Source organism: Sphaerodactylus townsendi, linkage group LG15, assembly GCF_021028975.2.
Source record: "Sphaerodactylus townsendi isolate TG3544 linkage group LG15, MPM_Stown_v2.3, whole genome shotgun sequence".
Classification (NCBI taxonomy): domain Eukaryota; kingdom Metazoa; phylum Chordata; class Lepidosauria; order Squamata; family Sphaerodactylidae; genus Sphaerodactylus; species Sphaerodactylus townsendi.
Genome location: NC_059439.1, coordinates 39,712,336 through 39,778,310, shown reverse-complemented (window position 1 = coordinate 39,778,310; position 65,975 = coordinate 39,712,336). Strand labels below are relative to the sequence as shown.

Below are 65,975 nucleotides of genomic sequence, written 5' to 3'. Positions count from 1 at the left end.
GCCCGCGAGGGACAAACTGCCGCTGTCTTCGCCATGGTGAGTGTGGGGGGGAAGGGAGGGGGCGGCAGCCGGTCCGAAGCCCGGAAGGAACAGCGGGAGGCCCCTCCTCCCGACCCCCCTCCCCGGGCCCGACTCCCCGGCAGCGCGCAGGCATCCTGGGGGCGGGGGGGGGGAGGCGGGCGATCTGGGCTGCCAACCCCCCCCCCCCCCCCCCCCCCCCGGGGCCCGCCCCCCCCCGGGGGGGGGGGGGGGGGGGGGGGGGGGCGCGGGGGGCCCCCCCCCCCCCCCCCCCCGCCGCCCGTGAGTCCCCACGCTCGACGTGAGCCCGGAAGGAAAGGCTCCCCACGCGCCGAGGCTGCCTCCCGTGGGGCTGGCCTGCGACTCCCCCCTCCCACCCCGGCCAGCCCCTCGACCCTTCCCAAGCACACTGCGAGGAGGTGGGGGGGGCCGCTGTCAGGGACAGGCGGGCGGGGGGGCGGCATCCTTCTTCCCAGAGGCGCTTGTCAGAGGCGGGGCTGTCCCCTGGGGACCGGCAGAGGGTTTTCGGGAGGGTCTTCGTGTCCCCTTGCAGAGGGAAGGCACCCGGGACAGCCGCAGCCAAGGCTGCCCCCATCCCCCCACCCCAGCACCTGGCTCTGCTGCTGATGCACCTGGTGGGCGGTGGGCCTGGAAGGGCCGTGGCTCAGGGGGGAGTCTGCCCCATTCTATCCAGTGGGCCTTCAGGTGAGGGGCAAGCCCTTTCTCTGCCTGAGAGCCAGGGAGCGCTGCCAGCCCAGCCGGGCCGTACAGGCCTTGAGGGGCCGAGGGTCTGCTTCCTGCCACCAGCGCCTGCCCCCCCCCCCCCCGCTCCACCTGTCCTTCCAGATGCGCTTCATGCTGCTCTTCAGCCGGCAGGGGAAGCTGCGCCTGCAGAAGTGGTACCTGGCCACCTCGGACAAGGACAAGAAGAAGATGGTGCGGGAACTCATGCAGGTGGTCCTGGCACGCAAACCCAAGATGTGCAGCTTCCTGGAGTGGCGGGACCTGAAGGTGGTCTACAAAAGGTGCTGCCCTTCCCCCCTCCAGTCGAGTTTGATCCCCCCCCCCACTCCTCCACATGAGCATCTGTTGTAGGGAGGGGAAAGGAGGGAGTTTGCATTGGGGGCTGCCTTGAGACTCCTTATGGTTGAGAGAAGCGGGCTGTGAGTCCAGACTCTTCTTGGTCTTGGTGTGGCTGTTCTTGCTGGGGGGCAGCGTTGGCCACTGGGCACTTCAGGACTGGCACAGCCGGTTGTGAGGTGGGATGAAGCGCCCACTGACTTCCCCTAAGGAAGGTGGCCAGGGAACTTGGGGTCAGCCCTTTCTTTCCTCTGCGTTCAGCGCCTACTCTGCCTTGCCCCTGCTGGGCGGGGGGGGGGGGGGGGCAGAAGCTCTCAGAGGGACTCTGGCTGGGCTGTTGGGGCACAGATGGCCTCTGGGGGGCAGCTCTCCGGGCGCCACGTGACTTCTCTTCTGGGTGCAGCTGGCCAGGTAGGCTTCTGCTATCCCGACTCTGGCAGGCGTGTGCGTGGCTGTGGAGCCTGCCAGCCCCCCTTCCTTTCTGGGGTCCGCTTGGCCTGGCTGTTGTTCTCTCTTCCCCAGAGCGGCTGGCCAGGCAGCTTTTGATGGGGCTTCTGGCAGGCTGTTCTGAATTCACCCCCAGCTAATTCTTGCTCCGGGGAAGAATTCAGCTGGAAGGGTGCTGGTCCCAGGGTGGCTACTCCTTCTTGAGAGCAGGGGTGGCTTGGGCAAGGGGAGGGCGTTTCTCTGGCCAGGGTGGCCCAGGAGGTGCCTGAGGTGGCCCCCAGCGCAGGGGGCTCTGAGGGGCAGCCAGAGCTTGGCTTGGACTTGGGTGGGTAGGCAGCCCTCTTCACTCTGAGCGGTCTCAAATGCCTTTGGGTGGGTTGGGGAGAGCCACACGCTGAGGTTTGCCACCAGGGCCTGGCAGAGTTGGCGAGGGGCCTGACCCGCCACCCACTTCTGTTTCTTGTTGTGTGCCCAGGTATGCCAGTCTGTACTTCTGCTGTGCCATTGAGGAACACGACAACGAGCTGATCACGCTGGAACTCATCCACCGATACGTCGAGCTGCTGGACAAATATTTTGGCAGTGTGAGTGGCGTGGCCAGGCAACAAGATTTTGGAGGGACTCTCGAGGGGGGGGAGTTGGATTCATGTCTGCCTCTCCACACACCCCCTCCTGCTTTTGCACACTCCCTTAATTGGCCAGAACCTCATGGGTTCCAATAGCCAGCTGCATCCCAATCTGCAGGTACTTAAATCCACACTGGCAAGGGGGGAAACGGTGCGAAGGTGTGAATTCCGCCCAGCGGCAGGTGGGTGGAGCCACTGTTGCCCACGGCATTGGGAGCTCTTAGGGCCGTCTGGCTGGGAGAGAGAGGAGCAGATATCGCTGGTGCCATCCTCCGACCCACAAGTAGCTTCTGGGACCCACCCACCCTTGTGAATTTCTTTGTACCACTTATGCTGTTACTGTGTTTGGTGCACAATGTTGAGTTGCCCCCTCTGGACTGGGGGAGGGAGAGACACGAAATGGCCCCTTCTGTGGCTGCAGCCCTTCAATTTATGTGCCCGTGCTGTAATTGCCGCACCACTGTGGGTCTGGTTTGCCCCTTTTGCAGCTGGGCAGGGGGTATGTGTGGACTCCAACCCAATTCCCCTTCCATTAATTTCACTTTCTTAATCCCCCCCCCCCCACACCCATTTACTTTCCTCTTGCTGAGCACTTGCTTACGGCGCTCAGTCTGCACTTGGTCCCCCTCTTTCCGTAGAATCCAGTAGGGGGGGGGGGCGATGGGGATGGTGGCGGTGAGGTGGCCAGCTGAGGGGGGGGGGCACAGCGGACTGGGTGCTCGTGGGTGTCTGAGGCAGAGGCCGGGCTGGGAGTCACCCTTTCCTGCTCTCTGGCCCCAGGTCTGTGAGCTGGACATCATCTTCAATTTCGAGAAGGCCTACTTCATCTTGGACGAGTTCCTGATGGGGGGCGAAGTTCAGGACACCTCCAAGAAGAGCGTGCTGAAGGCCATTGAGCAGGCCGACCTCTTGCAGGAGGTAGAGGTGGGGCCCTGCATGGGGTCGTGCATGCCCTGGGGGGGCCACCCCCACCCCCACCCTTGCCTGCCTCCCTCCCTCCCTCCCTCCTGCCCAGCCTGTGCTCTGTGTGTGTGTGGGGGGGAGCGGCGGCTGGAGCCCCTTTTCTCCCCAGGACTTGCCTGTTGTTCATCAGATGAGTCAGGGGCAAAGATGGCTCAGCTTGGCTCTGCCTGCCGTTGGCGTGGGTGACGCAGCTCAGGCATCAGCGTTCTGACTGTTGTGGCCGTGGGGGCGGGGAAAGGGGCAGCCCCCGCGGTCTGTTTCCTGCTCTCCCATCACACACAGTGTGTGCGTAGCAAGTGCAGCCACCTGTGAGGCCAAGGCACCTGCAGCCCCTTATGAGGCCCTCACCTGCCTGCTTCCTCAGAGATTCCCCCCCCCCCCCGTCCTCCTTATCCATTGACCATGCTGATTAGGCACCCATCTGCATTGGGGCTGGTTTGGTACTTGGAGGGTGGGTGGCGGGGGGGTTGGGAGGTGCCGTGGACTAGTGTCTCGTGGGGGACCAGGCTGCACCCCCTGCATCTCTCTCTCTCTCTTTTCCCACTGTAGGAAGATGAGTCACCCCGCAGCGTGCTGGAGGAAATGGGATTGGCATAGCTGCTCACCACACAATCTCAGACGACCCCCCCACTGCCACTTTGCCCCCTCCTTGCTGTCCAGTGGGGAAAGGGGGGGCTGACCCACACACTCCTCAGTCCGCCGTGCTTGAGAAATCAACTCACTGAAGGGAGCTGCGAACTGTGCCGTGTAAATATTGATGCCCCCTTCACTCCGTGTGTGTGTGTGGGGGGGCGCACTGCATCCGCTGGGAAGGCAGCCCTGGCTCGCTGTTCAGAAGGGCCCGCTGGCCCTTCCTCCTTTTTCATCAGTCCCTCTCATTCTCCCTCCCCCCCCCCATCTGTTTGCACCAGCAGTCGGCTCTCCACCCCCCCCCCCCCATCCATGATTCATCCAGGCAGCAAGTGCATGTGACAGACAGGCAGCGGAGGAGGAGGAGGAAGAGGAGGGAGGGAGGGGCCGTCTCTCTGCCACTGCAGGGGCTTCACAGGAGTCAACCAGCGGGGAGTTCTGGCAAAAGCACCCTGCTCGGGGTCACCAGCGGAACAGAGGCTGCCCCAGTGGAAGTGTGGGGGAGGGGGTGGCACGTGGGTGTCGTGTATCGCCCCTGGCCGTGGGCCAGATTTTTCTGAATTAAGGAACGGGTGTGTCTTCCTTTTTGCTTTGGTTTATTTTATTTTTTTTGGAATAAAGTGTGTGTGGAAGACTGCTTCTTGGTTCTTGTTCTTGCACTTCTGGGTGGGGGCGCAGAGCCCCCCTGCTGCTGGAAGGACGGACGGACGGACGGACAAGGGAAGGCTCCACCCTCCAAGCGGGCAAAGTCAGCAGCTGCTCTGTGGTAGCCCTGCCTTGTGGAAGGACCCTGGACGAGGAGGCTGGGAAGGCTCTCGCTGTCCTGACCTGCCCTAAACTATGTGAACGTGAGCCATTCCGGGGGGGCTTTGGCTGCGGTCTGTCCTGTGGTGCCTCGTTGGCTCCTGGGATGGGATTTGGTGTCCTTCCGTGTGCCGTGTGGGCACCAGCGCGATGCTTCAATGATGTTGCTAGACGGCTGGTCGATTCCAGAGCACAAATCCTATTTCACTGTTTACTGAACGGCCCAGACCTGACCGTCGCCTGGAGACTCTGCCTCCCTGGACTCCGCCGTGAGTCCCACTGAGAAAGGCGGTGGGTAAATAAGGTAGATAAAGAAAATCAAGCAAGCCCCCCCCCCCCCCCCCCGTCCTGGTGCCCTGACCCTATTGGCGCCTCCTGTCTCCCTGGGGTCTCCGTACTGAAGAGGCCTGCCCCTTAAAGGGAGAATCTGGGGTCCCCAGTTTGAACAACTGAAAGTGATGCTGTTTTGTGGTTGATTCTCCCCCACCCTGAAACAGCATCACTTTCAGTGTTTAAACTGGGGACCTCAGATTCTCCCTTTAAATCCATGCCAAGGGGGGGCAGATTTAAAAGGAAAATCGGGGAAATTTGGGGGATGCCTGCTGTCAGGGGTGCAACTGTTAAACTAGCAGCACCAAACTTTCAGGGCCCCCCCCCCCCCCTTTGCACCGCGCAGCAGATCCTGCTGCTAGCTGGTGGCTCCCGGACCTGGAGAGGAGGGGCTTGTGGCCATGCGCAGCTGGCTGGGGGGGGGGCGCCTCGGGCAGAGGCTCCCACCGGGGAGGGCTCCGTTGTCGCGCCCGGAAGGCAGCACTTCTGGCCAAAGGGAACTCTGCTGGGTGCAGCCGCCCCTCTCTGCCGCCTGGGATATGCCGGCCTTGGGTTGGAGTTGGCGCCGGGAAGCCGAGGCCGTCGGACCTCTTCGCACCTTCGCTGATAAGCAGGCCCAGATCAGCCGGGAGCCCGAGCGCCTCCGCCCGCCCGCCCCGCTCCATCCCTCCGGCGGGGCCAGCAGACACGCCCCGCCCGGCGCAGCTCCAGAAGGCGGGGCGCTGCCGCTCGGGCAGTAAATAATGAGAGGAACTCGTAATAAAATAGTTGCTTTTATTTCTTAGCAAAACTAGTGGTCCCACGTGCTATTTACAACCGGCCGGACGGATTTTATTTCAAGTACAACAAATGGATCAGGACATCGAAACAACTCTGGTTTGGTTTGGTTTTACAGGACGGGACGTCACAAAGCGAAGAAACTCGCACACTCGAGGACCGATGGCGTGGGAAAGGAACGGACACGTGCAGGCGGCTGCCTCCCCCCCCCTCTCTCCCCCCCCCACTTTTGTTAGGCGCGGACGTGCACAAGTAGGTGTGACGCAGAGCATGCTGCAGCCCCACCTTTCCTCCCTGCCCCCTTGTGGGGGGGGGGTGTCTGCACAGAGCTCAGGCTGCCTATTGCGGGGGTGGGGGGGTAGCACATTCCATGGAAAGAACCAACTGGGCGCCATCGCTGGTGTGGCCCGGTTCCCATCACTCGCTTTGGGAATGGGGAACTGGGAGAGCCACTCTGGAGAGCGGGGTGGCCTCTTCCCCTCCCAGCCTCTGGGTCAGGCTGAAGATCAGAGGGGCACCAGTGTGGGAGCGCAGGGTTGCCTTGGCTAGCTCTTCCGCCGCCGTGGGTAGGCATCTCTCCCTGCTTCCTAGCCTTCTGTTGCCTGGAGGGGCCCTTCTCTCAGGGACCCTGGGGGCTGTCCCTTTTGGAATACCCATCTTGGACAAGGAGAGTCAGGGGTCGTTGCTACCCACTTGGAATAATTAAGGCCAAAGAACCCTGTGATATCCAAGGGCAGAGGTCTCAGTGGCGTCCGAGCTAACCGGGGCTCTGTTGCCTCAGCAGCATCTGGGGCTACCAACTGTCTGGCCTGATCCGCAAGGGGGCTCTTTCGGTTGGGCCTTTGAGCTGCAGAAACAGTGGTGGTGGGGGGAGGAAGTGCCGTTAACCGTACCACAACAGGGAGGGCTGTAGCAGTTGTTTAATATTTTCGATTCAGGGACTCCATAATCAGGCAAGGGGATTAAATAAGGACAGCTAATGTACCGTAATTGTTTGAGATTGGGCTCAGTACCTAACTGGACCTCTTAAACCAGGTGCAGAGGGTCTAAAACTTTCTGTGAGACTGCTGAAGGCAATTATAGTTCTGAACTTTGGGCACAATGAAAACAGATGTTATGAATATCCTCTCAATTCGCCCAAGGCTCAAAAGCTTCCCTCTAATTTCTAGCTGGACATTCCTTGGTGGTAAACAAGATGCCCTCCAGTCCCACGCAGGTTGCCAAAGGCAAGAGACAGAGGTGGTTTACCTGGGCCGCCCCTGCACGGCCTCCCTGGACTTCCTTGGTAGGTTAACCCTAACCAGCCCCCCCCCCCCCCTGCTGAGCAGCACAGGCCTGCTGAGACCTGGCCGTCCAGGTTGGGACTCCTGAAGCTCAGAGAGACAAAGGAGCCAGCTAGAGGCCCAGAGAGGGGGGGGCAGGCAGGGGGCAGGGCAAGGCTGCCCTCAGGCTGGATCCAGGCTACCCTGGCCAGTGGCGGGACACATGCCTCCCCAATGCAGCTGCAGCTCACAGGGCTCCATGAAACACCTCTCCTGGGGAAGGGAACCAGTGGGATGTGGATCCACCCAAAAGAGGTCAGCCGCAGCAGCCCCTGACTCACCGCGGAAGGGAACCATGTGAGGTAATTATCTCCCCAGCCAGCCCCACCCCCTTCTCTTCTGTCTGAATGGGTGGTGTTTTCTTGGAGCCTCAAAGACTGTGGGACGGGTGGGGCCCCCAGCCCCATGGGCTGCTGCCAGATGCCTCTCAGGATTTGCGGGGGGGGGGGCTCAAGGTTCCCTCCTCTTCTGCCAGGGGGGGGCAGAAGTTGTTGGCAATGGAGGTTGCCTGCCACCCCCCTGTTGACTTTTACAGCTGCTGTTGGGAGGGGGAGGGGGCTCTGCCCACTGCTGGGGAGGGCACCACGTGGCCCAGGGCTGAGGTGGACTCGGTCTCAGTTGCTGGGGGCGGGGTCATTTTCTTCATAGGGAGAAGGTGATGGTGTAATCAGTTGAGCGGAGGAGGCGGCACCCTGATCTCCAGGTGGGGACCTTTAGCTAAGTGGGGGAGACTTTCTTCTCCTGACTCATGCAGAAACCTGAATTAATGTCAGAAACACTGTGAATGGCCGAGTTTCTCGGGGCGGGGCGGGGAGCTGCTACTGCTGGGTTCTGCTAGAAGCCCCTGGGGCGCTTCATTAGCACTTTCTCAATGTAGTTCTCCAGCTCATCCTCGTCGTGGCCTCGGCCATCATCATCATCGTTGCCATATTCCTCCCGCGGTACCATGGAGCTGGGGAGATGGACATAGCGGTGGTACGCAGATGGCTGGAAAGTCCTGGGGCTGATGTAGTTGGAGATTACGTTGTTCGGCTTGGCATGGAACCACTTGGGGCCTGGATACTCGTCTCCTCTCAGGACTTCATTCCAGGCGTCCTCGTCCTCCTTGGGGAGGCGGCGGGGGGGCTGCCAGGCTGGAGAGTGGTAGGACTTCTGAATGGGCTTTGGGCCTTGAGGGTAGAGGGGGTAGGCGGGGTTCTTCTTGGGCTTTTCTTGGGGGGCAAATGTGGCTGGCGTCTTGGCCTTGCTGAGAGGCTCTGGCACCTCCTCCTTCTTCTTCTCTACGTCATTAATGATGTCTATGACGTCATTGGCAGGCAGGTGGAGCTTGCTGGATAGCTCGATGAGGCGATCGATGGTGTTGGGGTCGATGTCGGCCTCTTCGTCATCCTCCTCCGGGGCCTCGTTGGAGCGCTTGTCTTCAGCCACGTTGCCCTCCTCGTCCTCGAACAGTAGGGCGCTGCTCCCTTTCCAGCCGCCACCGCCGCCACCATTTTGGGGGCCCTGCTGACCCTCCTCTTCGCTCTGCTCCCCGTCCTTCAGCAGGTACTGGAGGAGCAGGTCGGAGGCCATGTCTGCCAGGCGCTCCTCCTCGGCGGCTGCTCGGCGTGCCTCCTCTGCCTGCCTGCGGCTCTCAGCCAGCTCCTCGTAGCGCCTCTGTAGGAGTTGGTGCTCTAGGTGCTGCTGCTGCCTCAGCTTCCGGGCCCCGTCCCAGGGCTCGCTTGGGGGGGCCATGCGCTTGGGGAGGACCCTCAGCTGCTCGTACTCCTCCAGCTCCCTGAGCACATCATTCCGTGCGCTGCCTGGGGGGGTGGAGGCAGCTGCTCCACGACGCTCCTGCAGGTGCTCCTCCTGTGGGGCTGTGGGGCTGTAGCGCTGCAGCTCCTGCAACATGGACTTCAAGGCCTCTGCCTCTTGCTGGTCGGGAGCCTCCTCCTCCTCCTCCAGGGACTGGGTGTCCCCCTCCCACTCTTTCCAGGCCCGCTCCCTCTCTGGCTGCAGGGTGGAGCTCTTGGTCTCGCTGCGGACCCTCTCCTCATTGGCACTGGGTCCAAGGTCTGGGCCCCCCTTGTTGGTGCTCTCAGGTTGGAGGTGAAGGGCTTGCAGGAGGACCGCAGCCAGAGCCTTGGGGTCAACGTCCTGGAAGAGGTCGTCTTGGTGGTCCTTGTCTGGGTCAGCCTCAGGCAGGGCGCGAACCTGTGTCTGGTCAGCCAGTTCTTGCGTCTTGGGAGAGGCTTTGCCCGGGTAGGCCTGTTCCCCCAGGGACGCGGGGGCGGCGGAGGCAGGGAGGTGGACTTGCAGCTGGAGAGACAGGGAAAGCAGCAGGGCAGCTCTGCAGAGAGCCTGGGGGCACGGCATCCTGCCACAGGGGTGGGGCTGCTGTGGAGCAGACACAACAGAGGGGGTGGTCAGAGACTGATGCTGTCCCAGAAGCTGTACAGTTGCCCTCCCCACACACACCCCCACACACACTCAATGGAGCCCCTTCACAACCAAAGAGGCTTGACCCATAACCTGGGAGAGCACCTAAGGAGTCACCTGCAAGGCACCTGCCCTTTGTTATGACATCACCACTCAGGCTTTGAAAACAAGTCCTGTGTCTGCTCAGTCCCCAAAACAGAGCCCTGTGGAGACCCGGAAGCAACATCTTGATGTTTGTATGCTAATCATGAACTCAGGGGCAAAGGGCAGGTGTGCTGGTTGCAGGGGGTGGGGGTGGGGGTTGTATGTATGTCTCTTTCTGAGTGGAGATGTGCTTTGCTGGACCCCTCCCCGCGACCCTGAAGCCTGAGTCCTCCAGACCCTCCATCCAGGCTCGCAGACCTCCTCTCCCCCAAGCTCCACAAAGTGGGGGCCACCTCCCCCTTCGCTCCCTGGGGATTGGTGGGCAGGCATGTCCCGCCCCCTCAGAACAGTTGAGGGATTGACAGGTGCCGTCTTCTCCCAAAGCTGCCAGGACAGAGGAGGTGGGTCGTGCTGCGGCACCCCCTCGCCCGCTCTCATGGCACGAGGCTTGTTTACTGGGAGAACGGGAAAGGATTTCTTAGCCATTGTTTGGGGCTTCCACCCCTCCTGCGTTTGTGCATTCTGCACCCCCCCCCTCCTCTCTCTCTGTAATTTTCTCTTTTATTAGACCAAATTCTTCTCCAGTACAAAGAAAAATTTGTAACCAGAGATCCAAGACAAAGGGCGGGACTACGGTTTAGGGCTTTGTAATCCACACGGGTGGGAGCTACTACTCAGTTTGTGAGGTTTCTTACACCTGTGCATAGGTATCTCACCCCCCCCCCGCTCCCCCCAGAAGTGCACCCAGAAGCATCATCTGCGTTGTGGACATGGGCTTCTCCTGCACCCTGTAACCAGCCAACAACCAATTTCATCTGCCCCCCCCCCGCGCCCCCCGCCAGTTATATTTGGAACAAAGCAGCCTCTTCCTGCCCGCCACCTTCGAACCCCTTCCCGGTTACTCACTGGCAGGAGCTGTTCTCTGGCAGTGACGCTTCCCCTTCAGAACCAGAGCGAAGGACCTCCCCCTCCACTCTGCAGTCCCCACACCCACCGCCCACCCATGCAGGCAGGCAGAGGAGTGCCAGGATCAGCCGACACCTCCCAAAGCCCCTCCCGCAGCTGGCTACTCCCCCCTACTTCAAATCACTTCTTTGGGAGCAGGTATCGGCCCCTCCATAAACGAGATCTCCGCCTGCCGACAACGGGGGCTCCTTGTTTGCCCCTTCCACAAAAAAACGGAGCCCCACCCCACACTGAAGCCATCCTACCCCCCACAAGAACCGACTTCCCTTAAGAAAAACCCTGCTTAATCCTGAAACCCTCCCCGCCACTGATAACCGCTCGAACTATTCTGACCGCGACTGTGAGACCAAATCAGCCCCGGAAGGCTCCCCCGACCACCGATTTTCTCCGCAGGCGACCTCCCCCCACCCAAATAATGAATCCGTGATTCTTGCATCCCTCCCCCTCCCCCCGCCCGGAGCCTCTGGCGATGGGAAAGACGTGCGTTCTGCTCTGGGAACCTCTCCAAGGGACCGCCCTGAGTCTCCCGTCCGGGGGCAGCCCTGCCTGGCCCGCAGCCAAGAAATCCCCTGGCCAGTCGGCTCCTCCTTATCGCCCGTCCGAAGAGCGGCAGCCTCCCCTATCCCGCGAGTGCTCCGCCATCCCTAAGGAGAGCTCCCCCCCCGCCATGGACGACAGTGCGTGGGGGCGGCTGTGGGGGCCGGGGGTCGTTACCCGCTTTGTCGCAGCCGCGGTGGTCGGGGGCGTTGGGGGTCTGGTCCGGTCCTGCCCGCCCCTTTGTCTCGCCGCGGTCTCTGGCCAGTCCTGCTCCGCTCGGGCGCCGCTTCGCTGGCCGTTCAGCACCTTGGACAGGGCTGGGCTGGGCAGCGGCTTTTGTACTTCAAGCGGGGCCCACGTGGGGGCTCCATTGACGTCAACGTTCATTCATAAAATGCGAGCTGGATTGGAGGGGAGCCCCGCACCTGCGCAGAGCCGAGAAAGCCTTTGTACGGGCTGGGATGAATGAAAGAAGGATAGGATAGGAGAATTCAGAAGAAGAGAGGCTGGTGACTGAAAGGGAGGCTGGGCATTGAGAAACGGGAAGCCGACTACACACCAGGGGTGATGGTGGGAATTCTCAGCCATCTCTGCCCAGTGGGCGGAAGGCTCCGTTCTTTCTTGGTCACCGGGGGAGACTTCGTCGTGTGAAGCCCTCCCCCTGGTCTGTTTGCATTTCAGCCCCCTTCCTGGCCGGTGCGTGGGGTGTGACCGCGGTATCCCAAGGCTGCGCCTGGCGCAACTGCAGGTGCCAAAGAGGAGGGATACGGCGCGTCCTCCCAGCTGTGCGAGACGTCGTCTTGCCCGAGAGCTTCCAGCAGAGGCTGCGCTGCCTTCTGGGGGTCTGAGCCAGGGTCTCTGGGCGCATCTTCCCCCGCCCGCCCGGTCTCCTGGGGGGGGGGGCATGAATTTGCTATAGGGCGCCTTGGCTATGTGCGTCCTTGGTTTTTCACTTCCGACCCCCCCCCCCTCGCGCTGCCCAGACGGCCTCCCTGCCCGCCGGCAAGACCTTCCTCTTCTTGGCTCCCCCTCCCCTCCTCGGTCTTCCTAGTCGCCGTTTATCGGCCCTTCTCTCCGCGTTGGCCACCCGCTTCTGCCCCGCTTCTATCCCTCGAAGGGGGGGGGGTACCCTCGCTTTCCTCCCAGAGAGCCTCCGCCGTTCGCCTGGCTGCCAGCGGGCCATCTCGAGGACGCTTTCCGGCTGGGAGGGGGAGTGGGGAAGGGGCGGTGAGTCACTCCTGCTCTGCAGTCCTTTGCGTTTTCCCCTCCCCCCTCCCTCCATCTGGTTGTGATGGTTTCTGCTCATTCGTTACACACACACAATGGAGGATGGGGGGGGAGCATTCCACAGGTGTGGAGGGAATGTGTGAGGAGCGGGGGCCTACGCAGCACCCCCCCCCACAACGACTGATTGGTGGTTCAGTGGGGGACCCATTTTAGCCCAGAGCCCCAGAGAAGGGCCCCACCAGTGAGTGGGGAGGGAAAAGTCCGGCCCCTCCCCCACCCCATCGCAACTCCTCGTCTGCTGCTGGACTCGGAGGAAGCAACTTGGGGTGGGGTGGGGGGTTCTTTCGGCGACGCCGTCTTGCCGACCTCCCACTGGAGGAGTCCGCTGATGAGGAGGCCTGAGGAAGCCACCTGGATGTGCGGACCAATCACGCCTGAAGGGAAGGTCTGCTCTGCTGCTGGCACCCGAATCCCTCCCGGCTGGAAGTTCAACGCCGGAAGGTGGCCTTTCCTCAGGTCCACGTTGCCCAAAAACGCTCCTGCCAGTGGGAAGGCGCGCGCGAGGGTCCCGCTCCAAGGGGGCTTTGCGGGCGCCTCGAATTAAATGCTGGATTTCTGCGACGGGGCGGGCGGGCGGGGGGGGGGGTGTCTCCTTTTTCTTTGCTCTTTTCCTTCCCACTGCACAAGGCCCGCCAGCAGCGTCTTGGCTGGCCACCGGCTGAGCTGGCCGGACATCATGGCTCCTCTTTAGGCCACAGATACCCCGACAGCCCCTCTTCGGTCGTTGGTCTCCACCCTCCGTCAAGAGCGGGACAGGACGGCTCCCACCTGCGGCTCGGTAGGCCAGGGAGAACCCCCCTCTTCCCCTCCTTCCTGGGCCACCAGACAGGGACATCTGCCCCGTTCCATCCCCCCCCCCCAGACTCTGCGAAAGGGTCGTCCCACCAAGGCCCCTCTTCTTGGACTTCAAAATCTCCACGGCCTCCTCCCCCCCCCCCCACACACACTCTAAGGCAGCTGCTGCTTCCCACTTGGGGACACAGGGGCAAGTGCGCGGGGGTGGGAAGGGGGGTCTGCTTCTTTCTGGCTGCGGAGGCGGCGGCGATGATGCCCAACTACAGGAGTGTGGGTCTGCCAGGTGGGGTCCCGATGAAGAGAAAGCAGTTGCGGTGATGGAATGACTGGAAGGTGGAAGGACCGCCCTTCGAGGCCGTCTGCCTGGGCAGTCCAGGCTAGTCTAATCTGGGGGACTGTGCAGGGTCGGAGACCACGGAGGAAGCCCGTGGCGGCTCTGCAGAGGAGCGCCATGGGGGATCCCCTCCCCAATGTCTCTTGCCTCGAACCCCCTCACCGGACTGGGTCAAAACAAACCACAAGTGTGTCCAGAGGTGGTTCTGGCGGGGAGGCGGCGGGGAGTGGAGCAGAGAGGCCGGGGATGGGGTTGGCAAATGGGTCTGGGAGCGGCCTGACGTGCGCTGGAGGAAAGGCGCCAGGCGGCCCCAGGGGGAGAGGGCTGCGACCCCCAGGACCCGCCGGTCTCTGCGCCGCGCCGCCCTCCCCCTGCCTGCCCATTTCCCGTCCTTTCCCGGGTAAATGAGCCGTCGCCCTCCCGGGGATGGTGCCGGATTTCCGGGCTGCCAGAGCGCAGATGGATGCCTGGCCAGTGACTCACTCCTGCAGCAGCGGCAGCCGCGGACGGTGTGAATGAATCAAGCAGGCTGGAGCCACGCGCGGTGTAGAGCCCGTTGTTGGGCGGGGGGGGGGGGGACCGCCTTGGTCCGGGAGCCCCGGGGTTCAATTTCGCGCTTGGCCAGAGCCAGTGGGCGGAGGGCGGGGTGGGGGGAGCGGCACAGCCGCCTTCTCTGCGGGCCTTTGCTCAGTTTCCACCTCGACTCTCCTGCTCCTCTGGCCCCATCTGCAATGTCTCATTTCCCCCACCCACCCCCTGAGAAAGCCATGAAATGTCTCATTCCCCCCCCCCCCCCGAAGCTAGCGGGTGCTTAGAAGGCCCGGTCCTTCCTGCAGGGCGTTGCCAACGGCGGTCTGGCTCCTTCCCGGAGGCTTGGAGGGCGCCGTCGCCGGAGTCTGGGGGGGGGGGGGGGGGGGCTCCGCGGTCATTCCAGGAACTCTCGGGAGGTTGGTGAACAATTACTGAAGCAGGGACTGAACAGGCAGGCCAGATGACGGGCCGGATGTCGCCATGGCTAATGCGGAAAGGGACTGAGAGGAAGGCCCAGCAGGGGTCGGGCAAGTGGTCAGGGCTGTGACATTCATGGCCCCTCCGTCCTTTTGCGTCCCCTCTTGTCTGTCCTCGGACTGACACTCTCGGGTGAACTTTCCTGCTTCTTCTTGGAAGTTAGAAAAGAGGCTCTTCCGAGCTAGCGAGAGAGCAGCCCGCTGTCTCTCCCTCCGTCCCATCCTCAATGCACTTCCTTCCTTCCTTCCTTCCTTCCTTCCTTCCTTCCTTCCTTCCTTCCTTCCTTCCTTCCTTCCTTCCTTCCTTCCTTCCTTCCTTCCTTCCTTGCTTCCTTCCTTCCTCCCTTCCTGTTTCTTTTTTTCAACATTTCCCCCTTTAATCAGCCTGTTCGCCGCTTCTCTGTCCGGGGAGCTCCAGGGCAGATGGGACCGGGCAGGTGGGGCATTCGTGTCAGAGAAGAGGGGCAACTCTCTTTCACACGGGGGGCCGTGTGGTCGTTCGGATGCCGGACTCGGGCCCACTCCTGTGTCTCCCCCTGCCCTCGGTCAATCTCAGCTTAGTTTACCTCACAGGGTTCGTGCTGAGGATAAAACCAAGGTGAGGAGGCGGCGGCGGGTGACAGTCGCTTCGGTTGGGCGGGGCTGAGCCGGCGGCCTGGCTTGCTGGGGAAGCAACTGCTCGGAATCGGGCCGTGCCGGGGTGACGGGTCCCCAGGACACGCCATCCCCTCCAACCTGCACACCGGCTTCCCCCCTTAGGCTCAGGAAGCGGGAGTCCTTTTTAGACTTGCAAGAGGGGGCCCGAGGGAGGGGCGTGGCCCCGAGGGGGTCCTGGGAGCCAGCCAGAAATGGGGCTGTGCGTGGCTGCAGGTTCTCTCGTGGATTACTGGGGCTGGAAACAGCCTCGCAAAAAAGCTCCGTTCCAAGACTGGGGTCGGAGCAGCTTTTCCGACCTGCCCTGCCCAATTCTTACCCGACTGAAGCTGCTCTTCTCTTCCCCAGAGTGCTTCTCGGACCCCCCCTCCCGAAAAGGCCCCCTCCTCTCTTTCTTATTTAGGGACCAGCTGAGCTGGGGGATTCCACCCATGCCTAACAGAGACCGAGGTGGATCCCAGGGTGGAGGGCAGGGCAGGGCAGGGCAGAGGATGGAGCCCCCAGCCATCACCCTCTGCCTCCCCTTGCAGGCCTTTAATCGACGGGCTGGCCCTTCAAGACCCTCCGCCCCCCCCCCAAAAAAAACCCTCTTCAGTAACAACCACCAGCCCGTTGAACTGCCTGGAAACTGAGCAGCTGCCGACAGAAACCTTCCTGCAGAGTCGGGAGAGAGTCCTGCACCAGCCGCGCTCGTCCTTGGCGGCCACCTGGCCGGGATTGGCCCGAACAGTCCTCAAAGATGGGCCCACTAAAATGCATTACAGTAATCTAACTTGGACGTGCCCACCACATCAGTGGCGTAACTCGGCAAACTGGAGCCCTGGGCAAAACCTGCGTTTGATGCCCCCCAGGTGTGTGGCTGGTGCAATGCGCGCACCCCCTCGGCCCCCTTGTAGCGCACACACACACCCGCCCCCAGTAGCGTATCTAGGCAAACTGGAGTTTGGCGCCCCCCCCCCCCCCGTGGGCAGCCACCCTCCCCCACCGTGACCAAGCAATGATTTTTTACACCAGGTCGTTTCAAAGTCACCATCACATTATAGAACATGCCCCAACTCACAAATCTGAACACAGCAATGGGCCATGCCACACAGCAGAAATATTTTTTGGAAAACATTTTCAAAATGCTCTCAAAATGTTATATTACTGCTATGAAAACATTTTATGGTGTGGTATCCAGTCCCCCCAATTGGAGGAAACAGCATCACTTTCAATGTTGTTTAAACTGGGGACCCCGGATTCTCCCTTTAAGGTGGATTTAAAAGGAGAATCTGGGCTCCCTCGTTTAAACAAGTGATGCTTGAATCCACCCCCAAACAGCATCATTTTCAATGGTGTTTAAACTAGGGAGCCCAGATTCTCCTTTTAAATCCACCTTAAAGGGAGAATCTGGGGTTCCCAGTTTAAACAACATTGAAAGTGATGCTATTTGGGGGTTGATTCTCCACCACTCTGAAATAGCATCACTTTCAATGTTTAAACTGGGGGTCTCATTCTCCCTTTAAATCCATGCCGAAGGGGGGGGGGTTTAAAAGGAAAATCTGGGGAAATTTGGGGGATGACTCCTGTCAGGGTTGCAATTGTTAAGCTAGCAGCCCCAAACTTTCAGGATATCTTTAGGAGACTCTCCTAATGATACCACCCAGGTTTGGTGAACTTTGGTTCAGGGGATCTAAAGTTAGGGACCCTCAAAGTTGTAGCCCCCATTTCCTATTAGCTCCCCTTGGAAACAATGGGTGATGGGGACACCCTCTTTGGGAGTCCATAGCTTTGGACCTCCTGGATCAAACTTCACAAAACATGGGTGGTATCAGTAAGAGACTCTCCTAATGATACCTCCCAGGTTTGGTGAACTTTGGTTCAGGGGGTCCAAAGTTATAGACCCTCAAAGGTGTAGCCCCCATTTCCTATTAGGTCCCATTAGAAACAATGGGTGATGGGGACACCCTCTTTGGGAGTCCATAGCTTTGGACCTCCTGGATCAAACTTCACAAAACATGGGTGGTATCAGTAAGAGACTCTCCTAATGATACCTCCCAGGTTTGGTGAACTTTGGTTCAGGGGGTCCAAAGTTATGGACCCTCAAAGGTGTAGCCCCCATTTCCTATTAGGTCCCATTAGAAACAATGGGGGATTGGGCACCCTCTTTTGGAGTCCATAACTGTGGACTCCCTGAACCAAACCTCACCAAACCTGGGTGATAGCATCAGGAGAGTCTCCTGAAACATCCCTGAAATTTTGGTGCTTCTAGCCTACAAAATGCGCCCCCTGCAGGCCAAAAATGGAAAAACCACTAAAATACCCCAAAAACCCACAAACGAACCCTGCATTTTTGGCGCCCACCACAAGGGGGCGCCCTGGGCAACAGCCCACTTTGCCCAATGGGCATTATGCCACTACACCGCATGGGTCATAAGTCTGGCCAAATCATGCTGTTGAATGATGGCTGGTAGAATGACCGCCTCCTTCTGGTCATCCAACTCATCTCTGTTGCATGGAGGCACCTACTCTCTTTCAGGGACATCAGGCCAAAACACAGGCTGTTAATTACAGGTGTTATCTCACCGACTTTTTAATGTTCATTTCTGTTTTAAGGACTGCTGTCATGCTATTTATTTCCAATGGTTTGGTTTTAATGACTCTTGTTTATGTTGTTTTGGTCTCTAAATTGTTGGCCGCCACAAGCTGGATTCTGCCGAGGCAGGAAAGGAACAACAGAAGCCAACCCACTGCATGAATGAAGGATGGTGCGTCAGCCAGCGCTGCTCACAGGATCCAATCCTCCAGGCACCCCCCCCCAAATTTCCCCAGATTTTCCTTTTAAATCCCCCCCTTCGGCATGAATTTAAAGGGAGGTCCCCAGTTTAAACATTGAAAGTGATGCTGTTTCAGGGTGGGGGAGAATCAACCCCAAAATAGCATCACTTTCAATGTTGTTTAAACTGGGAACCCCAGATTCTCCCTTTAAGGTGGATTTAAAAGGAGGATCTGGGCTCCCCAGTTTAAACACCATTGAAAATGATGCTGTTTGGGGGTGGATTCCAGTATCACTTGTTTAAACGAGGGAGCCCAGATTCTCCTTTTAAATCCACCTTAAAGGGAGAATCTGGGGTCCCCAGTTTAAACAACATTGAAAGTGATGCTGTTTCCTCCAATTGGGGGGACTGGATACAACACCATCAAAATGTTTTCATAGCAGTAATAAAACATTTTGAGAGCATTTTGAAAATGTTTTCCAAAAAATATTTCTGCTGTGTGGCATGGCCCATTGCTGTGTTCAGATTTGTGTGTTGGGGGATGTTCTATAATGTGATGGTGACTTTGAAACGACCTGGTGTAAAAAATCATTGCTTGGTCATGGTGGGGGAGGGTGGCTGCCTATGGCGGGGGTGCCAAACTCCAGTTTGCCTAGATATGCCACTGGTCGGCCTCCTCCGTGGGGCGGGCGGGAGGGAGGCCTTGACCCCTCAGGCGAGCACTTGGTCTCTTTTGGGGGGGGATTGAAAAGCAGGCAAGGAAGGAAGGATCCCTGTGGGGTGCCCCCATCCTGGTTGGAGGCATCTTCTGCTCCCCAGCAGCTGAAATGAGGGGTCTTCTTCCTGTGGCTTTTAGTGGGGGTCGGGCAGGGGACGGTTGCTGGGCGGGCAAAGTCTAGGCCTGTGGGTCGGCCCCTCCCTCTCTGTGGCGCCTCCCCCTTTCCTCCTTTCCTGTTCCCCAAAGGGAACTCCTTCATGCCAGGAAGGGCGTCTCCTCCTTCCTCGACGATCAGCAGCCGCCTTGGGGCACCGTAGAGGCAAACACCCCCCCCCCCAAGCTTCGCGGGCTCGAGGCCAGGCTGCACATTCGGCCCAGTGGGCCCTGCTGACGCCCAGAGCAAAACGGGCCGGATCTCCTCTGAGGCGGGGGGGGGGGGTTCCCCTCCAGCTGGGTCAGTCAGTGGTGGTCTACATTCTGCCCAAATAGACGGAGGACAACAGATAGCTGATCTTCCAGAAAGAAATCTGTGCAGATGTGGGGGATGGGCAGGAGGCGGGCCAGAAGCAGCAGCCCCCCCCCCCCCCACGCCCCTGTCGCGCTTCAGTCGTGAGCGCCCTCCCAAGAACCATTTCTACGGGGCTTTAAATAAAGAGAATTCCGGGATCTGCTTTCCAAGGTAATTTTGACGGAAATGTAGCTTAGCCGTCTAGATTCTGCATGACTGCGGGAGGGGGGCGAACTTGGGTCCAGAGGCCCCCCCTCCCCTGGGCGAAAGCTGTTGTGGGGAACTGACCTGTCGGGGGTCGCTCGCGCTCCCTCGACAGTCTCTTTTGCGGTCGGGGGGAGGGGAGGTCTTCTCCGCCCATTCTGTTTCGCTCCCTTCTAGTTGGGCGAGGGGGGGGGGGCTTCACCTGGACGCCCCGCCCTTCCGCTCCCGGGAGATCTCCTGCGGCGCCTGTCTTCGAAGGCTGCTCCTCCCGTCAGGCAGCCCCCCCCCACTCCTAATTCAGCTTTATCCCAACTTCTGACAAGGGCCCCCCCACCCCTCTCCCGACTCAACTCCTCCAGGCTGCCGCTGCTTTTCCTGCTCCGGGGAGGGGGGGAAGGGGTGTTGCTCTGTTCGTATCGCTGATCTCCCAGAATTGAGTCGAAGGCGAAACGAAGTCCAGACGGGGCGGGGGGAGGCGAGAGCGGCTGGACTCCCCCCCCCCCGCCCCATCTAGTGAGTGCCTTTCTCTGCGCGCCTCCTCTCCGTCGCTTTCTCGGTTTCGCGCTCGTGGTCGCGATGATTCACGAAGGGTCCGAGGAGCCGCGGCGGGACCAGGTGTATTTGGGCCGGGGGTGTGGGTGGTGCGGCGGAGAAGGAATGCCACTGCAGGGTGGGCGGGCAGCACACACACACTGAGCCCTGCAGCAGCAGCGGCGGGGACCTGGTCTTCATTTCCCCCCACCCAAACTGACTGAGGGGAAGGGGGGAGATGAGTCACGCTTCGGGAAGGAGCGCACAGGCTGATGAGCCGGTTCCCGGAGTCGCCCAGACCCTTGGAAGCCACCGTGGGACCGGCAGGGGGCGAGGCGAGGGCGAGCAGGCCGGTGGCTGGGCTCCGAAGAAGGCTTCCCCCCAACAAGGTCTGCTCTTCGACACAGAGAGGGGTGAAGTCGCGGGAGCCGCTGGCGCGCGCTGGCCCTTGGAGCGCTTAACGGCCCGGCGGAGATCACGGCCCCGCCGCCCCCCACACTCCAGCCCTTTTCAGGCCAGGAGAGATCCGCGCAGAGGACACGGGCCGGTTTCCGGTCAAAGGCGTTGGATGCAGGCAGGGTCACCAAGGCTGTAGTCGCCGGTCGGTAGTCTGCAAGGAAGGAAGGAAGGGTCCCCGCCGGGGCCAGCTAGGCTCCGCCCGGGTCCCGTTGCAGCCACCGCTGCCTCACGTGCAGCGCCGGGGCCCGGCAGGCGTCATCTGGCAGAACAGCCCTGCTTCCGGGAGGGCGGGGGACGGCTCGCAGCTCAAGGGCCGGCAATGGGAAGGGGGGCCGGGGGGAGCAGTGCGAGCCCTCCCTGACCTGACAGCCATCCCCCCCCCCCTTCCTTCGCTGCAGCGGCCTCCTCCTCCTCCTTCCCTCCCGGCTCCGGTGACGCAGGAAGCGGATGCAGAGATGACTCACGCCGCTCGGAGAGCTCAGCGAAGACAGCGAGCGGCTAAATATAGTGCAGGGGGGGGGGCTGTTGAAAACCCCACCCCCTCCCTCAGGGAGGAACGTCCCGTATGAGGAGGGGAGTTTAGTTCCGGGTCCTGCAGAGAGCTGCTGAATTCTGCCCCCCCTCGCGCAGATTTTGTGAGCGCCTCTTCTTAATGAGCACCGACACTCCCGCTGGGGCTCTTGGTCAATGCCACCCTCCTCCCCTGGAAGTCCAGCCTGCCTCCCTCACAGGGTTGTTCGTGAGAAAGGGAGACATCCGCACGCCCAGCTCTTCTCCTCCCAACTGCCGTGGCGCCTGGCTGTTTCCCTGGCCGGTTTCATCGGCATCAATGTCCACAGGGGATCTGGACCCATTGGCCCCCCTGACAGAGCAGTAGCCAATCCTGGTCTGAAGAATCATATAGAATCATAGAGTTGGAAGAGACCCCAAAGGTCATCCAGTCCAACCTCCCACACCCCCAATGCAGGAATACACAATCACAGCAAATGGTCGTCCAGCTTCTGTTGAAAAACCTCCAAAGATGGAGGCTCCACCACTCTCTGAGGCAGCGAATTCCGCTACTGAACAGCCCTGACAGTCAGGAAGTTTTTCCTTATATTTAGGTGAAATCTTTTGTCCTGCACCTGGAATCCATTACTCTGGAGCAGCAGAAAATAAACTTGCTCCCTCTTCGACATGGGATCCCTTCCAATATTTAAACATGGCTATCATGTCACCCCTAAACCTTCTCTTCTCCAGACTAAAATACCAAGCACCCCAAGTCTGTCTTTGTAGGGCATGAATTCCAGACCTGTTGTTGGATGTAGCAATGTCTGATGTGCAAAGGAACTAAGATGAAGTCCCAGCAGGGGGCAGGCGAGTGGTCAGCTAGAGAGGGCTGTACAGTTAGTGACCCCCTTCAACCTGTTGTGTCACCTCTTGTCTGTCCTTTGATACTCTCAGGTCTAACAACATCCTGCTTCTTCTCAGAAGAAGACTGTGGTCTCAGAAGAAGACTCTTCCTAGCTAGCAAGATAGCAGCATGCAATCTCTCCATCTTTGCTCTCCTAAATGTACTTCCTAATAGACATTTGCCTTTTGCCCTTTCAATCAGTGTGTTAGCCGTTTCTCTGTGCAGTAAATGCCAACATTTTGGTTATGGGCACCAGGACTTCATTGCGCTGATCAAAAGACAAAGGAAACTATTGCCTCAGGCAAATGGATCTGGCAACTGATGCAGGACTTTGGGATAGATGTGCCCAAACCTATACAATTCTCTGAAGATAACCAAGGATGCATAAAGCTTGCACAGAGAAGATAAACTCCAGAACCAATCATATGGATGTGAAGTATCATCTTGTGAGCCAGGTGTGTGAAGGTGGCCTTGTTAACCTGCAGTGCTGTCCTACAGAAGAAATGGCTGCAGGTGCCTTCAGCAAGCCCTTACCTGGAAAAAAGTTTGAAAGCATAAGTAAGAAAATGAATTGTGGACTTTGCACACAAGACCCTGAGAAGGAGTGTTGGATGTAGCAATGTCTGATGTGCAAAGGAACTGAGTTGAAGACCCAGCAGGGGGCAGGCGAGTGGTCAGCTAGAGAGGGCTATAAAGTTAGAGACTGCTCAGTCCTTTTGTGTCACCTCTTGTCTGTCCTTTGACTGATACTCTCAGGTCTAATATCCTGCTTCTTCTTGGAAGTTAGTTGCAGAGACTATCTTTCCTATCCTAAAAGTAGTTTATGATAAACATTTACCTTTTACCCTCGAAGAAGAAGAAGAAGAAGAAGAAGAAGAAGAAGAAGAAGAAGAAGAAGAAGAAGAAGAAGAAGAAGAAGAAGAAGAAGAAGAAGAAGAAGAAGAAGAAGAAGAAGAAGAAGAAGAAGAAGAAGAAGAGTTTGGATTTATATCCCCCTTTCTCTCCATAAATCGACTTCTCCTCCATAAATCTGTCCAAGCCCCTTTTAAAGCTATCCAGGTGAGTGGCGATCACCACCTCCTGTGGCAGCATATTCCAAACACCAATCACAGGTTGCGTGAATAAGTGTTTCCTTTGATTAGTCCTAATTCTCCCCCCCCCCCAGCATTTTCAATGGATGCCCCCTGGTTCTAGTATTGTGAGAAAGAGAGAAACATTTCTCTCTTTCAACATTTTCTACCCCATGCATAATTTTATAGACTTCAATCCTATCCCCCCTCAGATGTCTCCTCTCTAAACTAAAGAGTCCCAAACGCTGCAGCCTCTCCTCATAAGGAAGGTGCTCCAGTTGAAGCATATGTGAAAGGTGTGCGCCGTGGTTAAGACAGTATCAGAAAAGCAACCGGGACTTCTACAGCTGCTACTGGCACCAGCAGCCCCCCGGAGGGTAATCTCCGTGGATTTCATCATGGACCTACCTACAAGTAAGGGGGAAACGGTGATTTGCATGGTAGTAGACTTATTTTCAAAGCAAGCACACTTCATTCTGTGTGCAGGAATACCTTCCGCCCAGTGATAGGCTCAATTATTCATGGGACGGGTCTACTGACTGCATTTGGTCCAGGAGAAAATAATCTCTGATCGGGGGAACCAATTTGTTTCCAGATTCTGGAGACAGTTTCTAAAGTTACTAGGGGTGGAGCTGGGACTGTCGTTGGCCTATCATGCGGCTATGGACGGCCAGATCGAGAGGATAAATGCAGTGTTAGAACAATACATAAGGTGTTATGTAAATTATCATCAGGATAACTGGGTTGACTTATTGCCATTTGCTGAATTCGCTTACAACAATGCACTCCACAACAATATGGGCAAAAGCCCCTTCCAAGCAATGTATGGTCGGGAGGGGTGACCTTTTCCGCTGTTGGGGAAGTGGGCGGAGGGGCCAGGAGAGATGCAAGCGTGGATCCTGGATCTGCAAAACTCATGGAAAACTATCCAGAGGTTGCTACAGAAAGCCGAGGAGGAATATAAAGGACGAGCTGATAAAAACTGGCAGAGGGTGTCTTGTGAGAAAGGGGACTTTGCGTACCTCTCTACCCGGAACTTACCAGACTTACAGGCAGTGGTGGGATCCAAAAAATTTAGTAACAGGTTCCCATGGTGGTGGGATTCAAACTGTGGCGTAGCGCCAATGGGGATGGGCGGGGCATGATGGGGGTGTGGCCAGGCATTCTGGGAGCGGGGCATTCCTGGGCGGGGCTGTGGCAAGGACGCAGCCACTGCGCCGGTCCTTGGGCGAGAAACGAATGCACGCAGGCACAGGCTGCCACGCACGCCTGTGCACCTCCTGCTAGACTGCTTCAAGTTCTGCGCGCTACTGCTGAGAGGAAGGGTGTAACTAAGGCAAAAATCACATGGCAAAATCACCAATTAGTAACCCCCTCTTGGCACACACAAATAATTAGTAACCTACTCTCGGGAACCTGTGAGAACCTGCTGGATCCCACCTCTGCTTACAGGGGAGCCGAAAATTGGGACATAAGTTCATTGGACCCTTTAAAGTGTCGACAGTGATTAACCCTGTAGCGATTCAACTGGAATTGCCCCAAAACATACACGGCGTACACCCCGTGTTCCATTGCAGCTTACTGGAAAAGGCACCCCCAGCAGATCGTTGGCATCCAAGATTAGCTGTTCTCCCTCCCAAGGGGATTGGAGAAGACAGGCATCACAGAGGGGCTTCTATCATAGGGGCCGACTGCAATATCTAGTGTCCTGGACGCACTCTCCACCAGGTTACAATGAGTGGGTTGATGCCAACAAAGTCAGGGCCCCCTGACTGATAAAAGAGTTCCACAAAGCATACCCGCACCGACCAGGTGGAGGGGGGGGCTTAAGGGGGGGCGGAATGTCAGGGGGATTGTATCTAGGTGATTGAGATGCATTCCTAACTTGATGTAACTGCTTGCAACTACAAATCAATGCTGCTACAAGATATATACAACCAGTCTTCTATATACCAATGCCATCTGGGGCAATCTTTCCTTGATTTTTACTTTGTGGCTTCACATGGTTTGTAGATAACTAGGCTTCCCCTGACACCCTGGTTCCATGAGAAACAGTGTTGTTTCTGTTATCTTGTGGGGGCAGGAAGCCAGCTGTCTTTCTATCACTATCTGCCGCTGACAGAAGCATATCTAGGTAAACTGGAGCCCGGAGACAAAACCTGAGTTTGGCGCCCCCCCCCCCCCACCCATGGGCCAAACACACAAACCCTCCCCCACCACAACCAAACAATGATTTTGTGCACCAACTCACAAAACACCTCCCACCTCCAGCAAAACATACATGGCTCTCTCCCCACCAACTCTCTTTCCCAATTTTGTCTCACACCAACACCATGCGGTAGGTTATTAGCCTGAGAACACAGCTCCAAGCCAGTGCAAGTGGGTATTAAGCATATAAAGGAGCAGCAGTGGCGTAGTGGTTAAGAGCAGGTGTACTGTAATCTGGAGGAACCAGGTTTGATTCCCTGCTCTGCCACTTGAGCTGTGGAGGCTTATCTGGGGAATTCAGATTAGCCTGTGCACTCCAACACACGCCAGCTGGGTGACCTTGGACTAGTCATAGCTTCTCGGAGCCCTCTCAGCCCCACCCACCTCCCAGGGTGTTTGTTGTGAGGGGGGGAGGGCAAGGAGATGGTAAGCCCCTTTGAGTCTCCTATAGGAGAGAAAGGGGGATATGAATCCAAACTCCTCCTCCTCCTCCTCCTCCTTCATCTTTCACAAATCACCCCCAGCAAAACATTTACCAAACAAATGTCAGCATCATCTCTCACAAAACACCTCCAGTGGAATCCATCCCCAAACAGCATCACTTTCAATGGTGTTTAAACTAGAGAGCCCAAATTCTCCTTTTAAATCCACCTTAAAGGGAGAATCTGGGGTCCCCAGTTAAAACAACATTGAAAGTGATGCTGTTTGGGGGTGGATTATCCCCCATCCTGAAACAGCATCACTTTCAATGTTTAAACTGGGGACCTCAGATTCTCCCTTTAAGTCCATGCTGAAGGGGGTGGATTTAAAAGGAGATTCTTGAGAAATTTGGGGGGTGCCTGCTGTCAGGGGTGCAATTGTTAAGCTAGCAGCGCCAAACTTTCAGAGTATAGGAGACACTCCTGATGACACCACCCAGGTTTGGTGAAGTTTGGTTCAGGGGGTCCAACGTTATGGACCCTCAAAGGTGTAGCCCCCATCTTCTATTAGCTCCCATTGGAAACAATGGGGGATGGGGCACCCCATTTGGGAGTCCATAACTTTGGACCCCCTGAACCAAACCTCACCAAATCTGGGAGGTATCATCAGGAGGGTCTCCTGAAAGATCTTTGAAATGTTGGTGCTGCTAGCCTAAAACCTGCACCCCCTGCAGGCCAAAAACTGAAAAACACTAAAAAATACAAACAAACCTGAAATTTTGGCGCCCTCCACTGGGGGGCACCTGGGGACATAGGGCCATGCTCCCATGGTAAATACGCCACTGGTCGCTGACCTACGTGTGGTGGTGGTAGGGGAATCCCTGATAATGGGGACAGAAGCAGCGATTCGCAGGCCTGACAAGATGAATCGAGAGGTGTGCTGTCTCCCTGGGGCAAAAATCTGCGATGTCACAGAGAGGTTGAGAAGACTTGTCAGGCCTACTGTGTTTTATATCTTCCTTTAATCCATGTTAGAATAAGTGACGCTGCTAGACGTAGCTTTCAGGACATCAGGAAGGACTTTGAGGCTCTCGGAAGGAAGCTGAAGGAAGAAGAAGAAGAAGAAGAAGAAGAGTTTGGATTTATATCCCCCCTTTCTCTCCTGTAGGAGACTCAAAGGGGCTGACAATCTCCTTGCCCTTCCCCCCCTCACAACAAACACCCTATGAGGTAGGTGGGGCTGAGAGAGCTCCAAGAAGCTGTGACTAGCCCAAGGTCACCCAGCTGGCGTGTGTGGGAATGTACAGGCTAATCTGAATTCCTCAGATAAGCCTCCACAGCTCAAACGGCAGAGCTGGGAATCAAACCCGGTTCCTCCAGATCAGAGTGCACCTGCTCTTAGCCACTGCTGCTCCTGGAACTGGATGCACAGGTGGTCATTTCGTCTCTATTTCTAGTTGGAGGACAAGGGCCCAGGCAGGAAAGAAGAACAATGGAGGTGAATAACTGGCTTCACAGGTGGTGCCGCCAGGAACATTTTGGCTTCTTGGACCGTGGTCTGCGGTTTCATGAAGATGGGCTACTGGCAAGGAATGGGTTACACCTCACAGCTGTAGGGAAGAGCATTTTTGCTAGGAGATTGACAGACCTTGTCAGGAGGGCTTTAAACTGAGTGACGTGGGGGAGGGGGACAATATTCCAGTGGGAAGGAGTTCCCCTAGTATTAGAGGGAGTAGGCTGAAGGTTATAGAGAGAACTGAGTGTATAGGCCCAGTCCAAATGGCCCTTGAGCAGTCTACTGCCACTGCCATATCTCAAGACGCTGGCTTTGTTGGAAATGTTGGCTCAAGTTGGAAGCCTCATGCAATCACGGAAGGCCTCATTCTGCACACAGCGGTTCCGCAGTTTGAGGGAGAGAGAAGGGATGGGAGCCAGACACAGGAGCAAGTGAGGTAATCCCAATCTAGAAGCTTCAGGGCCAGAAAGGACACCAGACAAGGTTTCGCTTCCACATCCCCTCTCGTGAGCACAAGGAATGCTGGATGGAGGCAGGTGACTTGCTAAGTGGGGCCTACATGCAGCTGCAGAGTACGTGGCCACCGGTTCAGCAACATACTTGACTGGTCAGGATAAAATAACTCCAACGCCAGAGGCTGAGCATGTATATCCTGAAGCTGTCTTAAGAGGCAAGGAAGCATCGTTGGAGCAGCAGACGATCGAGGTTTCTGTGAGTTCGTGCAGGGATGTGATGGCCCTTTGGCTGCGGTGCTGGAGGTGTGACAGCCGCGAAGATATTGCCAGCCTTTTCTGGCTGGGCTTGCCAGCCACTTCACATCGAGCGCTTTGCATCTGTCAGCAAACTCCGTTGGCTTTTCTCTTGGACGGTTAATCGAAGCAGTGACAGGAAAGTTAGATGAGCTGATTTTCAACAGAAGTTAAGGGTTCCGACTGACCTTCTTATCCGACTATGGTAGATGTAAATCGTATGCACCTGCTGATTGGCACATTTGCATTTCTGTTGATTATCTCATATTAGTTCATAAGTAATTTGGATAATTATAATCGAGCACATTTAGAAAAAGAATAAGACTGTCGTTTTTCTATAACTGTGCACTACAGACGAAGACTTCCCATGATATTTTTTTGGTATTAAACTTTGGCTTTGTGTGAAGCCCTAAAACAAATGAGGCAAAAGCTGAGACTGATTTGCTTTTTAAACTATTACTTGCTATAATATGATTAAACATTGTTAGGAACTCTGATCATGTTAGCATTCATCTTCATTGACATTGTAGGGCTACTTTTGTATTTGCTTGTATTTTTTTCTGTCTTGTTTAATAAAGAAAACAGATTATTTTCACAATAAGTCTCTGCAGGGTTTTTTTTCTGGTTCATTGGTCAGAGTTCCAAAGACCACACTTTTGTATTATTAGAATCGAAGATTGATCATCATCCTGTAACGGATAAATCCTGGAGATCTCCGCTGCTGCTAACTGGTTAGTAACATCAGTGGGCGATTTCCCCAGCATGCCAGGATACAGACAGAGAAGTCTGTGGCTCACATTCAGCATTCATCCTATCGTGGGGTGGAGGGTGGTTTGGGGCAGCCAGTCCAGATCTGCTGCCCTCCTTCCCCAAAGGGAATTTGTGCTCTACCAGACCTGTATTTCCTTTTCCCTTGGACATAGGTCCTCTGCTGTAGCGAGTGTGTGGGGCCAGTATGGTGGAGTTAAATCTGGAGAGTGGGTTGGTTTGATCCCCCACCTCTGCTAGTGACCTTGGCAGTCAGTGTCCTCTAGGAACTCTTTGAGCCCCACCTACCTCACACGGTGCTTTGTGTGTGTTGTGGGGGTGGTGGTAAGAAAAGTGATTGTAGGCCACTGGGACCACTTAAAGATAAAGAAAATAAGGGTATAAAAACCAGCTTTTCTTCTGTTTCCATAGTCCAGGGTGGCTCTTCCTGACCTGAAAGCCCATCCCCCTCACCCTCAGTTAAACAGACGAAGAAGAAGAAGAAGAAGAAGAAGAAGAGTTGGATTTATATCACCCCTTTCTCTTCTGTAAGGAGACTCAATGGGGCCTTTCCCTTCCCCCTCACAACAAACACCCTGTGAGGTAGATAGGGCTGAGAGATCTCCGAAGAACTGTGACTAGCCCAAGGTCACCCAGCTGGCATGTGTGGGAGTGCACAGGTCAATCTGAATTCCCCAGATAAGCCTCCACAGCTCAAGCGGCAGAGTAGGGAATCAAACCCCGTTCCTCCAGATTAGAGTACACCTGCTCTTAACCACTACGCCACTGCTGCTCCTAATCTGACTGCTTGGGGTGTCAGTTGCTCATTTGTTTATGAAAGGCTTTCTGCATGAGCTCAGAGGAAAGGTTTGCCTTGCTTGTTTTGACTCTTACATCACACAGCAGTAGAACCCCACCCAAAGAGCGCTGGATGATTCCATAAGAAAAGGAGGGGATCGGCTCAAGGGCAGGAAGAAGAGAGAGCTATTACGCAGATTTCCCCCATGCTCAGCAGTGGGATAAGAGTTTAAATGGGATCCAGTTCCTGTTGGCGTGGACTTTTCTCCCAGGCAGAACTCTTCTCATCAGATCTCGGAAACGAAGCAGGGTCAGCATGTGGAAGGGAGACCTCCAAGGAAGACTGCAGAGGAAGGCTATATGGCAAACGACTCTTCCCACTTCTTGCTGGCCACGAGAGCCCCTTCCTGGGGTGACCAGAGGTCTGCGATGACTGGATGACACTTAACACACACTGTGAACACTCTCTCCCCTCCCCCACCCAACTCGCTTTGAAACGCGCAATCCAGGAGTAACCATCAATAAGAAGGCTGGAACTCAAGAATGGGGGAGCAGATTTGAGCTGCAGGCGTTTGGCGAACGGCCCCATCGCACCTCCGAGCCCAACGATACTCTGCCGTGGCCTCCACATGGAGAACTGAACACCGCAATGAAACTCAGATACTGCCACTGGGTGTTGGTACCGACAGGATAGAGCTTTATTGCAAGGGGGGGGGGTGATTTCTGTCTCCCGGGACCAGGAGGAGGCTGAGAGCCACAAGGAAATGAAGCGGCCTCATTGCTGCCTGGCACGGGGGGAGGGGGGCTGCCCACAAGACAGAGGACATTTCAGAAGCGAGCTGCTGCAGGAAGGGGGTGAGGTGGGACGGGGAGGGTTCCCATTGGTAGTCAAAGGCCCCGGCCAGAGGGGACTAGACTTCTGGGGAGTCTTCTGGCCTCCGGCCTATCCACAGGCACCCCTCCCAGAAAGCTCCTGCAATCAGCACCCTGCCCACAAAGGGGGGGAGGTGCACGTCTGTCTACAGAAGCCAGCTCTGGAGAGTGCAGACTGTTGCTCTGCTCACTGCGAGGAAGACCATAATACAATTTGCACTTCATCTACTTATAAATATATCTCCATTTACAAGATTCTAATATTGCACATCAGTCGGTCTGGAAGCTGCGGAAGAGGGAGAGGGGAGGGGGGAGGGGACAGGAGGAAGAGGTGGCCGAGCCCCCCACCCTCCCTTCTGCAGGCAATAGAGGTTGCCATGACCTTGGGGCCAGTCCATCAGTCATCCCATCCCTTCGTTCCATCGCCACGTCAACCGTTGCTAGGTTCCACCCAGTGCGTCAGCCTGGTTGCTAAGCTCCCTTGGCTGCCACTGCAGGGGGGGGGGGGGTCCTAGCACAATGTCAGCTCTTCTCAAGCCCCTGCCAGGAAACCATCCTCCTCGCCCTCCCCGCCCCTCTTCTCGAGGCCTTTGGGAGGAATCTCAGCCCGAGCAGCTGCCCCCCTCCAAAGGGTTTTTCCCGAGGCCTCGCAAAGGCTGGAGGGCAGGCTCCAGAGAAGGCCAGCTTCGCTCTGGAGTCAATCAAGGTCCTGGCCACAGGGAGTCTGCAAGCCACAAGCACAAGGGCTCTCTCGGGTGTGTGGGGGGGTGTCGGGGGCAGGGGTGGGGGGCCAGGGGTGGGGGGAGGATGGAGAAAAGTGGACTAAAAGAGTCATCATGTGATCCTAGCCAGAGTTACACCCTTCTAAGTACATGGACTTTTAAGGGCAAGAAGGATATAACTCTGCTTCAGGTTTCAATGGTGGACAGTGCCCAACTGCCCGGTCTAAGCAAGGGCTGCTCAGGTAGTGCCCACCACACACGCTGGTCCCCAAAATGTGGAGAACGACACGTAGCCTGGGAGAGGCGTCCAGCCGGTCACTCATCAGCTCAGCTCTTTTGTGGAGCAAGAGAAACCTGTCTGCTGGAGCCTGGCCCCCAGGGCTCTGCATTTCATCAGCGCTGCCCTCCTGGCCCCCACTGATGTCGGTCTCCCCTCTCCAGCTGCCACGCTGCCAGCCTCTGCCCACTCGGGTGCAGCAGGGTTGGAGGAGGAGGGGAGGGGAGGGTGGAAAGAGGCAGGTGGGGGGGGCAGGGAAACCAAGTATTTCCAGGACGACATGTTAACAGGCTCAGAAAGTGCTTGGATGCCGGGAGGAGAGGTGATTGGGAGGGAGAGGGGAGCCTCTCTCTGCTCTACCCACCAGCCCCCCACCTCCTGCCCTGAGCTAGACGTCAGACTCCAGCAGGTACTGCTCCGTGTAGCCCTTGGCCAGCTCCAGGCCAAGGGCCACCTGGCAGAACTCAGCCATGTCTAGCCACAGGGCCGGCTCCAGGAAGAGCTGACACATCACGTTGCCCTGGAGGCCGGGCATCTGGAGGCGGAGATGGTGGATCAGCTGGCTCTTGACGTGGGCCAGGGCACGGCCGAAGACGTCGATGTTGAGGTAGAACCAGTCTTCGCCCAACGGGATGGAGAAGGGGCGGGTGCTGAGGGTGGCCACAGTGGGGTGGGACTTCTTGTCCACCACCCAGCAGAGCTCCTTCTTCTGCAGGAGGCCCAGGTTGCTCGCGGTGGCCTTGAAGGGCTGCCAGTCTTGGATGATGGTCTGGTTGGGGAGGACCTCACTGCGAAAGGACTCTCGCAGGACCACCTCCGCCACTTCACCTGCCATGAGCAGCTCGGACGGCTCTGGGCAGAAGCCGCCCTCCTCTAGGGCCAACACCAGGAGGTCCAGGCGAGAGAGGAGATCTTGGGCATTGAAGCGCACCAGGAGAATCCCCTAAGTGGGCGGGAGAGACAGGGAGGGGTTGTAGAAGGCCACCAAGGAGTCAGACAGGCAACGGCCACACCCTCTGAGTTCCCAGGCTCCTGCTCCCACTTAGTTGAGCGTCTGCACAGACACGGGGGCCACGCAAGACGCACAACCTCCCCCACCCAGGAGAAGCCTCGTGTCCTCACGGAGTGGCCTGATGTGGTAGAGCAGGTGGGGTCAAATGAAGAAGAGCTTGGATTTATATCCCCCCTTTCTCTCCTGCAGGAGACAATCTCCTTGCCCTTCCCCCCTCACAACAAACACCCTGTGAGGTGAGTGGGGCTGAGAGAGCTCCAAGAAGCTGTGACTAGCCCAAGGTCACCCAGCTGGCGTGTGTGGGAGTGTACAGGCTAATCTGAATTCCCCAGATAAGCCTCCACAGCTCAGGCGGCAGAGCGGGGAATCAAACCCGGTTCCTCCAGATTAGATACACGAGCTCTTAACCTCCTACGCCACTGCTGCTCCTCTGACCACAACCCCCCCTCACTGATGAGGCTCTCTGGGGGTCCTTCGGCAGAGGCATAGCGGGGCAAAATGGTGCCCCCTGCGCCCCCACCCCCATGCCCCCTACACCCACTGTGCCCCATGGTAAAGCCCCCTCTGCACCCCACTTACCTGAGCCAGTGGCGCTCCTGGGCAGCCTGGCAGGGCCTGGCAGGGTCGAGGGGTGCCCAGCTGCAGCCTCCACCGAGGCACACTCAGCTGTGGTCTCTTCTGGGCCTGGCGAGGCGGGGCTGGGTTGAGGGGTGCCCTGCAGCACCCCCGCTAGGTCACTCCTTCAGCCTCTACTGGCCGGCCGAGGGAGGAAGGAGGAGGGGTGTGGAGGCGATTTTCCGCCCCCCCCATGTGACTGAATAGGGGATCGCCCAGGGCATTTGTCCCCACCTTGTTCTGTGGCAGCTACGCCACTGACCTCGGGTCAGTCTCTCTGTCGCTCACCCGCTCAGCCCAACCCGCCTCGCAGGGTTGTTGGGAGGATTAAAATGGAGAGAGGAGAACCATCACGAACACTGTCTTGAGCAATGCCCCCACCCCTGGGGCGGAACAGTGACAGGATTCTTGTCTCCTTGCAGATGCTAAAAGTCTGCCACTGAGTATTTCCCCTGGACTCTCTATGGCCCCCCTCCCGCCTTCTGACTGGGACAGAAGGATTCAGGGATCTCTGATGAAGGGATCTCAAAAGCTCATGCCCCAAAGGCCTTCGGGGTCTCTAAGGTGCTTCTGGACTTGGATCTCGCTCTTCACTGCAAACTAGTACAGCTGCCCTCTGCAGCAATATATCTGTTGACATTCCTCACTCTCCCCAGGGGCCAAGGTCATTGATCTGCAAGATGGACACCACTCTGCCCTTGTGCTGCCTCCCCCGGGGCTGAGAGGCACAAGAATCCTGGGAGATCCCTGGGCGCGATTGGAGAGGCCCAGAAGAGATCCCGTGCCTGGATCCCTCCCTCCCCTAGAGAGCCAGTTTCACAGAGAGAGGGGAGGGGGAGAAAGAGGGAGTGTGGACACTGAGGCCTTCTTGGGTTCTCAGCCCCAAGGTCAGCATTAGAGCTCCCACCTGGATCTTTTCTAGAACCTGCTTGGAAAGCCCAGACCCAGCTCTGCCACTTGTTCAGTGTGCCCCTAAGAGACAGGCTGCCAAGTGGTGGCCCCATCTTTCACACAATTTGTCCAACACACTTGTGTTTGGGAAGCTGCCAGGCAACCCTCAAGCAGTTCCACATTCTCTTGTAAGCACAGAGCTGGTTTCCTTACCACACTGACCAGCGTCCTTCTGCCCCCCCCCCCCGCCCCACTCCCGAAGGTGTTCCTGGCAATTTACCTGCTTAGCAATGACTCGGTACTTCTTGAAGTCTTTGGGGCCCAGTTTGTCATCCCTCGTCAGGCGCGACACCTTGACCCCTGGATGCTTCTCTTTCACCATCTCGAGGCAGAAGCGCTGCAAGACGCCCGCCACGCCCTTGCCACGTTCCCAGGGGGCCACGCGCAGCCCCTCCACCAGAACTGTCTCACCAGCATCTACGATGTAGACAGACTGGAGCCCAATCTGGTTGTGGATTTGGGGGACGGGGAGGGGAGGGGAGAAAGCAGAGGGTTGGTTGTTAGTGTGCCAGCAGGAGCCACTCGCTGTCTTGAACAAGTCTGTAATTGGAAAAAAAATTGGTGGCGTTAATTAAACAAAGCAGGTGAGGAACAGGGAGAGGGGGTGAGGGGCGAGGAGGGGGCCACGAGGACGGAGCACAGAGCCCCGTTCCCAGGCGGGTCTGAGCACATGATTAAAATGATTACAAGCAAGAGCACAACGGCAGCGAGCGAGCAAGAGCACAGAGTAAGCAGATCATACTAGTACCATTGCACGGGGCCCCTTATGCTACGGGGGTCTCAAGAGCAGAGACACACAAAGAGGGAGACATATATTTTGGTAACTTGTGTCCCGAGGCCGAACTGTAAGGATTTAGGATCCGCGCTCCGGCAGCCCCGTCACGGTCCTCCGAGGGAGCGCCCCGCCACCTTCCTTGACGGGGGCCTGATCCCCCACACACCTACGTGAATAAAATCCAGCGAAAATAATTCGGTTTTAATCCATTGCTTTCTTTCAAAAAAGAAAAGAGGAGAGAAAGAAAGAAAGAAAGAAAGAAAGAAAGAAAGAAAGAAAGAGGCACAGAAGAGAGAGAGAGAGAGAGAGCCCAGAGTGAAGCTGGAAACACAGAATCTTAGGAAAGATAACCGCTGGCACAATTGGAGCTGGGCGCAGATGGGGGGGGGCGTGTGCTACACCTGGCAGCACCTGGGGGGTGGGCACCGGCAGCCTTTCAACCTGCTCCATCCACACATTAGCCTGGCCCCTCCAACATTTACTCCCATCCCAGGCCTGGCCTGCCTCAAGGTCCCTCCGAGCCACCACTGAATGTCAACCTCCAAAGCAAAAGGCTTTGGGGGATCTCTGAGTTCCATCAGGAGGGCGGCAGCTCCTGCCTCTCCCCACGGGCCACCGTCTCCTCCATCACCCTGTCAGATCTTGCCGAGAGAAGCTTGGCCTTGCTCTGGTGCCCCACGGCCTGGCTGGCCCCAGCGTCCTTCCCCACCGAGTGCCAGTCTCCGCGTGCAGAGTGCTGACTCGTTCCAGCGATGCGGATACTGGGTTCCTCCTCTCAAATGCCTGCCTGTCACCCGGGAGGGATAAACCCATGGGGAGGCCAGAAATCATGCCCAGCTCCAGTGCCACGGTTGCACACCAGTGTGTGTGCCAGACCGACCCAGACGCATCAAGCCCCCCACCCCCACCCTTCCTGGCAATAATTGATTGCCACACCCAGAGCAGCCCCCCTCCCAAGGGCCCTATCAGAGGCACCGAAGGGGGTAGCAACTGGCCCAGGATACTGCTCTGGAGCAACACAGCCCGCCTCGCTGGGACAGTTTTCCTCTGCAGTGTGGCTTGCCTGGAGCTCCTTTGCCTGCAGGTCCTCCAGGTTTCTGGCTCCTGCAGGGCTCCTGCCTGCACGGACACAGAGCTGGCATCTGCATCTGGGCCCAGGACAGGCTTAGGAGCTCTTTCCTCATGAAGAGAGACTGACGTTCGCCAGCAAGGCCTAAAAAGGGGGTCTGGCCACCCCCTTCTGCCAAACAGGCCGTGCTCCTAATCCAGTGATGGCGAACCTTTTCGAGGTCGAGTGCCCAAATTGCAACCCACAAAACTAAGTTATTTATCACAAAGTGCCAACATGGCAATTTAACTTGAATACTGAGGTTTTAGTATAGAAAAAACATTTGGCTCCAAGGCGCACGTTACTCAGGAGTAAGCTTGGTGGTAGTCAGTGGCTTTACGTTGAAGCAACTGTGCAACGCTTCGAACGGGTGAATCACAACCCTAGGCGGGTTTTACTCAGAAGCAAGCCCCATTGCCGGCAAGCGAGCTTACTCCCAGGTAAGGAGTGCTTTTGGTTCAACTTCCCCATGAAAATCAGTAGAAATTTAGCAGCGCCAACGCTTCCCCAAAACTAGGTCTTAGGTTTAATGCTAATAATCTCCCTGAAATAATCAAACTATTATCACATGATGAACTCTGTGCACACGTGCCCACAGAGAGGGCTCTGAGTGCCACCTCTGGCACCCGTGCCATAGGTTCGCCACCACTGTCCTAATCTGTTGCAGGCACCCCAACGACTGGCAAATATCTTGGGACCAAAGGCGGCTTCGTGAGTTTGAGGAGTGCTCTGCTCAGATTTGGCAGAACTAGATCTGTGGCAGGAGAAGCAAAACAGAGGAGCTGGCAAATACAGGCACAAGACCCCGTCCCAGTGTGTGTGTGTGGATCACTTCTGAAGGTGAGGTGCATGAGGAACATAAAGAGGCACCTTCAGGAAGCTTCGGCATTGGTACAGCTGTGCACATCTGGCTGGCTAGCGGGCATCCTAGAGGCAGGTGGAGGGCTGGTGCGTGGGCAGAATGCTGGGCTGGAAGGGCCTTGGTCACGGTCTGATCCGGCAGGGCTCTTCTGATGCGCTTCTCATCCTGTCTGGAGATTGGGCTCAACAGGGGCTGAGAGTGGCTAGCTTGTGGGAGAAAGCAACTGGTGCTCCTTACAGATCTCTGTGCAGGTAACTCTTGTGGGAATGGGCCAAATGTCTAAAAATTGTATTTGATAGCAAGGAATATGGAGTTTGTCTGAACCAGAGATTGTAAAAATCAAAATTGGGTTTCTGTATAAGCCAACCTAGCTCACAGGGTGTTTGTTGTGAGGGGGGAAGGGTAAAGAGATTGCAAGCCCCTTTGAGTCTCCTACAGGAGAGAAAGGGGGGTGGGATATAAATCCAAACTCTTCTTCTTCTATATAGAGACCAGCAGGTCAAACGGCACGTAGCAGCTTGTCAGTGGTTATACAGGTCAGCAAAAGATTCAGTCTTTAAGATCTTGTCTCTAAAGGTAGAAACGTGACAGAAGACATACATTTGATAGCTTTGTCAGAACTAGCTATATGGGCAATAAAGAGAGAATAGAAATGAATGTGATTAGTTAACCGATAAAGTGTTTTTCCATATTTAATGAACACTGGAATTATAATGAGAGGTTTACATAACTGGCATTTTACTATAATTCAATTCTAGTAGAATCAATGTTTGTATAATTGTTAAAATCATGTTTTAAATCTTTTAAAGGGAATAAGATATATCTCCTTGGGAATGCCCCACCCTTAGGAATTCATGAAAATGTGTTTAGCTGGGGGAAATCTCTCTTTGGGAGCAAACTTAGGAATGTTGGAAAAACTGGTTATCCTTGAAAACCTGAAAGACAGAATTTAGTTTATTGCAGCCCTTTGCCCACGGGTAGGGGGCCGTATGTTACAGCTTTAGTGTAACAAAACAGAAATAGGCAGACAAGCCAAACGGATTTTACGGTTCATGCTCGTAGCACGTGAAAGGGGTATGATTATGTGGGATACATTTACAGGTACGATTATATGACGTATGTACTCTTTGTATCCATACAAATGAAGTCTTTTGTCTAGGTGGGTGTGCCTCTCTTGGAGGGGACACCCTGGTCAGATACCTATGCTGTCCAGTAAAGCTATCTTTCTGTTCTAACCTTGATTTCTGTGGGTTTATTTCCTTACCATTCTTTATGACACACAGCTGCGCAGGACCAGACTCGGGGTGCGGCCTCACACTCTAGTTATCTTTCTTGGCCTGTTTCACATCAGCAAAGCAAACCACGACCACTCAGGTGGAATCTTGTGCTCTTTGCACCGGGATTCCCTCCAGTCTGCGCTCTGCTTAATAATGCAACCCAGCATGGTGCAGTAGTGAGGTATTGGGGGAACCAGGTATGAGTTCCTGCTTGGTCATGAAAACTCACTGGATGATTACGCTTTCCCACACTCATGGACAAAATGGAGGTGGAGAGAGAACGTGGTTAGTTGCCCACTGGGAAGAAAAGTTGGGCGTCAGTGAATGACTGGAGCCCTTGGCCCAGACCGTCTATATTCAATGAACCTCTCTTTCCAGCTTTTTTTTGGGGGGGAGGGGTACTCTTGTGACTTCTAACCAGCAACAGAAATGCTTCATGTATTTCATGAAGCAGCTCATGACTCACCAAAGCTTATTCCGCCATGACTGCACCAGCCACGAGGGGCCCGAGGGAGCTGCTGCTGTGTTTGCTACACGTGGAAGTGCGTGTTTGGTCCGGGCTGGCTGTGAGTCCCCAGAAAGGCCACATTTCCTCATTTCAACCTGCCCTTTGAAGAAGGTGCCTGCAGCAACACCTGCCAGCTCTTAGAGTGGGGCAAACTTCAGGCAGCACCTACTTGTTTCATTTTCCAGCAAAATTTCAGTTTCATTTTTAAAACTGCACATTTGAGATCATGAAAACAAGCTGCTGCCTTCCAAAAAAAATGTAACATGCACTTTCAGGCAATAATTTAAAGCACGTTTGCACCTTCTCCTCAGATCTGGATCTGAGATACAAAATGTGCTTCTATGCAACCCTGCATGAATATGCAATGCCACGCCAAGAAACACGACTGCTCCTCTGCGAAACCAAACCTTCCAGGCCTTCCAAGACTGAGAGGCGGGACTCATCAGACAGCCAAGCTGTGTCCTAACTTCTCGGCTGGCTACCTGCACTTTGCTTTCGTCACAGCTGCACTATTCTGCTCCATAGAGGACAGGTGTGTGCACCCAAAGCCTCCAACTTGGTCCTATGGAACAGGCCCTGAAGAAGGAGGGGCTGCACACACAGCCCCCACCTCCCTTCCCCAGGCTCGGCTCCACAGCAGTATCCAGAGCGGGCCCCCTCTTCAGCCTTCTGTGGGCCAAACGTTCTCTCCCCACAGCCTCTCCGCAGTGGAAGGTGGCTGTGGGCTGAGAACTGAAGGAGAGCACAGAGCTCGAGGCCCAACTCTCCCATATCCTCACCACTGCTCCATTCTTCTTGGCCAGCACAACGGTGCGGTTGGGCTCGCGGATCCAGGAGTGGTAGCGGCTTGGGAGGTAGTCGAGACCTCCATAGATGCCCTTGGACATGGCCAGAATCTCATCGAACTCCTTCTCGGTGGCGACCGTGAACTCCAGCTGCTGCTCCGGGCAGGTGTTTTCCAGCTTCATGGCTACACAGGATACAGAGGGGCTGCAGGGAGATAAACTTCCATGAAAACTTTTGGGAGGGGGTGGGCGTGATGGGAAACGGAGCCCTCCTGGGGAATTCCAAGGCCTCTGAAAGTAAGCCAGTTAGTCAGGAAACAGCCTTGAATATCTCCTCTCCTTCTGATCCAACCCAGCTGATCCTGTGGGAGGACGGGCTTTTGGTAGGGTCGCCAGTTCTGGATTTGGAAATTCCTGGGGAATTAAGGGTGGAGCCTGAGGAGAGGACTCAAGGAAGGGCGGGACCTCGGTGGAATATCATGCAACGAAGTCCACTCTCCAGGGCTGCCACGTTCTCACAGGAACGAACCTTGGCTGTCTGGAGGCCAGGTGTCAATGGGGGCTAGCTCCAGGCTCCACCTGGTGGTTGGCAGCCATAGCCTTCGGCAGGGGGGAGGCAATGCCCCGGGGCAAAGAAAGGTGGCAAGCCCCATTGAGGCCTCCTTTGGACAGGCTGGTGTGCCTGATGGGGGGGGGTGAAGGGGGGGGTCTATCCTCATTTCCTAGAGATACGGCAAACCTCATCAAAACTGGCTGTGTGTGGAAGGAGGGGGCATCAGAGCCCCACAGCAAGAACGTGCTTGACAAGGACTTGCACAGAGAAGTCGCTTCACAGAAATAGATCCTAGTAGTGGCTGTTTTGTTTGACATCCCCATTTTGAAAAGTGCCGTTTCTGGATAGGCCACAAAGTGACGGCAACTCTTCAGTTTTTATCCTGCCCTTCCCAACAAAGTCAGGCTCAGTGGCTAGATCTGAACACCTCAGAGAAGCAGGCAAATGCAAACAAGATGCACTTCGGCTAGGGTAAGTGCTGAGTTCTGCATGTGGGTAAGAAGAACGAGAAGCGCTCAGACTGGGTGGGGGATCCACTTCTGGGTAACGCTGTGTCTGAACGTGACCTAGAGGTATACGGGTGGACTGTGAGCTGAATACAAGCAGCCAGTGTTATGCAGTGGCAAAAAAGGCCGATGTGATCTTGGGGTGTCTCAACAGAGGCATAAGAACCAAATTGTGAGATGCCGTTGTTCTGTTGCACACTGGCCAGGCCACGCCTGAAGTCCTCCTGTGTGCCGTTCTGAAGGCCTCACTTCAAAAAAAGCGTGGGCAGAATGGAGGGGGAGCAGAGGAGAAAGGGGAGGGGGATCAGGGGCCTGCGAGGAAAGACTTGGTCTTGGAGGTCTTGGGGACATCCAGCGTGCAGAAGAGACTGAGGAGAACATGATTGGTCTCCTTCAAGCATTTGAGAGGCTGTCCCTTTGAAGAGGGCAGAGAGTTGTTCCTATTGGCAGGAGAGGAGAGCACTCGCAATAAATGACAGATGACAAGGAACCAGTTGGATATTAGGAATGTTTCTTACAGTGAGAGTAGTTCAGCAACGGAATCGGCTGCTGGGGCGGGGGTGAGCTCCCCCTCACTGGCAGTCTTTAAGCAGTGGCTGGACAAACCCTTGTCTGAGATGCTCTAGGCTGAGCAGGGGTCGGACTAGATGACTAGCCACTTCCAACTCTAGGATTCTCGAAGGCCTGAGCAGCCTCAGCGCTGAGGTCCTTAGCTTATTGGTTAATTGAAGTGATGCCTTAGGGCCAAAATGTTATGCTGAGATCCCAAGAGCTCTTCCTGCGGGACCGGTTCTGCCGCTGTCTGCCCGAGGGCAGTGCAGAGGGACCCCGCTGCTTCCCTTGTCTGAGGAGGGTTCCCACTTGCTGCTTGGCCCCACTGGGAAGCCAGGCTCCTGGAGCTATGTTGCCCTGGCCTGGGAAACAAACACCAGTGCTTTCCCTCCTCATTTCCCGTTTGGCTCTACTCCAGGTCTCCGCACTGGCGTTCTTAACAGGGTGTCCAAAGCAGATTGGCAGCAGGCGGAGCTGCCCAGGTTCTACGCCGGAAGTTGCAGGGATCTGGTCCACAGAAGTGCCTGCTTCATTCCGGCAGAGGAGGCACAATGAGAAGCCTATGAGATTCACAAGAAGCTGCTGCAAATCTCCAGGGTCCTTTTTCTCCTCCACAGAAAAAACAGACGGGCCAGGAGAGCTAAGCTGGAATTTAAGAAAGCCCCAAAGATGTCCCTTTTGCAACTCTAGGAGAAATGTCTATGGAAATGACCACACACACATGCAAACACACCCAAGCAGAAGTGGCATCCGGCTGTCAAGTGGTTGGCACGGGCAAAATGGCCGTCCTTTAAATATGCTGTGTCAAAAACAGGTTAGCTGCAGTGCCATCTACAGGCAAACAAGCGGGCCCCTCCTGCACTAGCCTGAGCCTGGGGGGGGGGGGGGGGATGGGGGGAGCTCCTAAAACACGAAGGAGATGGTGCCCTACGTTTACACATATTGGGCAGCTGGACGGCCACTTCCTGCCTGCAAAGCGAGGCACGCAGTCTCCATCCCACCTGCTGGCTCATTCCCCAGGTGTGAACGTATCTCCCCTGTGGGCCCCTCTCCAAACCCCTAGACTCCCCCAGCCCTTCCCCCATAAAAGAATGGGAAAGCATGCACCGGCTCCTACGAGTATCCTTAGTCCCAGGGGAAAGCATGTGGCCATGGAGGAGGGTGAGCTCGCCGAAACCCTCCAACTAAGGCTGCAATCCTGACCGCCGCCCCCCAGGTGTACAATCCAGGTGTACGGCTGAGCCCCTCCCACAGCACTCCCCACTTTTCCCGAGGCTGCTCTCGGGGCAGTTCTGCCGACCAATCCTGACCCTCAAATCAGCCGTCTCCGGGAATACAGGCAGGCAGAAGCAAGTCAACCCAGGGGGGAAAAGAACGGTGGCTTTACGGGCTTGGAGTCTGGACTGTGTGGCTCCAGGCAATGTTGTCGTTCGTGGGGTGGAGGTCGCGATGGTGCGTCTGTGGGGTTCTGGCTCCTCTTTCCTCACTCAGGGGTCCTGCCCCAGACACTTTGGAGACAAAATTGGGACAATTAAAAGGGATGTTGATTTAGTCCACCTGGGACAGAACGGGTGTGTGTGTGTGTGTGTAGGGGGGGGGGAGAGAACTGGAGAAGCAACATGACAGCAAGGACATGTGACAGCTAATTTTCTGGTGCCCCCTTTGTGTCCAACACACACCTTCTCTGCCCCCCCCTCCCCCTGCAGCTCTCAGGCATTTCAGCTCTGCATCATCATACGCAGGAGAACCTTTTCCAAGATGGGGAGGGGGGGGGCTGAGCAGCTTGTATTGTCTAATGCAGTGCTTCTGGGGGACATTGTGTGTGTGTGTGTACGTGTGTACATGTGTGTGTGTGTGTGTGTGTGTGTGTGTGTGTGTGTGTGTGTGTGTGTGAAGGGCCATCACATCAGAGCCAACTGATGGCAACGCTACCAAGGGGCTTTCAGAGCAACAGGTGGAGAGGTGGTTGGGCCAATGTCCGCCTCTGTGTGGCAACCACAGATCTCCCCCCCAAATGCTCATCTGTGCCCGGCAGCCGTGCTTTGCTTCTGAGAGCTAAACCTGCCGCCGCTTGTGCTTTTTCATCCACGATTGGTGGGCTTCCATGGATGGACCGGAGAGGCCAAACCAGGCAAAAATGAAAGGGAGGGGTGGCGTTCTGCCAGAAGGGGCCTAAGGAACGCTCTGGAAATTAAAGGCCCCCACCCCACCCCCACAGTTGGACGCCCTGGTCCCCTTCTCTGATGTCTGACACCTGAGCATCTCGGCCTTGAGTCTCCCAGCGACTGGCCATAAATATTCTATCAATTGTCTTGCGGAACTGAGGCCTCAGGCTGGGAAGGGAGTGGGGAACATGACACCGCCCTGGAGTGGAGCCTCAAATGTTCCCACTGAGTGGCAGCTGTAGAAGGGGGCGGGGACAAGGGGGGAATCTGAGCCATGTTCCCATGTCAGGAGCAGGGGGTGCATGAGCAGAGCAGGAGTGCTTCTGCTCATGCACAGAAAGCTGACAAGCCTTGCAGAATGGCCCCAGCCCATCTTCAGTCTTTTGGAGTGAAGGGATTAAGGAGTTGCCCTGAGGTATCCAAGGGCCCCGGAACCTCTTTCTGGCAATCGAGTTCTTAGTGGCCCGGCAAGCCAAAGGCAGGGGAAGGGGCAGCCTTTGGCCAGTGGCTGGATGAATCAGGGATGCTCTACGCCAGTGGTGGCGAACCTATGGCACTCCGGATGTTCATGGACTACAATTCCCATCAGCCCCTGCCAGCATGGCCAATTGGACTCCATGGCTTGAGTGACCCCTTCCAACTCAAGGGTTCTGGGAGAGTGTTGGCACCCTGGGGAGGGTGCTGGGAAGGTGGCCAGATGCTCCAAAGGCACTGACAACCCCTCACCCCCCCACACCTCCCCCGGCTGACCCCCCACCCCTGGAGCCTTTCCCTTCCTTGCTATCTGCTGTGCTTGTGACCTGTCGTGGCCAGAAGATGCCTTGAGCGTGGCAGGATTCATCCTTTCACGCTCTGTGTTGGGAGGCTGGGAAGACTCGTCTTGATACATCCTAGAGGAGGTTGGGGGTTTCCTTCGAAGGGAGTTGGGTGGCCCCCAGGCTCCTGCTTGCTCCCCACTTGCTCCCCAAGTATTACTGGCTCAAAGCAGTCCTGGGTGTGCAACAGCCCTCGCCTGACCACCCCCACCCCAGAGGAATCTCCCGCTCATAGTGGATGAACTCGGCCACCAAATAAGTCAAGCAATAGCAGGGGAGAGGGCAGGGGTCACAAGAGGGGTGGGCAACTCGTGCCTGCTGGGGACTGAAGAGACCTGCAGCTTCCTGGTCTGTGCAGACACCGTGGTGTGTGTGTGTGTGTGAGAGAGAGTGTGTGTGTGTGACAGAGAGAGAGGGGGGTGAAAGTGAGGACACCCCTCTCCTGCCTGGCTGTAATTCATGAGCCAACCCCAGGTAAAGGGGGAGGGAGAAGGGGGCTCACAGACGGTGGTTCATACAGTGAAAGAGAGGATTGATTTGACAGAGGAGTAGAGAGACTCCCAGGGCTACTGTGGTGTTGGACACAGACAGGGGTGAAAGAAGAGGAGCCCCCCCCCACCCCGGGAATGACTCCCCTGGTCTACATGGGGCAGAACCGACAGGAGCAATCTACAGCTGTACAGATTTTCTCCAGGTTGTGCTGCTGCAGGTGGGCTTTGGGAGGGCAGCCGCCTCTGTCAAGGTGAGGGCTCAGCTGCTGAGAGGGGTCCTCTGGCTGAACTTCTGAGTGGCCAGAGAGGGAGGCCGTGGTTGTAGCTGGTCCGTCTGCCAGCCTCAAGGGCCCACGAGCCACACCCTCAGTGCTGCGGCCCCTTTCTGATGCCCAGGCCTGGGGCAGAGAGATGCCAGTCTGAGGCACCTGCCTGTCATGGGGTGTGTGAGTGTGTGTCTGTGGGGAATGTCTGCACAAGCACCTCCCACCGGAGGTGTCCCACTTAGGCAGTTGGGAGGGGTTTAGGACAGAAAGGCGGAGCCAAAGATGAGGGAGGGGCAGGGACCCTTCTCATCTCAAATCCTCATGGAAGAACTCCCCCCTCCAAACACACACCAAATTGTCTTCTGGCTTGCTAGGGTTTGTCATCCCCCCCCTCCTTTTCTCTGCTCCTTTCATCCAAGGACTCAAAAGAGAGTTCCCCCACCACCACCATTCAGCAAGAATAGCAAAGGGGTTGAGAATCCAGGGTTTTTTTTGAGGGGGAGGGTTAGCACCGGCAAGACCCCCCCCCCCCCCCAAAGCCAACAGACTAGGCCCCCAGGGAGCACCCATCTGGGTCCATCATCAGTTGAGAAAGTCACTGGTCAAAAGCCCCTTCCTCATACCAAGGTGGTATGTGTGTGTGTGTGGAGGGAGAAAAGAGTGTAACAAATCTCTCAAACACTCTCCCCCCCCTCCGATTCTGCCGCTTCCCTCCCCCAGCTCAGCATGGACCTGTTCAGCGACACAGATCCTCCGGGAGGGGGATTAAAATCTGCCCACCCCACAGGAAGGGGAGGGGCCACAACCAATCCCTCCTTCTCGCCGGACCCATTTCACACGAAGCAGGTGGCGCCGGTCCCCCCCCCCCCATCCACCCCGATGTGAAGGTGCCGAGGATGGGCACCTTCGTCATCCTCCCCCTCCCCCCCGCTCAGTCACATGCCCAGACCTAGAAATAGAAGGTTGGAGCAGACGGCGCCCGCCCGCCCCCCCGTTAGCCAGGACGAATGGCCGAAACTGCTTCTTGCTCTGCTTCCCGGGGTGGCTGGGGCTTTTTTGGGGGGTGGTGGTGAAGGAGATGGGAGTCATTTTAGGAGAGGGGCCGGATATTATCCCCCTGGCTGGAAACTGAGGACGGCACTCGGCAGCAGAAGAAAGATGGGGAAATGGACAGATGGGGAGCCCCCCCCCCACCCGCCCACGTCATAGCAAGGAGAGGGAAGGACACCGGAGAGGGCGCGTTGTGCGCTTTTATCTTTTCCGGATGGAGGCAGAGGTTTTTCGGCCGCGGGTGGGACAGGACACCAGACCGGGGTGGGGGGACGGACGGGCTCCTCCCTAGCCTCGTCTTCCTTCACGGCTCCCAGGCAGCCCCCACCCCCGGCGTCAACATGCGCCATGGCCCGGGCCAAGGGCCTGGAAGGAGACTGCCGGACCCCCCCCCCCCATGGAGCGTTTGCGGGCTGCCCCAAGGAAAGGGGGCGGCGGGAGGGGGCAGTCCCGGCTCGCCTACCTGCTGTGTGGAGCGACGGCGGCGGGGTGGCGGAGCGGTTGCGCCTGGCGCTGCGCTCTCCGCCGCGTTCTGCTTCTGCCAGGTCAGATGCGAGCCTGGGGAGCTCCCGGGATAAAGATGCACGGAAGCCCCGCCTTTCCCCGTGGCCACACCCCCAGCGCCTGCGGGAGGGGCGCCATCCTATTCTTTTGCGTCCCGCGGCCGTGATGGGGGAGCGAATGGAGGCCAGGCCAGGCCAGGCCAGGCCAGGCCGGGGCGCTCGGGGACACGGCAGAGGGAGAGCGCAGCCCCCACCCCCGCTGGAAGCCCCACAAGCGCAGCCCCCCCCCCCGCCCGGCCGCCGCTTACGTAACCCGCCACCCGCATCTTCCGCGCCTGACACGCATTGGCACCTGTTCATACACGCCAGCCTGCCAGCACCAGGACCGCCGCTCTCCGTACTGCGGCACCGACGGAGCCCCAGCCAACCGCATACCCAAAGCCCTCCCCACGACAAGTCCCCCCCCCCGCGCGCCGCAGCCTGGAAACACCTACGCCCGCCCCCCCAGCTCAGCCGGGCCTGGAATCCCTGGGAACTGTGGAGGGACCACCGATGGGCCCCGTGGCCATCCTGCCAACTCCCCACGAAGCCAGCAGGCGGCCAACAAACGCATCCCCGGCGAGCGCCCAACCAGCAGGTGCGGCACAATCGCTCTTTCCTGGACGGGGGAGTGGCGGCATGCTCTGCAGCCCCCCCCCCCCCAGAAGGTCGCCGGAGGATCGCAGCAGGCGTGGACGGGGCAGGAGGTTCCAAGGACGCGGGGGCTGCGCCCTCCCACCTCTGCTGGGCACACGTGATCCCCGCAGCCAAGAAGGCTGGCATGCATGCAGACCCCAGAGTGAGTCCCGCGAGGCCGTCCTGGCAGCTGGTAAGGGGGATTCTGTAACGCCCCCTGCCGCCCCCTCCCCCCCACTGCAAACGTGTGGAAGAGCCACCAGCAGGCCGCAAGTGACCCCCGGATCCTGCCCTGCCGCAATCGGCCTTGGGCGAGCCAGTGATGGACCCCTTGAAGCCTGCTGGGCAACCTGGGACCAAACACTCACTCGGCCTCACTTCACAAGGAAGGCGCCTGTTGCAGGGAAGGGAGTGGGAGGCAATTGGGAGTGGCTTTGAGACCCTTTGGAGGTGAAGAAAGGTGAGGTATAAACACGCGATCGGCCTTGGGCGAGCCAGTGGCGTAGGAGGTTAAGAGCTCGTGTATCTAATCTGGAGGAGCCGGGTTTGATTCCCAGCTCTGCCGCCTGAGCTGTGGAGGCTTATCTGGGGAATTCAGATTAGCCTGTGCACTCCCACACACGCCAGCTGGGTGACCTTGGGCTAGTCCACAGCTTCTCAGGTCTCCTTCTCAGCCCCAAATCTTGGCACCTCACAGGGTGTTTGTTGTGAGGGGGGAAGGGCAAGGAGATTGTCAGCCCCTTTGAGTCTCCTGCAGGAGAGAAAGGGGGGATATAAATCCAAACTCTTCTTCTCTTCTTCTTCATGCCAGGCATTCCCAGGAAGCAAGATGCTCCCAGCCGCCACCCCCCACTCCGATGCCCGCTGTGACGGTCCTGCCTGTCTTTCTTCGCCCGCCCCCCCCCCCCCGGCTCTGATAGGGACTCTGGAGCCATCCCAGCAATCCGCCCTAGAATAAGCATCTCGGGCTCCAGCTTCATGCCCACCCCCAGCCCTCTAGTTTCCATCCAACCTTCAGGCGGCAAAGGGACCCCCCCCCCACCCATCACCCAGGGGGCAGCTTCCCTAGTCATTCATCAGCACCTGTTCCCGTTATCTTCTCTGCTGCATAATTCCACCTCTTCTCGCTTCTTCACCTTCTCTTCCGGAACAGCCACTTCCCTTCAGTTTGTACTCACTCCCCCCCCCCCCAGACTCTGCCTGTGGGCCCCAGTTTTGGGCCTGGGGTCACTGTTCTGCCACAGAGTCCCAGCTCTTCCTGGCTTTCTTCCTCTCTGCATCTCCTCCTCCTTCTCCTCCTCCTCCTTCTCCTCCTCCATGTCAGCCAGATCCCTTTTGGCAGCCCTGGTGTTGGGTGGAACTCTTGCCCGGCTTCCTCTCCCCCCCCCCCCACCCGCATTCTCCAGGCCCTTCTGGTGGTTTCTGCCTGTTCTACTTTCTGGCTCTGGCTTCTGCTGGAACCACTTGACCTCTGTTGGGGAGGACTGAGCTGGTTCCTGCCCCAGGGGGAAGAAAGGCAGATTCCTAGAGCAGATCCTCTCCAGGCCTCTCTGCTGGAGGCTGCTTTCCCAGGGTCTCTTGCAGCTGACTGGCTCCCTCTCCTCTCCTGGGGCCTTTTCTTCTCTTGCTTGCAATCAATACTCACCACTCCACCCCACTTCCATACTCTTCAAGATATCTTTGGCTCATTCCGCACATGCAGAATAATGCACTTTCAAACTGCTTTCAGTGCTCTTTGAAGCTGTCTTGAATGGGTAAAAATCTACTTGGTAAAACAGTTGTGAAAATTGGGTTTGAAAGTGCATTATTCTACATGTGTGGAATGAGCTATGTTTAGGGAGGGACAAGCTGGGTGCAGTGGGATGAAGGTTTCTGCACCCATGGATTCCCCCCCCTTGTCCCTATGCAAGTAGCAGAAGACCCGACCCACGAGGGAGTGAGGCTCAGGCTGGAGCTCCTCAGGAAGATCCCCCTCAGAAGAGCCGTGCTGGGACTCAGGGACCAGTTTTTTGGAGCCTGGGGGGTCACTGTTCTTGCCACAGAGTCCCAGCTTTCCCCTTCCTGAGTGGGGCACGACTCGGTCAACAGAGCAGGCAGAGCCTCCCCTTGAAGCCTGCACAGGCAACCTGGGACCAAACACATCACTTAGAGCCTCACTTCACAGGGAGAGAAGCTCACTGTTGCAGGGAGAGGAGTGGGAGGCAGTAGGGAGTAACTTTGAGACCTTGGAAGTGAAGAGGGTGAGGAGTATAAACACCAAATCTTCTAGCCCGGGGGTGGGAACCTAGAGCTCTCAGATGTTCAGGAACTACACAATTCCCATCCCAGCTACCAGCATGGCCAATTGGCCATGCTGACGAAGAACTGATGAGGTGCAGACCCTGGTATCTGAAGCTGGAGTTCCTAACCCTCCTGCTGCACCTCAATGGCCAGGCTGCCATATTGTGACCCAAGTGATGTTTGAAAGAGCTCTCAAAAGCAGAGCCCTGCAAAAGGCCTTTGGGGGTGGGAAGGGGGAGGGGGAGGTGCTCGGGCTCAGGAAAGATCAAGCTGGGATTGATGGTGTTTGGCATTCCTGCTGCCACTGGGCCCTGCTGGGATTTCTGAAAAGCAGGGTTGTTCTATGTGGCAAAGTGAAGGAAAAGGCCTAACAGCATCCTAAGACCAGCGTTGCTCATGTCAACCATGTGAGCTTCCCCCTAAAGAATGGAACAATGGATTGGAAAATGGCTGAGATATAAATCCCAGGGCTCCTGAAACACTGCGTTGTTTCACCCCCTGGGACGAGGGCGCGGGGTCCCCAGCCTAACTCCATAGCAGAAAGTGGGCGGCCATAAGGGGGGGTGGAGGTGAAACCTCTCCCTACATGCTTTGACCCCTCACGCTGTGTTGGACCCTCCTCAGCGCAGTGTTCGGGCCGCCCTTTGCTCTCCAAAGGTTGCCTCAGTCTCGGGCTGCCTGGCAGTGGGCCCAGCTACTTGGCCGTCGAGGCGCGGCGCCCTTCGCGCTCTGGCCACCCACCAGCTCATTAGCCCCGTCCAGTACAAGCGCCTCATTGAGAACAGGAGGGGGGAAGTGCCCCCCCCAGCTCATTCAGAGGGAGTCTCTTGGGAGCAGGAAAGAGGCGCCCGCCAGATGGGGAGGCCGGAGGTCATGACAGGCCCGTGCAGGGCAGGAGTCCTGCTGCTAGGAGGATACCTCCCCTTTTACTTGCACCGCTGTGTGTCTGTGTGTCTGTGTGTGTGTGTGTGGATCTCCTTCTACCCTCGTGGCTGCCCCCCCCCCCGTCGTGTCTGGCCCACCTGCCCGGGACCTGCAAGGAGGTCGGCGAGGCTCCAGCGGAGAAGGGCAGAGGCGCACTGTGGCTAGTAACCAGGAGATTGAGGGATCGAATCCCAGCGACGGGGAAAGCCAAGACTTGGAGGCAGCAGAGGGCAGCAGAGCCCCAGCGGCAAGAGAAGGCCTGAAGCCATGGGGTGGTCTCAGAGCATCCGCAGCCCCCTCCCCGTCCAGCTTCCGGCACTTCTGACGTGTCCCTCTCTTCCCCTGCCGGGCAAAAGTGACCACTGGCCAGCCACAGGGTCGCCCCCACTTGGGCAGGAGCCCCCACGATCCTTGTAGAGGCGCAGAGCAGAGAGGCGTCCTTCCCAGGAGAGTCTTTATTGAGGGAGGGGGGGGCTACGCGATGACGAGCTCCGCCGAGGGGGCGAGGCCGCACTGGCCTTTGTGGGCCTCGAAGAGGGAGCGCAGGGCGGCCACGTAGAGCCGGTGGTAGTGAGCGACCTCCTCCTCCGTGGGCGACTGGCGGCGCGGCACCGGGATGGGCGCTCCCACTGCGGAGACAGGAGACAGGGGTGGGCTTCGGGGCGGGGCCGAGAGGAGGGCGAGCCGCGTCCCCGCCTAGCCCCGCCCCCTTCGTACCCACGACGGTGATGGGGGCGGCGAAGGGCAGGAGTCCCCAGGAGCTCCCGCGGAAGAGGCAGGGCGCGAAGCCGACGCGCTCCTTGAAGGCCTGCTGGAGGCGGCGGGCGCGGCTGCCCTCCGCGAACTGCAGTTGTCGGAAGATGTCGGTCTCTCCGAAGGAATACACCGGCACCAGGTCGGCCCTGGGGGCGGGGAGGGGAAAGAGCAGGTCAGGCGGGCGGAGGCCGGCCAGACCCTTGGCTTGGGAGGCTGCCCCCTGCCCCGCCGCCGGCCAGGCTCCTACCCGTGCTGCAGCGCCAACCGCACGAAGCCGCGCCTCCCCCTCAGAACGACCCGGTGCTCCCCGGGGGCGCCGCCCAGCGACTCCGCTGCGCCGCCCACCACGATGATCACGGCGTGACCCGGGCCCCCCCGCAGGACGAAGTCCAGAGACCGTTTGCTGACCGGGACCATGCCTGGAAGCAGAGAAAGGCAAGTACGGGAGGCGGCGGCCACGGTCGCGCAAGCCCTATCCCCAGTGACGCGTGACTTGGCGACGGCGGCGCATGGACTACTGCCGTGCCTTCTGCGTGGGGCTGGCCCGTCAGACTGCAGCTGGACTCCCTCACCCAGGCTGTTTGCAAGCCCCCTCCCACGTGCTCAAGCGGCCTGCAAGTGGAAGGACAGCGCTTCAGTTCTCTTCTTGTCAGGTGCTCCAGGTAGTCTGGAGGACCACAGACACCGCAAAGACACGGCTGCTCTGCAGATGCCATGTTGGGGGCTGGGTGACCCTGGCAGTGGGTGGCGGCACGCCCCTTCTTGCCCTCAGGGGAGTCCTCCCTCCTCCCACGGACTTCTGCCCACATGGAGTGGCTCATGTAGAGGTCAGCCGGTGGTATTTCCCAGATGGCCCCGTCCCCTTTGGCTGGTGGCGGCAGCTCCCCCTGAGTGGAGAGAGGTTCCCCCATTCGCCCAGACCCAGAGGAATGGCCCCTGAAGAGGAACGGGAACCTCCTGCATGCCGGGCCAGCCTGGGCCCTCCCAGTGACACGACCTACCTGAGCTCATCATGTATTCGCGGTACACGGGCAGGTGGAAGAGCCCACTGAGGAGACAGAGGTGTGACTTGAGGCCCGGGAAGGTTTGAGAGAAGCCGGTCGCCTCTGTGCAGAAGGTAGAGAAGGCCCCCGCACAGATGATGCCGTGGGGGTGGGAGCCCAGTACGTAGTTCCGGGTGGGGGGCAGCTCAGCCGTCTTCACCAGCTGCAACACAGAACGAGAGAAGGCCTGGCGGACTGGCCACACAGAGTGCCCCTCCCACCCCCAGGTGTGTCAGGATCTAGTTTTGCCATCGGCCACACCAGAGACTCAAGGCTTTCCCAGATCTCCCCAGGGCCTCCCTTGCTGGCAGCCATTTGGGGTCTCTCCCCACCCCCTTATTCTTTTTGGCCAGGCAATCAGCAAAACTCCCTTCATAAGCGCCCCTCCTCCACTGAGTGCAGACGGCTTGTCCAATGGGAGAATGGCCCGTCCCTTCTGGGTTTGCTCCAGCCCCAGGAAAGGAGCACCCCGGTGTTATGTCCACAACGGAGCCAAGCAGGTGACTGTCTCCCCTCCTCCTACCTTGATGGGGAAATAATCTCGGTGCAGCCGCCACAGCCGCCACCTCCGCATCCATTCACAGCGGCGGCCACCTGCAGAGCAAAGGGGGGGGGGTTAAAGATGCCATCCTTTCCCTTGGGAATCCTGCCTTCCTTCTTGACTCGGTCCTTGCCGTCAGGGACGTAGGTATAGATTTTTATGGGGGGGTTCTGGGGGAGGGCCACGCCCTCACCCGCCCCTGGGGGTGTGGCCATGCCTCCCCAGTCCCACCCTTTGCCTCAGTGCTTATAAAAGCAGATCTCTGAGGCCGGGACGGCAGACTCCCCTGCCACGCCCTCCCTCGCCCCCCCCCACCAGCTGGGCTCCCAGCCGGCAGCCCCTTCTGCCCTCCCCTCTGGGCAGAGGCGTAGCTAGGGAAAATGGATCCCAGTGCAAAATCTGAGTTTTGTGCCCCCCCCCCATGGGCAGCCGCTGTGATGCTGGAAGTCCACCCCCCAAACAGCATTCACTTAATATGGTGTTTAAACTTCGAAACCCCAGATTCTCCTTTTAAATCCACCTTAAAGGAAGAATCTGGGGTCCCCAGTTAAAACAACATTGAAAGTGATGCTGTTTGGGGGTGGATTCTCTCCTACCCTGAAACAGCATCACTTTCAATGTTTAAACTGGGGACTTCAGATTCTCCCTTTAAATTCATGCCAAAGGGGGTGGATTTAAAAGGAGAATCTGGGGAAATTTGGTGGGTGCTGCTGTCAGGGGTGCAATTGTTAAGCTAGCAGCACCAAACCTTCAGAGTATAGGAGACACTCCTGATGATACCACCCAGGTTTGGTGAAGTTTGGTTCAGGGGGTCCAAAGTTATGGACCCTCAAAGGTGTAGCTCCCATCTTCTATTAGCTCCCATTGGAAACAATGGGGGATGGGGCACCCTTTTTGGGAGTCCATAACTTTGGACCCCCTGAACCAAACCTCACCAACCCTGGGTGGTATCATAAGGCAAGCCTCCCAAAACATCCCTGAAAGTTTGGTGCTGCTAGCCTAAAAACTGCACCCTCTGCAGGCCAAAACAAAAAACCTTAAAAATACCAAAAGACACAAAGGGGGCGGAACTTCGGACATGTAATGGGGGGGTTGAACCCGAGAAACCCCCCCTTACCTACGTCCTTGGTTGCCGTGTTTGAGAACAGCTTTTAGGGATCGCTTATGCAGTTTATGCTGTATAATACAAGATAGCTTTGCCTTCAGCTGAAAACAGCATGCACGTTTTATTTCAGATTAAAATACTGCTGATTACTGATGCTACTAACTGCAATATTCTCCCTTATCTTCTAGCCAAGGAGTGGGTGCTCATCTGTCAGCATCTCCCTAGCCTTGATCTAGACCACAACAAAACATCTGGGCAGATGCATGCCGTTCCAGATGAAACAGCTGGACTGAAGGCAGCTGTGAGTTGACAGTTTTGGGCCACACTCCAAAGCACAGCAGGGGGGTGGCTGAGAATGTGCCCCCACCCGGGCGATGGCAGAGCCCTGAGTGCGAATGGCTCTTTGGGGCAGAAGGAGCCTGACCAAGGGCTGCATGGGGGACAGAGGTGAGGTCTTCAATCTCCGTGGTCAGAGGCAGTCAACCTCTGAATTCCAGTGCTATGAATTAACAGCAGGGGAAGGCCTCGGCCTCAGTGCCTGTAGTTGGACTTCTAGGGCAGCTCTTTTGGCTGCTGTATGAGACACGATAAGAACATACGAAAGAACCTGCTGGATCTAGTGCTACTTGCAGTGGCCCACCAGATGCCTTTGGGAGCTCACATGCAGGATGTGAAAGCAATGGCCTTCTGCTGCTGCTGCTGCTGTTCCCGAGCACCTGCTCTGATACTGAATTAGATGGATCCTCTGGGGCCTGATCCAGCAGGCTTCTGCTTCTGATGTTCCAAAGTAGAGAACGCAAGCAAAGGAGTCTCCCGTTGATCTGGGGAGGGGGGCACTTCAGCCCCTTCCTGTTAGCTGCTGACACACCGGAGTCAGCAGAGGCAGCGGAAGCACCGGGCAGCTGCCTTTGGAGGTTGGATGAGGGCGGGAGACTGATGCTCAAAACTTGGGTGCTGTTGGGTCAGTGGTAGATCCGAGCCAGGGGGCGGGACTCTGTCCAGGGCTTCGTGCCTGGTGGGCCTGTTAGATGCCCTTGGCCCGATCAAGTCGTAGAAGAAGAAGAAGAAGAGTTTGGATTTATATCCCCCCTTTCTCTCCTGCAGGAGACTCAAAGGGGCTGACAATCTCCTTGCCCTTCCCCCCTCACAACAAACACCCTGTGAGGTGGGTGGGGCTGAGGGAGCTCCGAGAAGCTGTGACTAGCCCAAGGTCACCCAGCTGGCGTGTGTGGGAGTGCCCAGGCTAATCTGAATTCCCCAGATAAACCTCCACAGCTCAGGTGGCAGAGCAGGGAATCAAACCCGGTTCCTCCAGATTAGAATGCACCTGCTCTTAACCACTACGCCACTGCTGCTCTGTGACCCACATGTTCCTTCTGTCAGATGGGAGCTTTTGTGGACCAGAAACCAGTTGCTGGATGCATGAAGCATTACACAGAGCATGCGGGGGCAGGGAGAAGAGAAAGGTGACGCCAGAGAGATGCCCAAAGGATCAGCCGCCCAAGAGTCTGCAGAGCCCAGAGGAAGACCAAGGAGAGGACGGGGATCCTTCAGACTGAAGAGCTCCAGGGATCAGCACACCCCCTGGAAAAGGCTGGAGGGGGAGGCTGGTCTCGGGTCACAGCCCCCACCAGCATGAAGCACAGATGCACTAACAGTAATGGGGGCCCCCAGGGGAGACGAGCCCCTGCAGTGGTGAGCCCCCCCATGGGCAGTCAAGTGGCACTGGCCCACCATCAGCCACCTTTTCAGCTGCACCTTCGAGGGGGCAGGGCAGGACTGGGCCCCAAAGGTTTCCAAGAGAGTCCTGTGCTCATGGGGGGGCCTGGGTGTGCCCGACAGAGATCAGGGCTGCCCCGCCAGCTTGCCTAGCCTTGCGTGAACTCTTCCCCTGACTGTGCAGCTGTGCGTGTCCTCCTGTCTAGCTGCCCCCCCCCCGGCTCTCTTGCCAGAAGTGGTGCTCACCAGGACTCCATCCCATCATCCCATGCCTGATCTCCTTTGTAACCACCTGCCTGCCCCCTGAGAACTGCACCTTCGTGGGTGTCACACCTGGCACCTGACAAAATGTACCCTGGGCACAGGAAGCCCCAACCCCAGAGCTAGTGGCACCCTCAGACTGGCCCCCCAGTGAGTGGCTTGGAGTAGCCCTCTGGAGGCCAGGTGTGTGGCTCAGTGCAGACTTGGGCTTGGCTTGAGGAGCGTTCCAGGTTCCGGGCAGCAAGGGGGGGGGGCTCACCTCGCTCCGGGGTCTCCCAGTCTATGATCCACCAAGTGCAGTAAAGGACTGTGATAGACCAGTAGGAGGTGAAGAGCAGGCCAATCAGGACACTCGTGAAGAAGATCCCTGTGGAGAGGCCGGAGGAGGCAGCGTCAGTGGGGGGGACTCCTGGTGGGGGGGAGGGGGGTGCAGCTTCACTTCGGGTGTTTCTCTGATAATTCACCTTTGCCCTTTGAGCCTCCAGGAGGAGTGCAAAGTTGGAAAGCAGAGACCACCACTCGGCCTTGGGCTCTTTCAGGTGTGTCTTTTTAAACCATCCTTGTTTTATTTACGTCGTGAGCCATCTTGAGTGCCACAAGGTAGAAAGGGGGCTAATAAATGTTTTGCATAAAACTTAAATAAAAATCATCACATAACAGATAAGTAATTTCAAGCAAACAACTCAGAGGACACAGAGTAAATATGCAATAAAACTGGACTGCCAGAAACTCGGGGACGAATGCAAGACCAGACCACGGGCATCCCGAACCCTCGGAAGGCGCCCCCGCCCCCCAAATACCGTGATTTGACAAAGCAGATCCGGTTTCTCCCGAGCGCTACACCGGCGTCCCTCGCCAGCCTGCCCTGCCCACCCGCGCTTGGTCCTACCGAAGAAGAGGAAGGTGAGCACCCACTGGAACACGCTGAGGGCCGAGAGGCGCGGGTGGGCGGGCGCCATGGTGGTCCGGGCCGAGTCACGCGGGGCTGCACAGCCAAGCAGTCTAGGCCCGTCGGGAGCGTCTCGTGCCAACCTGGCCGCCTCCGCGCCGCACTTTGGCCCGGCTGCCTGGGAGGGGGGGTGGGGAGGGAGGCGCGGACGATAAGGAGCTCGCTTCGCGCACGGGGCGGAAGGCAGGGATGGGGAGGCAGCCGGCCGGGAGCGCCGCGAAGGGGGCTCGTCCTTGGGACAGCGCCGCGTTTGCTGGTGGCTCAAGGGAGAGATGCGCGCCCCGCGGGCACCGCCCTGCGCTCCTGGCAGGGCGAGCAACGGCAGCACCAGAGAGCATGTACAGAGCGCCGCTCCCTCCCTTCGCTCGGCCATCAGGAGGGCTGCCTCCCCCTTCCCCAGTTCCTTCTCGGCCGTAGGGACCGGGGTCGTCGCTGGCCTCTCAGAGGGCGCGCGCGGAGGAGGGCCATGCAGGCCCCCAAAAGGCCCCCAGACGGGGGGAGGGGCGAGCCTTGTCTGGGCGAGCCTGCCAGGGCAGTTTCCGAAGGGCCGGGGGGGGAGGCATGGGGCGGTCGTCGGAGGGCTGTTTAGAGCCGCGTCCTGCGCCGCCACCCCTTTCCGAGGACAGCCAACGAGGCGTGCGTGTGTGTGTGGCGGTTCCGGTGTCGCAGCCAGGTTTGCCAGACAGACGTGCCCCACCCTGGCCCGGGCAATCGGCGGAGAGGACCTCCCACCCCACCCCACCCCACCCCCGTGTGCGCCGCACCATTCCCTGGCGGACAGCGGCGCCGAAGCTGCCCCTGCCTGTCTGCCGTGTATTGAGCTCCAATCGGGAGCGGCTCGGAAGGCATCTGGGCGTCTCTTTGCTCCACCTCACACCCCCCCTTCCGCCTTGACTGGACTGCTGCAAGGGGTTCCCGATGGGGCTGCCCTGGAAGATAGGAAGTCAGGGGCTGGCTGGGCAGAAGGCGGGAGGCCCCTTTGGAAACACCCTCTTGGGCTGGCAGCCTGTTGCTCAGTTCCCGTGGAGGTGCTGGCTGTCACCCACCACAACTCAGGTGCCGCACATTGGAAGGACCAACCACACTTCTCAGGCAACACCCCCCCCCCCCGAATTCTGGCATCGAACATGAGGACCCCCCCCCCCTTTGGAGATCTTATGAAGGTTTCCCAGGGTTTGGGAGGAGGTTTGAACTGCTCGTCAACTGTAGTGGGAGTGGGGGGTGGTTTACGTAAGTCTAGCAGACCACTTTGTACCAAGAGGAAAGGCAGGATATAGATGTATTAATAAATAAATGACAAATTACCGCTAAGGGCCTGGCTGGAGTTGGGGAGGGGAGTGGGTTCTGGAGAGGAGGACTTTCCCAGTTGAGCCGCCTCCCCTTCTTAGACCAGGGCTGTTTGGCATACCAGTGGGTCCCAGTTCAATCCCAGCAGCCCCTCCAGTTAAAGATTTGAAAGGTGATGTGGAAGGCGTTTCTCACCTGGAGAGCGATGCTCTACTTTTAAGAGTTAAGAGACCGAGGGAAAAGCAGCTGGGACTGGGACCTGACAGTCTGAAAGCTCCTGACAGACCCGTTCTCATAGCTCTTGTTGTTAGCTGTTAATAAACTTGTTGAAACCACAGAGGCCGCCCTGCCATCCGTCACAGCAATGAAGCCCTGGGCTGCCGGTTGGAGCAGACAAGACTGACCTGGATGAGCGGAGGGCTTGGTTCTGGTTCCAAAGAAGGCATCTTCCCGTGTTCATCCGTGGTCTCGGCAGCAGTGAAAAATCCCCCTTGTGGCAGAAAGGAGCTCAACGAGGACATCTAGCTCACCCCTGAATATTTACTGCCCTCCTCATTCACTCCCACCCCTATGAGACACTGCAGGTTTTTTGGCTTTGAGGAAATGGTTGTGAAGCAGCAGGAGTCTCCGTGTGGCTTAATTCTGCCAAAGGCCAAGGCTGGGGCTGCCACAGGCTGTCGCTGGCTTCAGGGCTAGCAAAGGGGCTCACAGCCCAGGGAGGCAACCTCTCCGCCAGGGCCCTAAAGCCAAAGGCCAGCATGCCAATCACGTTCCCCCTCCTTCACAAGGAGCGCTGTGACATTTTGACTCCTGAGCCCACACCACTGATGTCCTCCTTAGTACAGGTGCGCCCTTTCTTGTTCATCCTGAGACATGTCTGGCCTGTAAGAACATAAGAACATAAGAACAAGCCAGCTGGATCAGACCAGAGTCCATCTAGTCCAGCTCTCTGCTACTCGCAGTGGCCCACCAGGTGCCTTTGGGAGCTCACATGCAGGAGGTGAAAGCAATGGCCTTCTGCGGCTGTTGCTCCCGAGCACCTGGTCTGCTCAGGCATTTGCAATCTCAGATCAAGGAGGATCAAGATTGGTAGTCATAAATCGACTTCTCCTCCATCAATCTGTTCAAGCCCCTTTTAAAGCTATCCAGGTGAGTGGCCATCACCACCTCCTGTGGCAACATATTCCAAACACCAATCGCACATTGCATGAAGAAGTGTTTCCTTTTATTAGTCCTAATTCTTCCCCCCAGTATTTTCAGTGTATGCCCCCTGGTTCTGACCAGGGTTTGTGTCTCACCCAGAACCATGACACATTTGGGGGAGCTCAAGCTCAGGGAGAGACCTCTTCTTGCTTCCACAGGCTGAGGGGCCCAAGACAGCACCCTTGCCAGTTAGGGGGAGGAGAACCAAGGATGAGGGAGTCTTGACCTGGACTGTGGGAGAAGAGCAAGCAGGCTCCTGGTACCTCCTGACAGCTGACCAGTGATGACCGAGCAACCTGATCTTTTTCCCAGGTCAGGTTAAAATGTGTTGTGGGGAAGGTAATCAAGGACAGGAACACTGAAAATGTTGCCTTCAGAAGCACCTGTGCAGGAGGACTTGAATGAGGAGAGGGAAACAGGAAGTGAGAGAGTGCCTGCCCTCTTCCAACTCTCTGCTGGGAATGGCCACAAGGAGGAGAGGGAGAGAAGGGAAGAGTTGTTAAAGACAGACAGAAGAACAAGTCCAGAAATTGTGAAAGAGGAGGGATGGCCCCTGTGGAGCAGGATTGAAAGAACTGTCTGATCTGAGAATCCGGAAACCAAGCATTTGAGTAAAGGTTCAAGGAAATAATAAAAGGATCAGACAGCAGAGGGATGTCCCAGAGGAAGACCTTGGCCCGAGCAGAGTCACGTGAACCACAACCACACTTTGGCTGGAGAAACAGCAGTAGTTATAGGAGCTGAAGAAGAAGAAGAAGAAGAAGAAGAAGAAGAAGAAGAAGAGTTTGGATTTATATCTCCCCTTTCTCTCCTGCAGGAGACTCAAAGGGGCTGACAATCTCCTTGCCCTTCCCCCTCACAACAAACACCCTGTGAGGTGGGTGGGGCTGAGAGAGCTCCGAGAAGCTGTGACTAGCCCAAGGTCACCCAGCTGGCGTGTGTGGGAGTGCCCAGGCCAATCTGAATTCCCCAGATAAGCCTCCACAGCTCAGGCGGCAGAGCGGGGAATCAAACCCGGTTCCTCCAGATTAGATACACGAGCTCTTAACCTCCTTCGCCACTGCTGCTCCCAGTGACACAAAGGAATCCCAAAGAAGTGGCTGTCCAATAGAGGCATGCAGGGCAAATCCGGGATGAGCCTCCCTAGGGAACGGGCTTTCCAGGAGGGCGACCAAAAGGGGTTGGATCCAATAATGCACAATACATTTCTCCTCGCTGAGTGTTGTTCAGGTGGGCAGCAGTTCCCACCAGAAGCAGGATTGCCCGGAAGGAGCCACGCCCAGCAGGCTGCCTGGCTGTCCGCTTGCCAAAGAAAGGAGAGGGGCCCCTGATCCCAGCGCAGTCCTCTGCAGTCTCAATAGGCCTGCTTACTTCTCTCGAGAAATGCAGCAGTGCATTACGGAGAGGGGCCAGGCTCCTTTCCGCCAACAAAAGCTCTACGACACATCAGTCTTGAGCAGCCAATAGATGTGGCTAATTGCTCATCACCCAACAAAGAGTAGAAGTTCTGCTGCTCCAAGAGCTCTTTTTGGATCCCGGTCAGCACGGAGTTTTGCGACTGGAATGTAAAGAGCACACAACAGAATGAACTGACAAACACACTGAGAGATCCCGCTCCCTGGGATTAGCAAAGACAGAACACTCCAGAAGGCTGGGTGCAGCCATGCCAGTCCGACCCAAGGAACAGGGGCAGGTTTGTTCTGGAAAAGGTAAATACCTGAAGATTCCCCTCACAGCTGCTAAGGAATGGGGGCTCAACCTGGCCAGGACAAACTCTCTGGAAAAGCTTTGGGAAGTCAACAGATAGGGAGGGGGAGAAGAAAACAGATTAGGGAGAAGGGTATCAAGACTGGGATGAACAGGTGTGGCATACTCTTAAGGTGCCCCCATGTCCGGACTGACCCCCTGCGTGTCCGGACGCTCCCCCTGCATGTCCAGATGCCCCCCACATGTCCGGACGCCCTCCCTGCATGCCCGGATGGCCCATGTGTGTCCGGACAACTCCCATGCATGACCGGACAGCCCCTCTGCGTATCCGCACGTCACCCTACGTTTCCAGATGCCCCCGCTACATGTCCAGACGCCCCCAAGTATCTAGACACCCCCCTGTGTGTCCAGACACTCCAGTCATGTCTGGATAGCACCCCTGCATGTCTGGACACCCCCCTGCACGTCCGGACTCCCCTTTGAGTGCGTGGAGCCCCCCCTGCATGTCCGAACGCCCCCCCTGCGTATCCACACATCATCCTTCATTTCCGGATGCCCCCCGCATGTCCAGATGCCCCCCCAGGTGACTGGACGCCCCCCTGCGTGTCCGGTCGCCCCCTGCATACATGGTGTTTCCCCCTGCGTGTCCGGACGGCACCCCAGGAATACTGTTCTGCGAACGACAATTCAAGAAGGATATTGACAGCCTGGAATTGGTCAAGAGGAGGGCATCCAAAATGGTAAAAAGCCTGATTTCATGCCCTATGAGGAGTGGATTGGGGAGCTAAATATGTTTAGTCTGCAGAAGAGAAGGTTAAGGGGTGACATGATAGCCATGTTCAAATATTTGAAGGATTGTCTTGTGGAAGATGGAGCAAGCTCGTTTTCTGCTGCCTCAGAGACTAGGACACAGAGTCCTGGGTTCAAGGTGCAGGAAAGTGGAGGACTCGTTCCAAACATCAGGAAGAATTTCCTGACAGTAAGTGCAGTTCAATGGTGGAATCTGCTGCCTCAGAGTGTGGTGGAGTCTCCTTCTTTGGAGGTTTTTAAACAGAGGCTGGACGGCCACCTGTCAAGGGGTTGTTGGTTGTGTGTTCCTGCATGGCAGGGGGCTGGCCCTCGTGGTCTCTTCCATTATTCTATGAATAGGTAGTTTTAAAAAAATGAAATTGGCATTGGGTCATTCTGCCCCACCTAAAATCTTAGAATTGGATGATGCTGTTGAAGGGACCAAGGTCTGGGCCTGGAACGATCTGGAGGTTTTCATCTGAAGACGGGATTTTAGAAGCAGGGAGGCAGGAAGGCTAAATTCCCTGTCAAGGTCTAGCATCTTGGGGCCTGGATATATTGTGCACCACCCCCCCGCCAATGATGGCAGTTGAGGGATCCATAGTTACCAGACCAGAAGTAAAAAAAATAGGACTCTTCAGAGCATGCGAAGAGTGCCTTTCCCACACCATTCCCAAGCCAAAACATTGCAGAGAGCATACGTGCAGTCAGGGCCCCAGTAGACGTCTTGGCGCCTGCCCAAAGCCATGATGAAAGCCAGGATCCGGTCTGGTCATTTGTGAAGTTCAAGAGGGTGGAAAACTATTTTTAGTGCTCTTTCCCACCCCCCACCCCCACCCCCACCAGGAGAGTCAAGGTCCTGCCCTGTCTCTGCAACAGCCGTCTGGATTGCAGCAGCGCTGGACAGGACAACTGGGCAGAGACCCCAGGCCACTCCCCCTGCCCTGGGCCAATTGGGAGTGAGTTTAGCTCACACACCCCTCCCAACCACACAGTGCATCTGAAACAGAAAGAGCGGCAGAAGCTCAGCCTGCAGGAGCTGAGACCAGAGAATGGCACAACCACCTCTGTTCCCACTTTATTTCACTGGAAAGCAAACAACCAAAAGGGGGAGGGGTGTCATGCTCTGAAAGTCCCACCCCCACGACCGTGCCCACCCCCTCCCGCTCCCATACACACAGGTGCCTGGATGCCATTTCTGGGATGTCCTCTGCCCACGCCCTGTGCCCCCTGCAGAGGACCCTCTACTTCTGAGAAGGTCTCCTTTCATCCAGTGACGGCAGCGATTGCTCCCCACAAGGCCAAAGAGTTCAGTCCAGGAAGGGGCCGAGGCCAAGGCCCCCCCCCTCCCCGCTCAAAGCCCTCTTCTAGATCAGGTTGAGATGTTTGTTTTCAGGCACTCCAAACTTGACCTTGTTGTCTTCAAACAGCTGGACGAGTTTCTCCAGGTAGGTCTTGTGCAGCTGGTCAATGGCTTCCGGAGACGGGCTGGGAGTCTTGGGCACAAGGATTGGGGCCCCCACTGTGGGAGGAGAGCAGGGGAGGCATCAGATGGCCCCTGCCCACCACCACCCTTGGCCACCTCTCTTCTCCAGCCACCTTCGTGGCCAGTTTGGAGGTCATGCCAAGGGCGGGACCAGGGCCCAGTTCAGCAACATGGAGCTACTGCTGCTTCCATCAAGGCCGGGCATGTCTACGCAGTCTGGCAGCAGCCCCACCTGGGTCTCCGGCAGAGAAAGGTATTTCACCTCACCTGCAATCTGGGACTTTCAACTGGAGACGTCGGGGGAATGAACCTCAGACCTTCCACATGCTGAGTAGAGACTTCCCTGCTAAACCTCAGCCCCAAAAGCCTCCCCTGCCCAGTGAAGCAAATGGAGACATTGGCAACTTGGGCCCACGAGGCCACCGTCCTGAATCCTGACTGGGTGCGGATACACATGTGGACACACACGGGTCCCCGAGAAGAAGAAGAAGAGGAGTTTGGATTTATATCCCCCCTTTCTCTCCTGCACGAGACTCAAAGGGGCTGACAATCTCCTTGCCCTTCCCCCCTCCCAACAAACACCCTGGGAGGTGGGTGGGGCTGAGAGCTCTGAGAAGCTGTGACTAGCCCAAGGTCACCCAGCTGGCGTGTGTGGGAGTGCCCAGGCTAATCTGAATTCCCCAGAGAAGCCTCCACAGCTCAGGCGGCAGAGCGGGGAATCAAACCCGGTTCCTCCAGATTAGATACACGAGCTCTTAACCTCCTTCGCCACTGCTGCTCCTGTCGGGGGAAGGGGCGGAAGCTCAGTGGCTGGGGCTTCCACTTGGCATGCAGAAGCCCCCCCGGTTCAATCCCTGCAGTTGGAAGAACCAGGCAGCAGGTGAAGGGGAAAGGCCTTCCTTCGCACGCGACCCTGGAGAGCGGCTGCCAGTCTGAGCGGACGAGGAAGACCTTGATAGAGGCCAGGGGGTCGGTTCAGAAGCAGGCAATTTCACGGGTCTCCCAGAAGGCATTCAAGAGCAGCTCGGCCTCTCTGTGCAGGGGAAACGGCTGCTCTTTTGGGCCCTCCTCTCTTTCACTCCCCCCCCCCGCCCTTGTGGAAGACTTTTCCACTTTCACCCAAAGGTCACAGGTTGAGGGGCCTCAGCGTCCACCGATCCAGCCCCCTGAGCCTCCCCCCAGCCCAAAGTCCAAAGCTGCTTCTGTGCGCTTGGCAAGCCAGCCCCACTGTAGACACAGTTGCAAAACTTTTGGGAATACCTGCAGCAACCTCCCCCCCCTGCCCCCCCCCCAAGAGAAGGGCAGGTTGGCCAGACCTGTCCAAAGGGCAGCAGAGCAGCCGGCCCCCAGGCGTGTGCGTGTGTGTGTGGGGGGGGAGGGCAGGCCGCCTTGTGCCACTCACCCACAGTATGGATGGGCCTCCGGAAAGGCAGAAGGCCGAAGCTGTACTGGAACACCCCTCGGGCGTGGAAGAGGGGCAGCGCCAGCCCCATGGCCTTCTGCAGCCGCTCCTGCGCAGTGCGGAGGAAGGAGCCCTCTGGGTTGGGAATCTGATTGAAGAGCTCGTTCTCCCCAAAGGAGAAGACGGGGACCAGGGCGGCTCTGGGGAAAGGCGGCAAAGAGGGCAGACCCTGAGCAGCATGAGACGGGGCAGACCCCCTCTGGTGCTGTGGCCTGCGAGCCCCGCCTGCTTGTGGCAGCGATTCCCGGGCCATGAGGAGATCCCTGCCCAGAGAGACCGTTTGGTCCTCTCGGTTTGTGCTGGAGTCAGACAGGCCCCCACCTGCACCTGCTCACCCATGCTGCAGCGCCATCTTGATGAAGCCCTTGCGGCCCAGGATTTGGAGGGTGAAAGCCCCAGGGCGGGCGTCCAGAGACTCCGGTGGCCCCCCAACCGCTACCACCGCCACCTGCCCCCCGCCTTCTTTGCTGAGCAGGTAGGAGGCGCTGGCCTTCTCAGAGGACACCAGCCCTGGTGGGAGAAACCAGCAGTCACGGATCGGCCCCCTTATGTGCCAGGCCACAGGTCACCAGGCCGACCGGGACCCAGACATCTGGCCAAGGGGCCTTAACTGGGCCGCCCTCCTGAACCCCCGGCTCCAAGTCCACCCACCCCCCACTCACCCCCGCTCATGATGTAGTCTCGGAAGAAGGGCACTTTGAACCAGAAGGGCAGCATCAGCAAGTGGGGGGTGAGGCCAGGGAAGAGCTCCTGGAAGCCCGTCGCCTCTGTGCAGAAGTTGCCGAAGGCCCCCGCCACCAGCACGCCGTGGGGGTGGAAGCCGAAGAGGTAGTTGCGCGCAGGATCCAGGTCCGCCACCTTCACCAGCTGCAGGGGCCCCAAAAAGAGGAGTGGGCAACAACGGGCGGGGCAGTCCACCTGGCTCCCGGGACACCACCGGCGGGACAGAACTGGCAAGGGAGGGGAGCAAGCGCCGGAGCCTCACCTATCCGCGATCCCGGGTCCCGCGCCTGAGCCACGACCCCCGCCCGCCCGCTCCCCGGGAAGGTCGGCGGCTCACCGTGATGGGGAAGTAGTCGCGGAAGTGGCGCCAAACGGCCCAGCGGCGCACCCAGGCCGAGCGGCGCCCCCCGCGGGCGGGCGTCTCCCAGTCCAGGTAGAGCCAGGCGGCGTAAAGGACGGCCAGCGCCCAGCCCTCGCCCAGCAGCAGCAGCACGAAGAGGCCCAGGCAGCACTGAGCTGGGGAGGGGGGCAGAGCGAGAGAGAAATAAGGGGGAGGGGGTGGCAGGAGCCCCCGCCGCCAGAGGCTCCCAAGGCCACGCGGGAGCCCTGCGCTCTGCTCATGCTCAGAGGGAGCCGCCCCATCCCTGCGCGCAGGCTTTCAGGAGGCACGGCAAGGCAGGCTTGGGGAGCGGGCGGCGCAAAACCCGTCGGGCTCCTCCGGGCCCTGGAAGGGCGGCGAGCGAAGGCGGCGGCAGCCCAGCCCGCCCTCCTTACCCAGAGCCAGGAAGGAGAAGACCCACTGGAGCACGGCGGCCGTCTGCAGGCGCCGTCGGAGCGGCAGGCGCAGGGGGGCGAAGCGGAGCCACATGGCCGAGGCGAGGAGAGGCGAGGCGCAGACCCCACCGCCGGGACGCCAGCCTTATTAGGGCCAGGCCCCGCCCCCTTTCTGCTCGCTGGGGCTCGGGTCCGCGCGAGCACGTGATCCCCGTCCCACCCCCATCCCTTACCCCTGCTGAGACACAACGCCTCCTCCTCCTCCTCCTCACAGCAACCCGGACAGGTAGGCCAGGCGGAGCACAGCCAGCAGGTGTCCGCGGTGGAAGTGGGATTCGAACCGCGCGGGGTAGGAAAGGTTCTTTGCATGTGCTCAGAGGCACTTTCCTTTTGTGCATTCCGAGTCG

The 65,975-nt window shown here is 57.6% G+C and overlaps 5 protein-coding genes and 1 long non-coding RNA gene across 16 annotated transcripts in view; 2 read left to right on the top strand and 4 right to left on the bottom strand.

The window, feature by feature from the left end:
* The window catches only part of AP1S1 (adaptor related protein complex 1 subunit sigma 1), a 4,554-nt gene extending 153 nt beyond the window's left edge, over window positions 1-4,401 (top strand). Inside the window, exons 1-5 of one of the 2 annotated variants that reach the window (XM_048518232.1) lie at window positions 1-36; window positions 865-1,043; window positions 2,021-2,129; window positions 2,952-3,089; window positions 3,684-4,401. The exon at window positions 1-36 is cut by the window's left edge and continues 153 nt beyond it. In XM_048518232.1, the coding sequence (XP_048374189.1) occupies window positions 1-36; window positions 865-1,043; window positions 2,021-2,129; window positions 2,952-3,089; window positions 3,684-3,731 (510 nt within the window). In that variant the 3' untranslated portion in view covers window positions 3,732-4,401. Of the gene's footprint in view, window positions 37-864; window positions 1,044-2,020; window positions 2,130-2,951; window positions 3,096-3,683 lie in introns of both variants that reach the window. The other variant, XM_048518231.1, reaches the window with a different exon arrangement.
* A 1,254-nt stretch (window positions 4,402-5,655) lies between these two features.
* Window positions 5,656-11,452, bottom strand: VGF (VGF nerve growth factor inducible). Its single transcript, XM_048516855.1, has 2 exons — window positions 11,243-11,452; window positions 5,656-9,376 (listed from the first exon to the last, which is right to left on the bottom strand). The coding sequence occupies exons 1-2, from the start codon at window positions 11,450-11,452 to the stop codon at window positions 7,832-7,834; spliced, it is 1,755 nt and encodes a 584-aa protein (XP_048372812.1). The 3' UTR covers window positions 5,656-7,831.
* An 18,440-nt stretch (window positions 11,453-29,892) lies between these two features.
* On the bottom strand, window positions 29,893-46,269 carry NAT16 (N-acetyltransferase 16 (putative)). Of its 8 annotated transcripts, none has more exons than XM_048517190.1 (5): window positions 46,237-46,269; window positions 41,905-42,102; window positions 38,978-39,188; window positions 33,889-34,113; window positions 29,893-32,033 (listed from the first exon to the last, which is right to left on the bottom strand). In XM_048517190.1, exons 3-5 carry the CDS (start codon window positions 39,164-39,166, stop codon window positions 31,479-31,481), a joined length of 969 nt encoding a protein of 322 aa, XP_048373147.1. In that variant the 5' UTR covers window positions 39,167-39,188; window positions 41,905-42,102; window positions 46,237-46,269; the 3' UTR covers window positions 29,893-31,478. The 8 variants fall into 8 exon arrangements, with proteins under 8 accessions (XP_048373147.1, XP_048373146.1, XP_048373142.1 ...); XM_048517189.1 differs by having other exon boundaries at window positions 41,982-42,102; window positions 46,237-46,266; XM_048517185.1 differs by lacking the exon at window positions 46,237-46,269 and adding an exon at window positions 45,845-46,211 and having other exon boundaries at window positions 41,982-42,102.
* Window positions 46,270-50,209: 3,940 nt separating this feature from the next.
* Window positions 50,210-56,429, bottom strand: MOGAT3 (monoacylglycerol O-acyltransferase 3). The gene is made up of 7 exons (XM_048516403.1): window positions 56,078-56,429; window positions 55,448-55,555; window positions 52,086-52,156; window positions 51,521-51,725; window positions 50,767-50,938; window positions 50,481-50,665; window positions 50,210-50,392 (listed from the first exon to the last, which is right to left on the bottom strand). The coding sequence occupies exons 1-7, from the start codon at window positions 56,145-56,147 to the stop codon at window positions 50,238-50,240; spliced, it is 966 nt and encodes a 321-aa protein (XP_048372360.1). The 5' UTR covers window positions 56,148-56,429; the 3' UTR covers window positions 50,210-50,237.
* LOC125443976 lies at window positions 50,925-55,936 on the top strand. The gene is made up of 3 exons (XR_007246212.1): window positions 50,925-51,636; window positions 53,397-53,655; window positions 54,592-55,936. It is a non-coding gene; the product is annotated as an uncharacterized LOC125443976 (long non-coding RNA).
* Window positions 56,430-62,153: 5,724 nt separating the features above from the next.
* Window positions 62,154-65,735, bottom strand: LOC125443987 (2-acylglycerol O-acyltransferase 2-B-like). Of its 3 annotated transcripts, XM_048516422.1 has the most exons (6): window positions 65,569-65,733; window positions 65,132-65,310; window positions 64,734-64,938; window positions 64,407-64,581; window positions 64,012-64,211; window positions 62,154-62,645 (listed from the first exon to the last, which is right to left on the bottom strand). In XM_048516422.1, exons 1-6 carry the CDS (start codon window positions 65,660-65,662, stop codon window positions 62,491-62,493), a joined length of 1,008 nt encoding a protein of 335 aa, XP_048372379.1. In that variant the 5' UTR covers window positions 65,663-65,733; the 3' UTR covers window positions 62,154-62,490. The 3 variants fall into 3 exon arrangements, with proteins under 3 accessions (XP_048372379.1, XP_048372380.1, XP_048372381.1); XM_048516423.1 differs by lacking the exon at window positions 64,407-64,581 and having other exon boundaries at window positions 65,569-65,735; XM_048516424.1 differs by lacking the exon at window positions 64,407-64,581 and having other exon boundaries at window positions 65,595-65,720.
* Window positions 65,736-65,975: the final 240 nt, after the last annotated feature.

Bases quoted from the DNA above. Each gene is read 5' to 3' on its own strand.
- MOGAT3 (XM_048516403.1), bottom strand. From the start codon at position 56,147: ATGGCGCCCGCCCACCCGCGCCTCTCGGCCCTCAGCGTGTTCCAGTGG. The intron at 50,666-50,766 runs GTAGGAGCCTGG...CCCCGCCCCCAG, and splicing joins CGGTTGGCGCTGCAGCACGG to GGCCGACCTGGTGCCGGTGT. The intron at 50,393-50,480 runs GTACGAAGGGGG...CTGTCTCCGCAG, and splicing joins CGCCCCCATCACCGTCGTGG to TGGGAGCGCCCATCCCGGTG.
- NAT16 (XM_048517184.1), bottom strand. The intron at 34,114-38,977 runs GTGAGGATATGG...ATCCACAACCAG, and splicing joins CCAAGAAGAATGGAGCAGTG to ATTGGGCTCCAGTCTGTCTA. The intron at 32,034-33,888 runs GTAAATTGCCAG...CCGCCCACTTAG, and splicing joins ACCGAGTCATTGCTAAGCAG to GGGATTCTCCTGGTGCGCTT.
- VGF (XM_048516855.1), bottom strand. From the start codon at position 11,452: ATGAACGTTGACGTCAATGGAGCCCCCACGTGGGCCCCGCTTGAAGTA. The intron at 9,377-11,242 runs GTAACGACCCCC...TCTGCTCCACAG, and splicing joins CCGCGGCTGCGACAAAGCGG to CAGCCCCACCCCTGTGGCAG.
- LOC125443987 (XM_048516422.1), bottom strand. From the start codon at position 65,662: ATGTGGCTCCGCTTCGCCCCCCTGCGCCTGCCGCTCCGACGGCGCCTG. The intron at 65,311-65,568 runs GTAAGGAGGGCG...CCCCCTCCCCAG, and splicing joins CTTCTCCTTCCTGGCTCTGG to CTCAGTGCTGCCTGGGCCTC. The intron at 64,939-65,131 runs GTGAGCCGCCGA...GGGCCCCTGCAG, and splicing joins GCGACTACTTCCCCATCACG to CTGGTGAAGGTGGCGGACCT.